At 43.9% G+C, this 72,089-nt stretch overlaps 3 protein-coding genes across 3 annotated transcripts in view; 1 reads left to right on the forward strand and 2 right to left on the reverse strand.

Moving 5' to 3' along the window:
- Window positions 1-3,860: 3,860 nt before the first annotated feature.
- Window positions 3,861-31,835, reverse strand: LOC111950590 (proteoglycan 4). The gene is made up of 9 exons (XM_023968281.2): window positions 31,731-31,835; window positions 30,521-30,660; window positions 29,293-29,747; window positions 19,887-20,037; window positions 19,563-19,680; window positions 18,425-18,463; window positions 18,288-18,329; window positions 15,366-16,044; window positions 3,861-5,220 (listed from the first exon to the last, which is right to left on the reverse strand). Exons 3-9 carry the CDS (start codon window positions 29,453-29,455, stop codon window positions 4,994-4,996), a joined length of 1,419 nt encoding a protein of 472 aa, XP_023824049.1. The 5' UTR covers window positions 29,456-29,747; window positions 30,521-30,660; window positions 31,731-31,835; the 3' UTR covers window positions 3,861-4,993.
- A 17,577-nt stretch (window positions 31,836-49,412) lies between these two features.
- On the reverse strand, window positions 49,413-56,749 carry LOC111950624 (transcriptional activator protein Pur-alpha-like). Its single transcript, XM_023968364.2, has 2 exons — window positions 56,586-56,749; window positions 49,413-50,385 (listed from the first exon to the last, which is right to left on the reverse strand). Exon 2 carries the CDS (start codon window positions 50,306-50,308, stop codon window positions 49,451-49,453), a length of 858 nt encoding a protein of 285 aa, XP_023824132.1. The 5' UTR covers window positions 50,309-50,385; window positions 56,586-56,749; the 3' UTR covers window positions 49,413-49,450.
- A 2,475-nt stretch (window positions 56,750-59,224) lies between these two features.
- Window positions 59,225-72,089, forward strand: part of LOC111950969 (pro-neuregulin-2, membrane-bound isoform-like) — a 110,476-nt gene continuing 97,611 nt past the window's right edge. The window contains exon 1 of the mRNA XM_023968915.2: window positions 59,225-59,806. Within this exon, the coding sequence (XP_023824683.2) occupies window positions 59,398-59,806 (409 nt within the window). The 5' untranslated portion in view covers window positions 59,225-59,397. The remainder of the gene's footprint in view (window positions 59,807-72,089) is intronic.

Consider the following 72,089-nt stretch of genomic DNA (forward strand, 5'->3'; position numbering starts at 1 on the left):
CTCTCAGGATCACTGGATAATGACCCTCCCAGATGACTCTGCTGAGAATCACAATTTCACTATATCAGTTTGGTCTTTCACTGTTCAATCTTATATTGGGTCACAATGAGTTAGAATACTTTCCCAACCTGTTTCAGAACAGTTTTATCTTCCCTTTAATTGCTGCTGTATGTGTATCTATATTTTGTATAGAGAGCCAAGACTGATGTCTTTCCAGGGGTAAATGAAGGTGTGTGTAAATAATTCATAAGGCGAGTTTGACGGATACAAAGCGTTCCCTGGCCTTGTGTGACCTTTTGTTGTCCTTGTATTTGGGTGAAAAGGAGAGTGAAAAACAAAGCCAAACAGATCAACTCCAGCGAGCCCGGTATGATCTGTCTCTTATACACATCTAGATGTGTATAAGAGACAGCCACTAGGCAGAGGGGCTGCCTGCGTTGGCGAGCCGCTCAAGCCCACCTTCCGCACATCTGAGAACCTCTGTGAAATCCTAATCCCCAGAGCAGGGTGAAGCGCAGACCCAGCTTGCCTGACCTCTCCGGTTGCCATGGATACACCGCACTATAAATAAAACAGAGGGCTTTTTTTTTAAAAGCAGTTTGGCAGGGCTGTGTGTCCTACCCACTGGAGAGGCTTATTTTCTCTCCCCCCTGCTCTCTTCTCCCCTCAATCACAGGGTGTCCATCCTCACTCTGTCTTGGTTTCCCTTTCTCGCTCTCGTACTCTCWTTCGCCCTTTACACTCGGGCACTTTTTAGATCGAAACACTAACTGTGTCATTACCAACTTTTTGACACAACATTCTAAAATCATGGTACCCTAAAACAGCCATAAAAACATGGAGTGAGAGAGGCGAGAGAGAGACTGGACCTTGTGAGAGAGGAGGCAGAGTTGTTTTGTGGGTGCTGTTTTTGGGAGCATTTAAATCTGTCGAGTGTAAACAGACAGAGCCATCCTAGTGGAGGCCCTGTAAAAAAAAAAAGGCCTATTTTCTTCAAAGTGGCGGCAGAGAGGCGTTGAGAGACGAGGGAGGTTGCGTGTTTGTGCACTGAATCAGGGCTGCGCTGCAGATTTTTGTCTGGCGAGGCGAATCTCAGGAGGCTAGAAAATAATTTGGTCACGGCTGTGGGAGGTTGCTGGGGGCGGGCAGGCGGGCGGGGGGTGAGGAGGAGGAGGAGGGTGGAGGGACGGCTGGARGGGAGGAGGCAGGGTTTCGACCGTCTCGCTGCGGTGAGAACACGCTTGACACTTCATTCCTTTCCAGTCAATGCGAAGCGGACTGCAGGAGGTTAACCCTATGCCTGCCTGGCTGCATGGTCACTGGCCTCGTGCTGTGCTAGGCCTCTACACCAACCTGAAAACACCTAACACTAGGCCCGGACAGCGCCAGAACGGACCAGTGGCCAAATATAAGACACCGTTTGAAAGGATATGTTAATATTTGTATTGCGTCTATGTGTCACGTCAAGTTGGTGCGAATATCTGAGTAACTTTTTAAAACAACGCGGCGATGCCGAAGGTGCTGAGTATCCGTCATGGTGATTTGTGACGATGACATAACTGGTGCCCCTTGTCTGAGAGACAAGGAGGAGTATGACAAATCTCTCTGTCTGCCTCGGGTGAACTAGACGTAAAAAAAAAAAAACACCGGGCACAAAGTTGCCTCGGAGACAAAGGAGATGATGGTCACATGACTAAGGGTGGTCACATGACTAAGGGTGGTCACATGAGATGACGGTCACATGAGACGACGGTCACAGACCTGGGGGCTAATCACATGGTCCCTCATCATGTCATGAAACTAGCACATGTCCAGTGGACATTCCCACAGGTTGGCTTTTTAAAGCTTCTTTATTCATGTCTGTAGCCATGCCTGGGAACCCTGTCCGTAGGTAGAAATAACAGTGGCAGTGGATATACAGTATATTGCTCTGTTCGTGACTTTGGGAGGCTGGCTAAAGCAAAGTACAGCGACAGTATAGTAGGACCTCGGAGAGGCTGAATCCGAGCTCTCTATGCAGGTGAATCCACTGTCTCCCGCCGACCGTATTTTACAGTCTTCCACAGAGGTGTGTGCGTTTAGGTGTACATCTCGGAGTGTGTGCTAGTGTGAGCATGTGAGGACATGGTGAGGACGTGGTGAGCAGGGAGTTAACCACACAGGCAGGGCTGTGGCAGTCCTCCTGCCCCTCAGCCAGATTAATCATGCAGGAGAGACACAGCAGGCCCCCGCTCGCTCTGCCTGGGGGTGAAGCCGTGCCCGCATGCTCTCCGTATCACATGGCCTTGGTCCCCCCCCCCCCCTCTCTCCTCTCTCTCTGCTCCACTCCTCCAGGCTGGGGGGATGGGGCTGGTGGAGGGAGAGAGGGGTGGTGGGGGGCCAGTGGAACGCCTCATAACGCAGTGCTTTTCTTCCTCGGCTCTGCTTGGCTTTAGTTCCTTACTTCCCCTTCCGTGGGCGTCAGGAGATAGAGGCAGAGAGAAGGAGAAAAACAGAGGCGTCCATCTCCCCTGCTCCGCAACAACAACGGACCCTTTTTTACCTCTCATCAGAGGGCCCCAATGGTGCCGGTGGCCAGGCTCTTTGGAGGAGGAGTAGTGTGTGTGTGTGTGTGTGTGTGTGGGGGGGGTACCAAGGGCCTCCAGCACTCGCCTGGAAACTGCTCAGCGACGTCTCTGTGCGTCAGAGAACAGCCGTAGCCATTGTTGGGCTCACAGGGAGAGAGGTCTAGCGAGGCGCTGTCTCACAGTCTCGTGTATCACTGTGTGTCTCTCTCTGTGTGTGAGTGTCTGCACGCACGGCTGTGTGTCAGTACGAGTGTTCGTGTGGGTTGCGAGTGCGTTTCAGTGCGAGTGTCCGTGTAAGCACGAGTGTGTTTTGGTGTGCGAGCGTGTGTCTGTGCGTGTGTGGCGGGATGTGTGGAAATCCTCCACAATGCTGATGTGTTGACTTCCAAAGCGTCTCCCCCCCCCCCCCCGACTGCGTTGCGATAAAACCCTCCATGACATCACAGGGCCCTCCTGCTGCCACCACGTCAAAATCAACACCACTCCTCCTTGTCCTCCCAAACAATAGAACTACCTCCACTCTGTCTGTATGAGTCTAATCAAACACATGTTGATCAGAAGAGGGCATGTTTACTACCCCGAGGTTACACGCCATTGTTTGTTTACGTTGCTGCAAAACTGAAGTCAATTATTTAAAAAACACTCATGCACGAATGTGACTTTGTTGAATACAATGTTAGATAGATAGGATTGTTTGTGGTTTCGGGAAACTAACTTGAAAGTTATGATCAACAGGGTGATGGCTTCTGTCGTGTCATCTGACATGTATCCATAGCCTGTCAGACTGTGTTTTAGGGCTGACCAGAACTGCTTCACTCACTCAATTCAATGGGCTTTATTGGCATGGGAATCATATGTTTACATTACCAAAGCAAGTGAAATGGATAAACAAAAAAAGTGAAAGAACTCTCTCTCGCTCTCTGTCGTTCTCCCTCTCTCGCACACACTCCCTCGTTTCCTCGCGGGCTGGCACTGCGTCTCCTCAGAGGTATAATGCTTTGCTTTGACTGGCAAGCAGGGGGCAGCCAAGAGAGGTTAAATGAGGGAATTGATGTTTTATATTAACTACCCAAATAGGGATCTGGGAGGGGAAGCCTATAGGGAGTTTTTTCCCTCCACTTTCACTCTGAATTTCACTCATGGAATCTAAAAGGAACCAAAGTTTACCGGGTGTACATTTCTGTGCCGCAAAAAAAAATCCTGGATATAAAGTGGATAGAGAGAGAGAATCATGCAGAAGGCACACACACACGGTGTGTGCCTTGCCTCTTGGAAAACTCACATCACTAGTGCTTGGAGGGGTCAAATGATTTTATTGTTCCACTGTGGTTGCGCCACACAGGCCTGACATCACACACATAGTTCAACACACACCTTGTGTGGGGCAACACACACTCGTTACACCCAGACCATCACTCTCGCTCTCCGAATTAACATAGTAAAAAAAACAGTAAAAAAAACAAACAGAGTGCAACCAATCAAAAGTGAGATTCAGAAAAATAACAGACAGGTTAACCACAGCTAACAAGTATTATTTGGCACGGACCGTGTGGCTTGCCAGTGTTCGGTCCACTGGGACACAGAGCAGAGGCGTTTGGCACTGTCATTGGTCAATCTCAGGTAGATAGCGCAAGGTGCTTGTTCGGCCAGGTGGCAGTCAGGGGAGATGTGACAGTAAACAAGCTGACGGTGCTACTCCCGGTGACGAGCGCCGTACATTAAGGAGGAAACACCTCCCATCACTCATCCGGTTTTACCCGTCTGTCCAGCCATACTGTACTCTACCCATCTCCTTGGTCATGACAGGCGTGTACGATCAATTTGGCTCTGTCATTTGTTAGCACACGGAATGTACTGCGTCATTCAAGTTGACATTTGTCATGACTTGTTGCAATCTCAAGAACAGGTTTATGACCTTGATAACATTGCACAAAGCTTTGTGAACGTATTGTGCGCCAAATGTAACAATAAAGTGGTATTTGTACATGACAAGATTTTTTTTTTTTAAGTATATCGACAGGTGAAGAATACATGGTATGATACGGTCAATAATACATTGAATATTAAAAAGGCAAAAGCAGGAAACAAAGGAAGACGCTGTTCTACAATCAACGCTTTTGGTTCACCTTTTCCCCACAGAGAGAATTTACAGTACTGTACAATTTAAAATACTAAATAAAACTAAGTATTAAAACATGGCACACAGGTAAAAATGGCAAAAGCTCTACTCTCATTGCTTTGCTTTTGGAGTAACAGCAATGGAGTCAAAGGTTTGGCTGTGTTCCTGAGAGCCTTGTGGCCTGCCTCCTTGCGTCCTTGTCCCCAGTTGCCGAGACCCCCAGGCTGGCTGCCCAGCAGTGTTCAGTGGGGCCTGGGTGGGGTGTGGTGGAGGACAGCGGGTGGCCCTGGTGGTCAGGTCCTGTGGATTACCTGAGTGAGGGGCTGGCAACCAGGTGCAGGTGGTTGGGTTTGGTGGGGATGGGGGGTTTGCTGCCGCGGGGAGGAGGGATCTGTGCAGGGGGCGTGGGGCTCTTCACACAGAAGTTCTTCATGAGCTGAGCCACCCGACCACTCCGTGAACAGGTGTCTCCGSCCCCCTCAGACACCACATCCTCAGACATGGCCCTGCGATAGGCTGCCATCACGCGGATATCTGGGAGAGAGACAGAGGCAGACATTAGATGAATGGTTAGAGGTGCCTTTTGCATCAACGAACGGAGCTGAAGCGCACTATGGTTGCTATGTCTTGGTCTGTTGTCGCGCATCCCCGTAACTGGGAATGCCAATAAAAAGAAGTCTGTGAGCCTTACGGCCATCACGGAACATTCTCCCTGATCCCATCTCCTCTTTCTGCGTTTTCCCCCTTTCTCCTGCTCGCCCTTTCCTTCTTCCTCTACCCTCCCGAACTCTTCCGTCCTAGGCTGTAGTATGCCAGACTGGAGATCATCTTCATAGGAAGAGGAGCAGGGAACACAGCTGGGTGTAGTTGGTGTGTGTGCATGTGTGCATGTGCGTGTGAGACAGAGAGGCACGACGTTTGGGAGGGGGTATAATTGAGGGATGGGAGCGGAGGAGCAGAGGAGGGCCACGGGGACAGCGATGGAGAGCAGACAGACGCTGTTCAGACACCAGAAGGCTTGAGGAGCCGAGTATTTATAGCGCCGTCCCCRGGGGACACAGATGTGTGAGCACACACACACACCCTTGGATTTCTTAACTTTTTATCACGTTAAAGTGGGATTCAAATTGATTTCAATTGTCATTTTCTCTCAACGACCTACACAAAATACTCTGTAATAAGAAAGTGGAAGAAAAAAATATATATTTTTTGATTCATGAAAAATTAAACACTAATATACTTTGATTAGATAAGTACCCCGAGTCAATACATGTCGGAAACACATTTGGCAGCGATTACAGCTGTGAGTCTTCTTGGGTTAGTTTTAGAGCTTTGCACGCCAAGTTCTTTCAAGGTGTTGAGGATCATGGCATAGACAGCAATTTTCAAGTCCTGCCATAGATTTTCAAGGACATTTAAGTCAAAACTGTAACTTGGCCACTCAGGAACTTTCACTCTCTTAATGGAAAGCACATTGGCCTTGTGTTGTAGGTTATTGTCCTGCTGAAAGGTAAATTAATCTCGCAGTGTCTGATGGAAAGCAGACTGAACCAGGTTTTCCGCTAGGATTATGCCTGTGCTTAGCTCCAACCAGTTTTTTTTTTTATCCTGAAATACTCCCCAGTCTTTGCCGCTGTCAAGTATACACATAACATGATGCAGCCACCGCCATGCTTGAAAATAAGGAGGCATTCATTCAGTCATGTGTTGTGTTGGATTTGCCCCAAACATAAGGCTTTGCACTTAGGCCAAAAAGTATATTCTGTTGTCTTTCTTTTTTACTGAATTACTTTAGTGCCTTTTGCATACAGGATGAATGTTTTGGAATATTTGTATTAATATTATAATTTTTATTACTCATTTTAGGTAATTATTGTGGGTCACTACAATGTTGATGCATCTTCAGTTATCTCATTATAGCCATTGAACTCTGTAGCTGTTTTAAAAATCACTAATGGCCTCATGGTGACATCCTTGAGCAGTTTCCTTCCTGTCCTGCAGCTCAGTTCAGAAGGACAACTTTATCTTTGTTGTGTCTGGGTGGTTTAATACAGTCGTAGCCAAAAGTTTTGAAAATGACACAAATATTAATTTTCACAAAGTCTGCTGCCTCAGTTTGTATGATGGCAATTTGCATATACTCCAGAATGTTATGAAGAGTGATCAGATGAATTGCAATTAATTGCAAAGTCCCTCTTTGCCATGCAAATGAACTGAATCCCCCAAAAACATTTCCACTGCATTTCAGCCCTGCCACAAAAGGACCAGCTGACATCATGTCAGTGATTCTCTCATTAACACCGGTGTGAGTGTTGMCGTGGACAAGGCTGGAGATCACTCTGTCATGCTGATTGAGTTCGAATAACAGACTGGAAGCTTCAAAAGGAGTGTGGTGCTTGGAATCATTGTTCTTCCCGTCAACCATGGTTACCTGCAAGGAAACCCGTGCCGTCATCATTGCTTTGCACAAAAAGGGCTTCACAGGCAAGGATATTGCTGCCAGTAAGATTGCACCGAAATCAACCATTTATCGGATCATCAAGAACTTCAAGGAAAGCGGCTCAATTGTTGTGAAGAAGGCTTCAGGGCGCCCAAGAAAGTCCAGCAAGCGCCAGGACAGTCTCCTAAAGTTGATTCAGCTGTGGGATCGGGGCACCACCAGTACAGAGCTTGCTCAGGAATGGCAGCAGGCAGGTGTGAGTGGATCTGCACGCACAGTGAGGCGAAGACTTTTGGAGGATGGCCTGGTGTCAAGAAGGGCAGCAAAGAAGCCACTTCTCTCCAGGAAAAACATCAGGGACAGGCTGATATTCTGCAAAAGGTACAGGGATTGGACTGCTGAGGACTGGGGTAAAGCCATTTTCTCTGATGAATCCCCTTTCCGATTGTTTGGGGCATCCGGAAAAAAGATTTTCCGGAGAAGACAAGGTGAGCGCTACCATCAGTCCTGTGTCATGCCAACAGTAAAGCATCCTGAAACCATTCATGTGTGGGGTTGCTTCTCAGCCAATGGAGTGGGCTCACTCACAATTTTGCCTAAGAACACAGCCATGAATAAAGAATGGTACCAACACATCCTCCGAGAGCAACTTCTCCCAACCATCCAGGAACAGTTTGGTGACGAACAATGCCTTTTACAGCATGATGGAGCACCTTGCCATAAGGCAAAAGTGATAACTAAGTGGCTAGGGGAACAAAACATCAATATTTTGGGTCCATGGCCAGGAAACTCCCCAGACCTTAATTTGTGGTCAATCCTCAAGAGGCGGGTGGACAAACAAAAACCCACAAATTCTGACAAACTCCAAGCATTGATTATGCAAGAATGAGCTGCCATCAGTCAGGATGTGACCCAGAAGTTAATTGACAGCATGCCAGGGCGGATTGCAGAGGTCTTGAAAAAGAAGGGTCAACACTGCAAATATTGACTCTTTGCATCATCTTCATGTAATTGTCAATAAAAGCCTTTGACACTTATGAAATGCTTGTAATTATACTTCAGTATTCCATAGTAACATCTGACAAAAATACCTAAAGACACTGAAGCAGCAAACTTTGTGGAAATTAATATGTGTCATTCTCAAAACCTTTGGCCACGACTGTACATCATCCACAGCATCGTTACTAAAAGATATATTCAAAATCTGATTTGGTATTTCTACCAATAACGGCCCTTCTTTTAATGAGGCTTTTAAAAAGCACCCTGGTCTTTGTAGTTAAATCTGTGCTTAAAATTCAATACTTGACTGAGGGACCGTACATATGTTGTATGCACGGGGGACAGAGGAAGAGGTAGTCAATGAAATTATGTCAACCCCTATTATTTCACACAGAGTGAGTTCATGTAACTTACGTGATTTGATAAGACAAATTAGACTCCTGAACTGATTTAGGCTTGCCTAAACAAAAAGGGGTGAATACTTCCTTTATGCAATGACTATATTTTACTTATTTCATTTTTAATTCATTTGAAAAAAAATGTATAATTCTTCCCATTTTGACATGATGGAGTATTTTGTGTAGATCAGTGATAAAAACGTAAATGAAATCAATTTCAATCCCACTTCGTAACGCAACAAAATGTGAAGAAAGAAAAGCCATGGGGGGTGAACACTTCTGATACCCACTATACTCACACACGTACAGACAAGCACATTCACACAAATACACACACCCTCATGCTCACCGACTCAGTCACGCATCCACCCACCCGACTAACCCCACCACATTCGATTCAGACACTGAGGGTCTGTGTTTAGTGTAGAGGGTGTGTGTGCAGCCCAGGAGAGGCAGTCAGTTCTATGGCCAAAGAAGCTTTAAAGCAAACACTTGATAGCGGTGAGGCATGAAAGAGACAGGCCCAAACTATCTTTAAAGGTTTTACTTTTCTTTTGTTGTTTTTCTCCCTCCCTCCTTTCCCTGTAGCTCTGCCCCTCTGCCTCCACCACCCTCTCCCTTTTCCCCCCTCCCGCCACCTTCCTCTCCCCCCTCCCTTCCTCTGCCCCCTGACCCGCGGTTCCTGTGTTAATGTCCTCTCGCCGCACTGCGTGGGCCTGCCTCTGATTGTCTCGCTGTGTTGTGTGGTCACCACGGAAACCCTGGATAGGCTCCAGCGATCGAGGTTGGACACGCACGCACGCATACACACAGGCACGCACGCACGCACACACGCATACACACAGGCACAGAGTCACAGGCACGCGTGGTCGGAGGCTTTTTGGTGCTTGGGTTTTGGTGTTGGTTCTGATAGGAATGCTAAACACAAGGAGTATGTGTGTGCCTGCGCTTGAGAATGCAAGCGTGCAACGTATTCCTGACCATTACATGTGGGTACGGTGAGGGAATAGTAAGAAGAATTATGCTTTTTCTTAAAATGTATATTTTTTATCCCTCTGAGAAAACATCCTTGTGAGGAAGATGAACCCGATACCTCTAGAAACTAGACGCCAACCTAACCTGTCTTAACAAAGAACTGCCCAAACCCACGCAGAACGTTCTACCAGAAACCAAAAAGCCAAACATCAAGCCGATAGACTCTCAGCTCTGTCAACACAAATGGAGTGGGAAGAAAAGCAGTCCGCTCCGCGGGTTACCTAACTGTGCAGCCATTTGTACAAAACCTTGGCAACACCTGATCACAGTTACATGACTTTCCCTCTGCTCGAAGTCACTGGTCAATATGATACAGTGACTGTCTGTCTGTCTCACTGTCTTCAGACAGACCTTTGAGGCGGCTCCCGCTCTTCACACCTCGGCCCAGTCCCAGCCCATACATGCAGTGGGGGAGAGAGGGGGGCTGCAGTGTCACCCACCAGCACCAAAATAAAAGCAAGCCTAGCTCTTTAAATACCCCCTCCTCTCTGGCACGGAGGGGGGGGCAGAAGTGGGGCAGAGGGCAGAATTCCGGAGCGGCACGTCTGTGCAGTGAGCCAGGCCGCGGGAGGGTCAGGGTTGGGAGGGGGAGGGGTGGGGGGGCCCGGCACGGCGCTGTGTGGAGGCTGGGGGCCCCATAACTTATCAGCTCCGGGCAAACGTCACCCAGGGCCAGTCGCCCAGGGCCAGAGTCGGGAAGTAGCATTGGAATGTGTGTCCTCCCCTCTGAAGGTGAAGAGAGGAGAGGAAAGCCGAGGGAGAAGAGCACACAAACACACACTCCACGAGCCAGCAGCTGCAGGAGACTGATACACTCGCATGCACACATAACTACACAACGCACACTATCACCTACTCTCTATCCCAACCCCCCAACCTTGGGCTGCACACACACACACACACACATCAACATGCATTAACATGCATGGACATAGGTCAATGTACACATTAACACACTCATATCTTATATACACAAACAAACACATTAAACCCCCAAATAAAACCTGTCAGAGGTAGTAACAAACATGAACAAACTCCCTCACACTGTGTGTAAACACCGATAGACTCTCCCATACATAAATATGGTACCTACAAGAACAACACGTACACACTCAACCATGGCGGTCTCTAACACTTTTTTGGTTACTACATGATTCCATGTGTGTTATTTCATAGTTCGATGTCTTCACTATTATTCTACAATGTAGAAATGAGTAAAAATAAATAAAAACCTTGAATGAGTAGGTGTGTCCAAACTTTTGACTGGTACTGTATATTATATAATTATATAAATTATATTATATATATATATATATAATATATATATATATATATATATTATATATATACACAGTGTAGACATTGTTAATGTTGTAAATGACTATTGTCGCTGGAAATGGCTGATTGTAAATGGAATACATAGGCGTACAGAGGCCCATTATCAGCAACCATCACTCCTGTGTTCCAATGGCACGTTGTGCTAACTAATCCAAGTTTATCATTTTAAAAGGCTAATTGATCATTAGAAAACCCTTTTGCAATTATGTTAGCACAGCTGACAACTGTTGAGCTGATTAAGAAGCAAATAAACTGGCCTTCTTTAGACTAGTTGAGTATCTGGAGCATCAGCATTTGTGGGTTCGATTACAGGCTCAAAATGGCTAGAACAAATAACTTTCTTCTGAAACTCATCAGTCTATTCTTGTTCTGAGAAATGAAGGCTATTCCATGTGAGAAATTGCCAAGAAACTGAAGATCTCGTATATCCTGAGGCTGCATTTATTGTAGCTGGGGATTGTAACAAAGCTAATCTGAGAACAAGGCTTGCTAAATTCTATCAGCATATCGATTGCAGTACACGAGCGAGTAACACGCTCGACCATTGCTACTCTAACTTCCGGATTGCATACAAGGCCCTCCCCCGCCCTCCTTTTGGCAAATCTGACCATGGCTCCATTTTGTTGCTCCCCTCCTATAAGCAGAAACTAAAACAGGAAGCACCCGTTATTAGGTCTATCCAACTCTGGTCTGACCAATCGGATTCCATGCGTCAAGATTGCTTCGATCACGTGGTCTGGGATATGTTTCCTGGGTTGCTTCAGACAATAACATCGGCGTATACTCTGACTCGGTGAGCGAGTTTATAAGGAAGTGTATAGGAGATGTTGTACCCACTGTGACTATTAAAACCTTCCCTAACCAGAAACCGTGGATTGATGGCAGCATTCGTGCAAAACTGAAAGCATGTACCATCGCATTTAATCACGGCAAGGCGACTGGAAACATGGCCGAATACAAACAGTGTAGTTATTTTGTCCGTAAGGCAATCAAACAAGCAAAGTGTCAGTATAGAGACAAAGTAGAGTCGCAATTCAACGGCTCAAACACAAGACGTATGTGGCAGGATCTACAGACATAAAGAAAACCAGCCCCGTCACGGACATTGAAGTCTTGCTCCCAGACAAATTACAACAAATTCTTYGCACGCTTTGAGGACAATACAGTGCCACCGACACGGTCCGCTACCAAAGACTGYGGGCTCTCCTTCTCCGTGGCCGAAGTGAGTAAAACATTTAAACGCGTTAACCCTTGCAAGGCTGCCGGCCCAGACGGCATCTCTAGCTGTGTCCTCGGAGCATGCGCAGACGGGCTGGTTGCTGTGTTTTACGGACATAATCAATCCCTTTCCCAGTCTGCTGTCCCCACATGCTTCAAGATGGCCACAATTGTTCCTGTTCCAAAGAAAGCTAAGGTAACTGAACTAAATGACTATCACCCTGTAGCGCTCACTTTTGTCATCATGAAGTGCTTTGAGAGACTAGTCAAGGATCATATCACCTCCACCCTAGACCCACTACAATTTGCTTACCGCCCCAATAGGTCCACAGACGACGCAATCACCATCACACTGCACACTGCCCTATCCCATCTGGACAAGAGGAATACCTATGTAAGAATGCTGTTCATTGACTACAGCTCAGCATTCAACACCATTGTACCCTCCAAACTCGTCATTAAGCTTGAGACCCCGCCCTGTGTAACTGGGTCCTGGACTTCCTGACGGGCCGCCCCCCAGGTTGTAAAGGTAGGAAAACACATTTCCACTCCGCTGATCCTCAACACTGGGGGCCCACATGGGTGCGTTCTCAGCCCYCTCCTGTACTCCCTGTTCACCCACAATTGCGTGGCCATGCACGCCTCCAACTCAATCATCAAGTTTGCAGATGACACTACAGTGGTAGGCTTGATTACCAACAACGGCGAGACAGCCTACAGGGAAGAGGTGAGGGCCCTCGGAGTGTGGTGTCAGGAAAATAACCTCTCACTCAATGTCAGCAAAACAAAAGAGATGATCGGGGGCACGCCCCTATCCACATCGACAGGTCAGCGGTGGAGAAGGTGGAAAGTTAAGTTCCTCTGTCTATATATCACCGACAAACTGAAGTGGTCCACGCGCACAGACAGTGTGGTGAAAAAGGCGCAACAGTGCCTCTTCAACCTCAGGAGGCTGAAAGAAAATGTGGCTTGTCACTGAAAACCCTCACTAACTTTTACAYGTGCACAATTGAGAGCATCCTGTCTGGCTGTATCACCGTCTGGTAYGKCAACTGCACCGTCCTCGACCGCAGGGCTCTCCAGAGGGTGGTGGGTTCTGCACAACGCATCACCGGGGGCAAACTACCTGCCCTCCAGGACACCTACACCACCCGATGTCACAGGAAGGCAAAAAATATCATCAAGGACAACAACCACCCGAGCCACTACCTGTTCACCCCGCTTCCATCCAGAAGGCGAGGTCAGTACAGGTGCATCAAAGCTGGGACAGAGAGATTGAAAAACCGCTTCAATCTCAAGGCCATCAGATTGTTAAACAGCCACCACTAGCACAGAGAGGCRGCTGCCTACCTACAGACTTGATATCATTGGCCACTTTAATAAATGGAACACTAGTCACTCTAATAATGACACTTTAAGAATGTTTACATATCTCACATGTATAAACTGTATACTGTATCCTTCACTATCTATTGCATCTTAGCCGCTCTGTCACTGCTCATCCATATATTCTCATCCCATTCCTTTAMTAGATTGTGTGTATTAGGTTTTGTTGTGGAATTGTTAGACATTACCTGTTAGATACTGCTGCACTGTCAGATCGAGAAGCACAAGCATTTCATTACACTCCCAATAACATCTGCTAACCATGTGACCAATMAAATGTGATTTGACACACACACACACACAGAGATAGATAGATCGGAAATATATACAAAAAATATGTATATGATTTAAAAACACCTGAAAATAAGTAACCCATTCAAATGACATACGACTTCGCCATCTTCACTTGAAATGTCTCAATATTGTGAAGAAACATGCAAACCATGAATATGTTCTAGTTGAATTACAGGTTCCACAACYAGGACAAAGAAACACAATTCTTCATCTCATTGTAAGGTTAGYACACATCCAGCAGGGGGAGACTGTAGAGGCAGACAGTTTTGTTCCTACTAACTCTGGTAGAGGACTGGCTGCAGTGTGATCAGAGGTCCACTGGGTGGTGCTGGTCTAGCTCCCTCTCAGTCTGTGTCTGGTTTGTGAACTGGGTCACTTGTCTGTCGAGCTGGGATGTGGGCCGCTGATCAAAACCACCAGCCTATCCTGTTCACCCAGAGGAACGCTGTCCAAACATTGCTAATTAGACTGATACTAAACTCACTCCTAATATTACACAGTTAGACAAGCTAAGATACTGAGGAATTCCATGGAATAGGGGAGACCAAATAAACTAAAATAAAATCTGCAACAAGACACAGAGACGCTGCCATAAAGCAATGAACTACAAGGGCAAAGTCAATAACTCACTATATGTGCGGCTCAGCGATACAAGAGACATATATCATCATGCACTGATGAAAGTCATGTTCGTTAAGAGGGACTGTGGAAAACGTTAGACAAACACACATAGTAAGAGATCAGCCCGAGAGCGAGTAGCCAATAGAGAGGCAGAGGAGATGTGGGACCATGATACTGCTTCCCCCCCCCCAAGGCTGCACTGGCCTGCTTTTAGTCTGCCAGTTCATAAAGATTCCAGTGGGCTGAGGCAGCACTTGGCTAGGACGCTGGGCAAATGAATCCCCATCGCAAACTGCACTAGGAAAGCCTAACCTACACTATAGMGGCCTACTGCAGAACCATGGTGTAACTGTCCATTATGAACACACACCAGGTAAAAGGGATTCGATGTCAGATAATCTTTGTCACATAGGCAATTCTCTTCCCTGCCATGTGGGGGCTGCCTTTTTTKGGGGGGGTACAACTTCATTACCAAAAGTGTTCAATAAAAATGTGTCCTGGTGTCTGCATGCTTCCAGGCCCGAATGTGTTACTCCCACCATTCACAACCATCTCAATACACTCAGTGTTGGAATGTTGCATCTGTGCCATTGATGCTGTATAAATGTTCTTCTGTGTTTGAAAAATGTATAAAGCTAATATTGGTGATTTACCGCCACCTGCACTGCTGGAGTCCTGAACCAAAATATTATGTGTCATTCATTTATTGCGGCCACTATAATATAGCTTAAAGCCATTTACAAACCGTATAACCCAGTTTGAAGAAGACAATGCTCTGGTCAATGGCTGATCGCTCCCAACCCATAGAAATCCCCACCCAGTTGACTGCTTTAAAAATGGTAGAATCCCTTAATGGCAATGTCCATGCTAAAACAGGTCAGTTCCAAGTAGAGATCTATATACGTCGCTATGGAGGGGACCCAATCTCCCATGCTGCTCTACTCTCTTACCTCGGCTGCTGGGTGTCTCCTGGGGGTGGGGCTCAGCCGGCTCCTCGGGGTGGAGTCTGGTTGTGACGGACAGCGGGACGACGGCCGTCTTCTCCGGACCATGTGGTTTGGTGGTGCTCTTCTCTAGAGCGTCTCTTATGGCCGCGCTGCTAGCCACAGGGGATGGAGTGATGGTCCTGTGGAAAGGGGACGGTGAATAGATGCTAGGGACAGGGGACGGAGTGGAGCTTGGGACAGGGGACGGTGAGACACTGGGGACAGGGGACGGAGTGGAGCTGGGGATAGGGGACGGGGTCACACTGGGAACAGGGGACGTTTTGACAGAGCTAGGGACGGGAGAGGGCGTGATGGTCTTCTCTGAAGCGCACGCTTTGGCAGTGCTCTTCTCTAGAGCGTCTCGGATGGCATTGCTGCGGGGGACAGGAGACGGTGTGACAATGCCGGGGACCGGAGACACTGTTACGGTGCTGGGGAGAGGGGACGGTGTGACGGTAGGGACAGGGGATGGTGTGGAGCTGAGGACAGGGGATGGTGTGATGGTGAAGTTCTTGGGGACAGGGGACAGCGCGGTATCCAGCCTCGGGTTGGCAGTGCCAGCTCTTGAGTGAGGTCTGTAGGACGAGAGGGCTGGCTTCTCCTCTGGAGCATCGACCTCTAAATCCTGCTTCAACTCAGCTTGCTGGGGAAACAGGAGAGAACAGTCAGTGTCCGATTCATTCATACCATTTGATTTGCATGTTCAGCTATCGTTCTACCAGAATCCAATGCCTTTAGGTTACTGAGAGGTTTGATGGCATGCTTCCATACACAGTAAGTATCCCCCAAAATAAAATGAGACATGGGGTGCAGACACCATGAGCTAAGCAGGCCTGGGTAACTCCTCAGGGGCCTGATTGGTGTCACACTTTTGCCCCAGTCCCAGCTAACACACCTGACTCCAATAATCAACTAAATCATGATCTTCAGTTAAAAATACAATTCGTTTAAATCAGGTGTGTTTGCTAGGGAATGGGGGGGGAAAGTGTGACACCAATCAGTCCCCCGAGGACTGGAATTACCCAGGCCTGAGTTAAGGGCAGGTTTAAGGCGACCTCTGCATCCATCCTATTTGCCGTACTCCTCTGCCCTCCTAATCTCAGGGTGTCTCCATCCCTACCGTCCTGCCTCTCGTCCTGCCTCTCCATCTCCCAGATCGACAGCTTAAGACCCCTCACTGTAGCAGCAGCAGTACCAAATCACCCCCCCCCCCCCCCACAAACAACTATCAGCTCCAAATACCGTTGCCAGAGATCATAGTCATTTGGATGGTAGTGCAGTTACAATGAACATGAATTCTACATAACAACCAAATCTATGTTTTAACAAATGGTTTCAGAATCTTAGTCTCTCAGACCTATCATATGTAACAATAGGGTGGGGTTGTGCATTAGGACTTTGACATGGGTTGGCAGAGACGTGCAGCGGTGTGTTTGGGAGGAGTCGTGTGTAAGGATGCATGAACGGAGTGATAGAGTGTTCTCCTGCGGTTCGGCTCGGCTGCGTGCAGTAGGAGACGAGAGGGAAGGAGATCTCCCCTGTGCAAACCTCAGGAGACAATCCCACAATCTCATCCATCTGTGACTGACACCCTCTCCTGTCTCTGGCGTTTTAATACCCTGATCAACCATCTGCTCCAGAGGAGCCCAGAAACCAAGCTCCAGCAATTCCGCTCCTCGTACACACACACACACATTTATTTGACCTTTATTTAACTAGGCAAGTCATTTAAGAACAAATTCTTATTTAGAACGACGGCCTATACCGGCCAAACCCGGACGACGCTGGGCCAATTGTGCGCCGCCCTATGGGACTCCTAATCACGGCCGGTTGTGATACAGCCTGCATGCACACATACACACATATACACAAACAAAAAGAACACAAAACGAAACAATCGCTCAGAAACACCCTTCATTCCACCCCACCCCAACCCCGGTCCCATTGCAGCATGTGGTAGAGAGCGATGACATACATACTGGAGGGCTGCTACAGTTCAGCCTCTCCCCCAGAGAGACAGAGAGAGTATGAGGGGTGAGGCGGCCAGGCCAGGAGCAGCTGGAACAGAGAGAGAGAGAGAGAGAGAGACAGCTGGGAGAAAGAGGTTCTGGAGAGAGGCTGAGAGTGAAGGGACAGCTGGCCTAACCTCCACACCCTGGAACGAGGGAAAGAGTGAGGAAGAGAGGGAAAGAGTGAGAAAGAGAGAGAGAGAAAAAGGGGTGTGGGTGTCCAGAAGAGTCAGAGGTGTTCAAGACATATTTAAGGAGAGCCGAAGGGTGGATTAGTGAAATGCAAACCACACTTAGCCAGGATATTTGAGCAAGCGTTTCGAATTCGAACCATCCATGTCTGTGTCATGGCTATTCGGGCTGAAACCTGCCACTACTAGCACTGCTGAGACAATGACTAATTTGTTGCTTTCTCAACSCCATACCCAGCCAGGAATACTACGAGATTAAGGTTGTACTTTCCTGTCTTTGCTTACATGACACTTGATTATATGCCACTGATGATATCATCATCGTCGTGGCGATCAAATGGCTTGACCTCCCAACCCAGGAAATAACCCAACCTCTTACTCTACAACCGTGCACAGCGTTATACATACCTAAACTCTGTGTTAAATGAGCGTAGCATTTAAAAAACAAAATTATTACCAACATAACAGGTAAACCAGTGTATTAATAGTAGTAGTTTGATTCAGTATTAATATTAATACGGAATCAAAATACTGAATCAAACGACTATTAATACACTGGTTTACCTTTAACGTCGCTGCATACCTACCTTTATCAAGGCATAAACAAAACAAATGTCCTCAATGTGCATAATGCACAAACTGATTTACGGAAGCCAAACTCACAAACGTGTTTATGTAATGCTTACTTTTTCAAGTGCTGCAGGTGGCTGCTGCTCACCCACTGACACCTGTGGGTTGAACACACAAACACAGGCATTACTGGGCAACTAATAGCTTCTGAGCAGACGGACAAAGCAGTGATACGTGCAGTACATAACCATACCTGTAGAGGGGGCAATGTCCTCACTTCCTCAGTGTTCTCCTGTTGGAATAGCAGGAACATGTCAGTTGGTTTGACAGATTTAAACGCACTTTACTTTCTCTGACTGGAACCTGCTACGGGCGTGCAACAAATGTATAAAGTGTAAGCACACTATAGACCTGCACAAGGCCTATACATTTAGATTCATTTCCTTGTGTTTATTCGGACTATTCTCGAAACATTTCTGACGTTCTGTTTGCGGTACCGGCCCGCGGGTGCCTGGGACGGGCACTGGTATGCTCTACAGGCAAGATGGAGTGTCCACCCTGGCCTGCGCTCGCCATGTGCAAAAGGGTTGCCATGACAACGCTGAAAATCTTCTCCCTCTTTTTAAGATCGCGTGAAACCGGAGGCAACCTCCCCCACCACACACAATACATGTGACACAAGCGCGCTTCTCAATTTCATGGTTCGGTTCAAATATTTAGGCTCAAACCAAATATGCAGGGTTTACTATAACACATAATAACCACTCCCCCTCATACACAATTAAAATACTTAATTTACATACAGATTTACGCAAACACACAGGGGTGGCACACACACTAGGGACAGCACAGGAGGTTGGTGGCACCTTAATTGGGGAGGACGGGCTCGTGGCAATGGCTGGAGCGGAATAGTATTAAATACATCAAACACATGGTTTCCAGGTGCCATTCCATTTGCTCCGTTCCGGCCGTCATTATGAGCCGTTCTCCCCTCAGCAGCCTCCACCGACTCCCAGACAGCGGGAGACACAAAGGCAACAGGGAGGAGAGGAATGACATGAACTGTACAAAACAAAGTGGAAGACAAGATGTGGGGAGGGAAGAGAGGGATGGATAGGATGTGGCTGAGGTGGAAAGAGAAGAGCAAGGGAGAGAGGTGTTGTGCACGTGTTGGAGGTGACAATGGGCAGTAGAAGAGGGAGGGATGGAGGAAGGGAACAGTCAGGAGAGGGAGAGATAGAAGGGGTGATTTATTTGGCTGCTGAGCAATGACTCTCCCTCGTCTCACTGGCCCTCAGCTGTGTCCGAGATTAATGACAGCAACAGGAAGGTCTCACACACACACACACACACACACACACACACACACACACACACACACACACACTCACCTTTAAATTGAGCTGTATCCCTGGCTGTGTTTTGGGAAGCAGGCTCTCTCTCCCAGTTCTGACAGATTCTGAGACGGGTCTGTTTACCAGGTTGCTCTTCGGGGGGGTTGTCTGGTGGCTACAGACGGACCAGATAGGATAATCAAAACAGGGATGATAGAAAATGGCAAACGCCAAAAACCAACCTCCTACTTAAATTTGACATGGACTATTATAACTCCACAGAACTGCAGGTAAAAAATATTTTTAAAACATTGTAAAAAAAATAAATAAAAAAATAAATAAAATAAATAATCGCTGCTGGTATTGCTGACGTGTCCGTACCGTGTGCTATTGTGCAGGCTCGGTGGTGCTTTCCTCTCCACAGGCCCAGAACAGATGAGTTTAGAAGTCTTCAGCTCGTCCACCTCTCCAATCACCATGACCGCCACATCACCGTCCCTGCCCAGCAACCAGCTCACATTCTTACGGTTGGCTACAGGGGACACGAAACACACTGGAGTCATATTATTGGACGCAACAGAGAACGAGACATTCTTGCCAAATGAGGAAAACCAAGATTTGTCATGTTTATGTTTCCGTGGTAAACAGACATTGATGGGTTCCATATATGGACAGCAGTAGAGCAGATGGGGGGGAAAAAAACAAGAGAAAAGCTACCAAAATCATTGAATACTATGACGTGGTTACATTGGGTTAAGACTGAGAAATGTTCCTTCGTGGGAAAAAAGCAGCACACACACACGATCAGTAGAGGCAACTATCCAGCCTACTTGCTTTGTAAATATCCTTTGCTATTCTGATGTTGTTTTCTGTATGTATTGTGATTGCTACAAAACGGAAAAACTTGAATGTTCTCAATGAGGCTTTCTTAATCGTGAGGGCTTTGGTTGAAAAGAAGGGGAGGCACCCCTCCAGAGTAGATTACCAGTGAACTGGTTCTGCCAGCCTGTCCTGTGGCAAATGCAGGGAATTCCACTGGGGCAAACCACGATGACATGCCCTGAACTCAGCCCAGGCAAGTCAAAACATACTAGCTAGGCAAACAGACAATTCTCTCAAAACGCAAGACACTAACTACAGACAACAAACACTTGTCAAACTTGTGCTCTGGACTCTCGGGAAACCCTGTCCCGATACTCCTTCACGCCTTGACTCACATCACACCTCCTCTGTTCTGAGACCCTCATAAACCCGGGGCCTAAGTCATGTTCCATTGTAACTCAAACAGTGCCATTTCTGATTTAGTACGTACTATATCCCTGAAATCTGCATATCTGTGGCGCATTCTGGGATCACGCGGGCCTAGTTACTGTGGCAATAAGACGCCCCACCCTGCACTGCAGTCTATCATCTGCCACTAGCAAACGTCACCAATCTGCCACGTTCTGTGCTCAAAGCTCAGGCACAAACCAAAAACGGACCTAACCACACACAGGAACACATACAATGTACGGAAGACCTGTCATAACAGCACTGGTCATGTAGCCTACGTGCTACATATTATACAGATGTACACATACACGCTACATAAATATAGTTACACAAACATTCAACAACACATTAACTACAGTATATACACGCCAAACTAAATGGTAAATATGACTGAACAGATGAAAAACACAAAACCTTTTATTTTATTTTTTTTCAGCCATATGCTGTCTATTTGTTCTCCACAATGCTTGTCCTGCATGCTTCCTGCTGTGCTCGCAGCTAATATTTGGAAGGAAGGAGCCAGTGGGCCTGGAGTCACTTCCTGCTTTGCACAGACACCTGGGTCCTGTGCTTGTAACAGACCACCATTTCCTCTGCTTCACACTAAGAAACACAAAACTAGGTCTGCAACAGTCTCCAAACACTTCGTGTTGCAACGTGAACTGTGACTATGAGATGATTGAAAGATCTAACTCTATAGTCCAGTGTGGTGTGTGTGTGTGTGTGTGTGTGTGTTGTTGTGTGTGTGTGTAACACCGCAGTGTGTATAACACCGCAGTGTGTATCGGGGAGTGTGTGTGTGTGTGTGTGTAACACCGCAGTGTGTATCAGGGAGTGTGTGTGTGTGTGTGTGTGTAACACCGCAGTCTGTATCGGGGAGTGTGTGTGTGTGGTTTGTAACACCGCAGTGTGTATCAGGAGTGTGTGTGTGTGTGTGTGTATCGGGGAGTGTGTGTACACCGCAGTGTGTATCAGGGGTGTGTGTGTGTGTGTTGTGTGGTGTGTTGTATCGGGAGTGTGTGTAACACCGCAGTGTGTATCAGGGGTGTGTGTGTGTGTGTGTGTGTATCGGGGAGTGTGTGTAACACCGCAGTGTGTATCAGGGAGTGTGTGTGTGTGTGTGTGTGTGGTTATCGGGGAGTGTGTGTTGTGTGTTGTGTAACACCGCAGTGTGTATCAGGGAGTGTGGTGTGTGTGTGTGTGTGTGTGTATCGGGAGTGTGTGTGTGTGTGTGTGTGTAACACCGCAGTGTGTGATCAGGGAGTGTGTGTGTATGGGGGAGTGTTGTGTGTGTGTTGTGTGTGTAACACCGCAGTGTGTATCAGGGAGTGTGTTGTGATGTGTGTGTACGGGGAGGGTGTGTGTGGTGGTGTGTGTAACACCGCAGTGTGTATCAGGGAGTGTGTGTGTGTTATCGGGGAGTGTGTGTGTGTGTGTGTGTGTGTGTGTTAACACCGCAGTGTGTATAGATGTGAGTGTGTGTATCGGGGGTGTGTGTGTGTTGTGTGTGTGTGTGTGTAGTGTGTGTGTGTGTGTAACACCGCAGTGTGTATCAGGGAGTGTGTGTGTGTGTGTGTAACACCGCAGTGTGTATCAGGAAGTGTGTGTGTAACACCGCAGTGTGTATCGGGAGTGTGTGTGTGTAACACCGCAGTGTGTATCGGGGAGTGTGTGTGTGTGTGGTGTGTAACACCGCAGCGTGTATCGGGAGTGTGTGTGTGTAACACCGCAGCGTGTATCGGGGTGTGTGTGTGTGTGTAACACCGCAGTGTGTATCGGGGAGTGTGTGTTTGTGTGTGGTAACACCGCAGTGTGTATCGGGGAGTGTGTGTGTGTGTGTGTGTGTAACACCGCAGTGTGTATCGGGGAGTTGTGTGTGTGTGTGTTAACACCGCATTGTGTATCGGGAGTGTGTGTACACCGCAGTGTGTATCGGAGTGTGTGTCTGTGTGTAACACAGCAGTCTGTATCGGGGATGTGTGTGTGGTGTGTGAACACCGCATTGTGTATCGGGGAGTGTGTGTGTAACACCGCATTGTGTATCGGGGAGTGTGTGTAACACCGCAGTGTGTATTGGGGGGCCATTGACTTGTAGGAACAGCTGCCCTGGTCGTCAGCAGATAGAGGGGCCTCTGTTCTCCCGCCCTCCCTGTCTGACATTCAGTCGGTTGATAATCAGTGCATTGTGGTCAACTGCAGCCAAGAAAAGACTTCCTCCTGACCTGACGCACACATCAGGCAGAATCAATGCACAAACTGACATGTGCTACAGTGACCTACAGCCAGCCATCACAGAGACTCGTTTTCATCCACTGTTACAAAGCTCTCTCGACCAAACTTCTCAAGTAGAAGCTCTGGGGATATTGTCTTGTGATCTCAGATTCTCTCGGTGGAATGCCAAGGGAAAGTACATTGTGAACCGTGGAATGCCAACGGAAAGTACATTGTGAACCGAGTCATTACGACACAGATTTCTCATACAGGGACTGGCTACCTACAGAAAGAAAATGCAGACAGGCAAGATTCTGCAGTACACCAAACCAGTTTCAGGATAGAATTACAGCCTGTCTCTTTCTATTTGTAGCTATGCATGTAATGAGCCATCTACACAATACAAGAAAACATGATTCCCTCTCTAACATAGGGGTACGAAATATACTCTGTGAAACTGCCACTATTTCTGTCTATCGCGCGTTCCTATTTTAATCTGTTATCTGTTTTTMCGACACACGCACACACATTCCAGACATCAGCCTGCCTCTCCCTCGCACACACTAGTGCTTCACTGGGAACAAGATGATCTAATCAGGGCATTGTACACACACACATACGAGGAAAAGCAACCAGACCTATTCTGCTTGAGTGCATCAGATTCAGCATTACGCCTGTTTCAACTGTTTGTTGCGTGTGTGTCTAGTGGGTGGACAGCTTACGCTCAGATGGGCTGTGTTCACTGATAATGCCCCTTTAAAAACGATTGATTAGTGAACCAACAATTCAATCAATTAAGGGTGAGTCAACTGTAAGTATGTAATTTCCTCAATTGAGATTGCAGTGTCACATCCTGATCTGGCTGTAGGCCTACTCTTTCAGACATAGTTGTTATTGGAAGTGACTAGAAAGTTCCGATGGATACCTTCATTCGTGAAAAATGTATTGAACTTGATGCAGCAAAAAAAAAAAAAAGGATTACTACTCTTCATGAAGAAATTAAACATTTGACCAACCGCCTTAAACTGAATAAGGATTCTATGAGACTATCGGCATCTTTAAATGCTTCCTATCAAAACATCCAACAGAATCCTAATTTGGACCTTCCCGGAGTATGATACATTTCCGCCACTGCACCCCTCTATTAGCTTGAACCAGAAAATGGCTGCTCATTGTTCGACTCCAGGTGAACGTAAACGGATGTGTGTCGGAACCAGAAAGAAGGAGAGGAATCGTTCTCGGGGCGCCTGCCTTTTTCCCCCCGCGTCCAGACTTAAGACTCTCAAATCACTTTGAGCCCCTGTACCAGCTGTCTTAAGCCGGGGGCTTGGGGGGGTTCCCTCCATGGCTGTGGATGCCCCTCCAGCTACTTCTCCCTGTCCTAGTCAATCAACTGCCTGGGCACAGCCTGGACCACCAGAGCTCTGTCCCTTTGGCTGTTGTGTCCTGCACACATCCGGTGTCTCAGCAGCCCTCTTCTCAGGTGAGTTCTGTGGCTCTGGCCTCGGAATCTGCTTCGAGACACGGCAGAGGCCGGATCATTCTGGCTATTGTGACAGGGAGTTCAAAGGTGATGCATATATCTGTACCTGGGGCAAAGACTTTGTGTTTTCCTGGGTTCAAAGTTCAGGATTTCACCAGGTTGCTTCCTAAGGCTGTCAGTCAGTCACCGGGGGCTGATACTGTCATGGTTCATGTGGGGTCAAAGTTCAAGATTTCACCAGGTTGTTTCCCGAGGCTGTGAGTTAGTCACCGGGGGCTGATACTGTCATGGTTCATGTGGGGTCAAAGTTCAGGATTTCACCAGGTTGTTTTCGAGGCTGTGAGTCAGTCACCGGGGGTGATACTGTCATGGTTCATGTGGGGTCAAAGTTCAGGATTTCACCAGTTGCTTCCAAGGCTGTCAGTCAGTCACCGGGGCTGATACTGTCATGGTTCATGTGGGTCAAAGTTCAGGATTTCACCAGGTTGCTCCCGAGGCTGTGTGTCAGTCAATGGGGGCTGATACTGTCATGGTTCATGTGGGGTCAAATGACATTATGAAGAGCAGCTCAGAACAGATTTAGATGGATTTTAAAGAACTGATTGGGTCTCTACTTGACACCAACAAACACCCTGCCCTCTCTAAATCGTGGCATTGAATGGTTCAGCAGACTTTTAGCCCTCCATAACTGGCTACGTGACTATTGCAGCTCCGTGGGTGTAACATTTATTGACAAATTTGATACCTTCTGGAAACAAAGCTTGTATTATAAGGAGGATGGGATCCACCCGAATCCTTTGGGTTCCTGGATCCTTTCACAGCATTATAAGGCTGCATTGAGACAATGTCTTATCAATGACCCAAGTCTAGCTCATTTAATCCCTACCATTGTGTATCTGAGTTGTGATAATGCTTCAGCAAATGTACATTATCCTAGGGGAGTTGGAAGACACAATGTAAGTAATCTAATGTATGTCCCTCTTACTGCCCTGAATGCCTCTGCTGATCCTACAGCTATTGTATGCAGTAATCATATACCTATGAACCAGAGTAATACTGTTAACACTGAGGTGGTGTGCCCTAGTAAGAAGTCCACTGTGTGCAGCTCACCCTGCACTAATAAATAACCTGAGCATTGCTACTTCTGCAAAGCTTCCCAGTAAAGCAATGAAAACAATCAAGCATCCCAGAATTTWAAAAAAAATAGCCCACGTTAACATACGTAGCTTAAGAAACAAGGTTCATGAAATCCATAATTTGCTAGTAACAGATGACATTCATATTCTGACAATCTCTGAAACTCACTTAGGTAATACCTTTGATGATACAGTGGTATCAATACATGGTTATAAGATCTACAATTAAGACAGAAATGCCAAAGGTGGAGGTGTGGCTGTTTATATTCAGAACCACATTCCTGTAAAGCTTAGAGAGAATCTCATGTTAAATACTGTTGAAGTAATATGACTACAGGTTCATCTGCCGCACCTAAATCCCATCAAGTGCTAACAGTCAGTATCTGGATAACATGTGTGAAATGCTTGATAATGTATGTATAGAGAGGTATACTTTCTGGGTGATTTAAATATTGACTGGCTTTCATCAGGCTGCCCACTCAAGAGAAAGCTTCAAACTGTAACTAGTGCCTGCAACCTGGTTCAAGTTATCAACCTACCAGGGTAGTTACAAACAGTACAGGAATGAAATCATCAACATGTATTGATCATATATTTACTAATGCTGCAGAAAGTAGTTTGAAAGCAGTATCCAAATCCATCGAATGTAGTGATCACAATATAGTAGCCACAGCTAGGAAAACCAAAGTTCCAAAGGCTGAGCCTAATATTGTGTATAAAAGTGTTGTAGTGATGTGAAGAATATTTGTTGGTCCGTGGTGTGTAATGACGAGCAACCAGACGCTGCACTTCACAAATTTATGAAATTGCTTATCGCAGTTAATAATAAGAATGCACCCATTAAGAAAATGACTGTAAAATAAGTTAATTCCCCGTGGATTGATGAGGAATTGTAAAAAGATATGGTTGAGATGGATGAGGCAAAAGAGATGTCAAATAGGTCTGGCTAATTGAGAAATCATGTGACTAAACTGAATTTAAAAAAAGAAGAAACTACACTATGAAACAAAGATAAACGACAAAGAATAATAGCARAAATCTTTGGAGCACCTTAAATGACATTTTGGGAAAAGGCAAATTCCGCTCCATCATTTATTGAATCCGATGGCTCATTCAKCACAAAACCCACTGATATTGCCAACTACTTGAATGATTTTTTAATTGGCAAGACTAGCAAACTTAGGCATGACATGCCAGCAACAAACGCTGTCACTACACATCCAAGTATATCTGACCACATTATGAAAGACAAGATTGTAATTTTGATTTCCGTAAAGTAAGTATGGAAGAGGTGAAAAAACTATTGTCTATCAACAATGACAAGACACCGGACAATCTGGATGGAAAATGACTGAGGATAATAGCGTATGATATTGCCACTCCTATTTGCCATATCTTCAATTTATGCCTACTAAAAAGTGTGTGCACTCAGGCCTGGAGGGAAGCAAAAGTTATTCCCCTACCTAAGAATAGTAAAACTACCTTAACTGGCTGAAATATCCGACCAATCAGCCTGTTATCAACCCTTAGTAAACTTTTGGAAAGAATTGTGTTTGACCAGATACAATGCTATTGTTCAGTAAACAAATTGACAACATACTTGTTGCGTGCTTATAGGGAAGGACATTGAACAAGCACAGCACTTACACAAATGACTTTTAATTACCTGAGAGAAATTGATGATAAAAAGATTGTGGGGGCTGTTTTGCTAGACTTCAGTGCAGCTTTTGACATTATAGATCATAGTCTGTTGCTGGAAAAATGTATGTGTTATGGGTTTACACTCACTGCTATATTGTGGATAGAGTTACCTGTCTAACAGAACACAGACGGTGTTCTTTAATGGAAGCCTCTCCAACAGAATCCAGGTAGAATCAGGAATTCCCCAAGGCAGCTGTCTAGGCCCCTTACTTTTTTCAATCTTTACTAACGACATGCCTCTGGCTTTGAGTAAAGCCAGTATGTTCATGTATGCGGATGACTCAACACTATACACGTCAGCTACCACAGCAACTGAAATGACAGCAACACTTAACAAAGAGCTGCAGTTAGCTTCAGAATGGGTGGCAAGGAATACGTCAGTCCTAAATATTTGAACAACTAAAAGCTTTGTATTTGGGACAAATCATTCACTAAACCCTGAACCTTAACTAAATCTTGTAATTAATCATGTGGAAATTAAGCAAGTTGAGGGAACTAAACTGCTTGGAGTAACCCTGGAATGTAAATGGTCATGGTCAAAACATATTGATACAATAGTAGCTAGGATGGGGAGAAGTCTGTCTGTAATTAAGCTCTGCATTATTAACAGCACTATCAACAGGGCAGGTCCTACAGGCCCTAGTTTTGTCGCACCTGGACTACTGTTCAGTCGTGTGGTCAGGTGCCACAAAGAGGGACTGCAATTGGCTCAGAACATGGCAGCACGGCTGGCCCTTGGATATACACAGAGAGCTAACATTAATGATATGCATGTCAATCTCTCCTGGCTCAAAGTGGAAGAGAGATTKACTTCATCACTACTTGTATTTGTGAGAGGTATTGACATGTTAAATGCACCGAGCCTTCTAATTGAACTACTGGCACACAGCTCGGACACCCATGCATACCCCACAAGACATACCACCAGAGGTCTCTTCAAAATCCCCAAGTCCAGAACAGACTATGGGAGGCGCACAATACTACATTGAGCCATGACTACATGGAACTCTATCCCACATCAAGTAACTCATGACAGCAGTAAAATTTGATTTAAAAAACAGATAAAAATACACTGTATGGAACAGCGGGTACTGTGAAGCATCACAAACATAGACACATGCATACAAACACACGATAACATACGCACTATACACACACATGTACACATGGATTTTGTTTTATAGATAAGTGGTATTAGAGTTGAGGCTTAATATATTGTGAAATCTGTTACGGATGTATTGCAATGTTTTTCAAATGTATAACTGCCTTAATTGTGCTGGACCCCAGGAAGAGTAGCTGCTGCGTTGGCAGCAGCTAATGGCAATCCATTAAAAATACAAATACTAGAAACCTGAGTTGAAGACCTATTTCTCTCACCCCGGTGATGCTACATGAGGCCGAGCTACCTCCACATACCCTCCAGTGTTCCTATTGTGATGGTAAATGGCACCACTGGTGAGAAACTGCAGGTAGTGATTTAACAAAAGACAAGTAGTCTTTTCAGCCATTACCTACTCTCTTAGCCCTGCTGACACTCATAATATAAACAGATAATGCCATCTCATTGAAACAAAGTGCATAACCTACTCGCAGGCAGACACAGACCCGCATACAGAGGGCCTGCCAACAACAAAAATGACTGATACTGAATACATTGGCGGTAGCCTAAAGCACATCACAGGATGTTTCTCAGAGGCAAGCCAGATGCTTGCAGCTCAACTTCACAAGGCAGCTCCCTATTAGTTAATCCACAGCAACAACAACAAAACCGCACCAACATATCGGACACTTGTCTGATGTATCTGCCTTTTAGAAAGATCAGATGGGTAGGTTTCAATGAAACGTGTTTGTAGACTTATTTCATAAGCAGATAACGATACTTTTTGGGCAAAAAAAGTTACACAGCCTCCTGTCACACAGACCCTGTGTGTGAAGATGTAGCAGGAGAGGCAGCAGAAGAGGTAGGGAGGAATGAAGTTAGTACCTGTACTCAGCTTTGGTCTATGGACTTCTTTCTCCTCACGTTCCTTCCAACGCCGCACCTGCTCCTGTCTCATCTTCAGGAACAAGGTCTTCTTCTGGTCCTCGTTCAGGGCCTCCAGCACATCAGGATCGATGTACATGTCCTTTAGTATCTGCTGCAGCATGGTGGCGGCGGGCTGGAGGTGGAGGGGTAAGGCGGTAGGGGCTGTTCCAGCAGGTTACCCAGTCTAGCAGGGCGTGGATAGGTACTGTCCTGACTCCTTGGGTCGACAGTTTCCTGAAGACGTGTTGGCTTCTAAACAAGCTTCATGAGGAAAAGAAGAAGATCGAGGCTCCAATGTCACATTCACAAGCTGTAGACAGCTGCCTCTGACGTCCTCTGCACTGACACTCCCTCCTCCCTCCACACACGTCAGTCGTCCTCAGTACTCATCAGGCAGCCATGGCTGGGTGAATCTGCATCAGGGAAAATTACACATCACAACCTCTGTCAGCACTGTAGATGATTGGCACTCCCTGCTGTATGCTAATCATGCTGCTGTTCAGTGCTCCTAGCCACTTGGCCTTCCTTGTCTTTTGATTTATTTTCTTACTTTTTCCCCCTTTGTCTCTTCTTCTCTTAATAAGATGTAACTGCTCATTGCCTTCTTTTTCAATGCATAGTAAATCACAGCAATCTCCTTTCCCTTCTTCAGACGAACGATAGAGTTCAAACCCTGGTTTCCTCACCCAAGCCATAGTCAGGGCTCTGAGAGCGGCTGTCTGGCCCTGGATGGGAGGAGATTCCAAAGGAATGGGGCATTTTTCTGCCGTCAGTAACCCCCCCCCCACACCCCACATCCCTTTCCAACCGCCCTTCCTTTTTTTTTTCTCCCAAACTCCCATGAGATGGCTGCTCCATTTTAACATGGTCGTTGTTGGGCTGTAACCAAACTACAAGGTCACATCCCAGGACAGCATGAGTAGAACGCTGCTCTAACAGAGGGGCTGAAAGGACTTCACTAGGCATGGTGGTCATATTAACAATGGAAACTGCACAATCAACATTTGGAGGGAGACAAAGGTAGCCTGAGACTGAGAACTGTCACTGCTGGAAAACAGATTGGTTTAAACTCAACACTTGGTGGGGGGAAAAAAGACAAAAAGAAGAGAAGCGGGTGAGCCAGTGATAGAGAATTCAGCAGAACGTGTGCGAGAAAGGATGTGTTGTTTAAGGAGGATGTACTCACAGTGGGGTGCAGACGCTCCACGGCAGAGTAACTACTCGGGAGAGTGAGTGCGCTTGTGTGTCCTCCTCCTTGCCTTTGTGTATGACTGAGCTGATGACATCACAGCATTCCATGAGCTGTCTCTCACTCTATCTCCCTCTCTGTAAGACACACACAATAATTATCTTGGTGGTGGTGGTGGTGGGGGGGGAGTCAGGAAACAGAGCTCAGCCAAGCTAGCTGTAAAAGAAGTAACAGCATCCTGTTGAACAGAAATAGAGAGATCAATACCAGCTGCTGTTAGAAAACCATGTTTCTATTGCCTGGATTGTGCAAATTGATTGCTATTCCAAAAAAAATCTAAATTCTAACAATCCAATTGCACATTTTGCTTTTACTTGTCACATTTCTCCTCCGCAAACTATCTCCTCTTTTCTTATTTTCTCAAAAGCTCTAGCACTCCACCTCCCCTGAATACATAGCTCCTCCCCCCCATAAAATTCTAGTCCTCTTCAGACCATATTTGTCCCCTTAATCCCATATAACCCCTCTATCGCTTTCTCAAAACCAAACTAACCAACGAAACACTAACACATAGAAAAAGATAAGTCTACAGTTGTCTTCAGAGATGCCAATATCTAGCTTACACAATGCCCCACTTCCAAGTTTCAAATTCAAGTGAATAGCACTCTCTGGTGGTCAAACACTTTGGCTTGTAAATTAAGGTATTTTTTTCTCCCAAAATGTCTTTATCCATGACTGCAATTTGTCTCATTTAATCAGTAAAATTATATGGATAGGTTTAAGCCAACAATGAAAACAATGATGATACCATTTAAATACAAACAATGGACAACAATGGACAGTCTACTGTAAACCATTCCTGTACCTGCGCTGATGTAAAACTAATAGTAAGAGCTGTTGTTTCCCATATACTGAAGTCATTGYTCGCGTTACCCTGCTCATACGTTGCATGCATCAACCAATGGTTGCGTGCCGCGTCATCGACTGAAACTAGATCCCCTACATACTGGCCTTGACGAGAAGGAAAAAAACGAGTAAATGTGAAGTTAAGATGGAATGTCGCCTTGTAAAAGTCCAAAAGCGAAAGTATGTCACAGGCACTCTTAATATTTGCCCCGAAAACCGGACCATCTGGTTGTTGGAGACTTGGCAGAGGCTATCGACCGACAGATTGCTATAATGTGTGGTTAGCTGATACGTAAAATACCTATCAGGCGTAATGAAATCTGGCAGACATCAGCAAGGAACGCGCCCAGTGTCTTTCTGGAAGCATCACTCCTCAAGGTCCATCACAGCACAACATATTGCTTTAACCAATTGCACCATCTGCTGGTTGTAGCCTATTTGAAAAGACTACAAGGATGATGGTTTTCAGTTTGTTTTTTAAACTAGGCAAGTCAGTTAAGAACAAATGTTTACTTATTGGGTTATCTGCCTTGTTCAGGGGAAGAACAACAGATTTGTATCTTGTAAACTCGGGGATTCGATCCAGCAACCTTCCGGTTATTGGCCCAACGTTCTGGGCTACCTGCCGCCCCAAAATACCACTTCAAAAATCAGATTAGGATTTAGGACTAAAATGACATGTTTTCAGGATCCGGTTTAACGCCGCCATCTTCTCCCACCCCCCAAAGGTTTTCAGGCGTAGCATCCTCCTCATCAAACTAACTTCTGCATTGTTCAAGACAACTGAGAACTTGGAAATCTCCGACATCTGATTTCAGTGTCTTCAAGACAACTGGGAACTCTGGTAAAAAGAAGCCCTGAGTGGGGGAAAAACGTTTTGAACGGTCATCCAACTCGGAATTCCAAGTCGTAAACAAGGGGATCAACCTGTGCCACGTTCACATCATGTCATTGTGATCGGAGGAAATACTTGTTTACTTAAGAGGAACGACTTGGAGCGGTCATGTGCTTGGAAGGAACGCAAGAACCATTCTCACTATTGACAGGCGAAACCGCGGCCATTTTCATTGGTGTGTGACGTCAGAGTTCAGCGTGTGGGAAAGATCGAGACACTGGTGTAGCAGAAACCTTGCAGTCCCCTAAATGTAGTGGTGTAAAGTACTTAAGTAAAAATGCTTGAAAGTACTACTTAAGGTGTTTTTTTGCGGTATCTATACTTTAATTTACTATTTATATATTTAACAACTTTTATTTGTATTTCACTACATTCCTGAAGAAAATTATGTACTTTTTACGCCATACATTTTCCCTGACACCCAAAAGTACTTGTTACATTTTGAATGTTTATAGCAACTCAGAAAAATTGTCTAATTCATACACTTATCGAGAGAACATCCCTGGTCATCCCTACTTGCCTCTGATCTGGCGGACTCACTAAACACATGCTGCGCGCGTGCGCCATCTTGCGCCATCGTGCATAAATTTATTTTGCCCCCCCCACACCAAACGCGATCACGAAAACGCAGGTTAAAATATCAAAACAAACTCTGAACCAATGACATTAATTTGGGGACAGGTCGAAAAGCATTAAACATGTATGGCAATTTAGCTAGTTAGCTTGCACTTGCTAGCTAACGTTAATTTGTCCTATTTAGCTAGCTTGCTGTTGCTAGCTAATTTGTCCTGGGATATAAACATTGAGTTGTTATTTGACCTGAAATGCACAAGGACCTCTACTCCGACAATTAATCCACACATAAAACGGCCAACCGAATCGTTTCTAGTCATCTCTCCTCCTTCCAGGCTTTTTCATCGTTTAACTTATATGGTGATCGCATCTAAACTTTCATTGTATTACCACAACAGTTCTTCTTTCAATCACCCACGTGGGTATATATAACCAATGAGGAGATGGCACGTGGGTACCTGCTTCTATAAACCAACGAGGAGATGGGAGAGGCAGGACTTGCAGCGTGATCTGCGTCAGAAATAGGAAAGACTTCTATTTTAGCTCTTGGAGTCGCAGACGCTCGTTGGCGCGCGCGAGCAGTGTGGGTGCAATAATTGAATAACATGGATTTCAAAATTTATTTTGCGGCGCTCGCGCACGTCACGTGTCCGGTCTGGTCAGCATGTTGGAGTTGGAGCGTGCCCCTGGCTATGAGTTTGCTTAATATAAGGAATTTGAAATTCTTTATACTTTTACTTTTGATATTGAAGTATATTTTAGCAATTACATTTACTTTTGTAAACGTAAGTATATTTAAAACCAAATACTATACTTTTACTCAAGTTGGATTTTATTGGGTGACTTTCGCTTTTACTTGAGTAATTTTCTATTAAAGTATCGTTAGTTTTAGTTTTACTCAAGTATGACATTTGGGTACTTTTTTAAATGTTGACAGTAACCTTCCTTTTTAATCTCCATGTGTAGCAAGCGATGTGTTTGTTGTCCAATCTACATGGTAGTAGATGAGTCAGACAGACAATATTTCTCAGAGGCGCCGGCGGCAGACCTCTTCAGCTTCCTCCCCTAATTGGCTATCAAGTTCCAAAAAGTTCTATGAATCAAGTTGGATGGAGAGTGAGTGCGTTGTTCAAGATGGATACACAAAAGGCAAGATCAAGTGGTGCACAAAAACGCATCAACACATCAGCAAAGCTACCACCTCCTTCAACTAACGAAACACCATGGCAGGTGGAAGCGAGTAGGCCTACTTATGTAGCAACTAGTACTAGCAGCCTCCCAGTCCCGACAGAGACCTCACTGCCCGGGCCCCGCAAAGACAGTGGCTTTGCTCCTCTTCCTCCMCTCGAGAATAGTGACAGAGATCGACTACCCTTCTGTGAACAGTGGTAAGTCTACGAGTGATGAGAAGGATAGCCGACAGCGTGGTCCAAGTTCAAATGTGTCATATAAATAGGATAGGCAACTAAATACTAGATATAGCTATAGATAGGCTGGACTGCATTGTCTGTATAATGAAACAATCAGTTGTGTTGATTGTGGACTGATTATATTATTTGGCATCAAGCCTGGTTTTAGGCCACACACACACTTTCTATCCAAGCTGCGATAGAGTGCGAGGACCGCTAAGGTAGGCTATATGTAACCGATGTGAAATGGCTAGCTAGTTAGCGGTGGTGCGCGCTAATAGCATTTCAATCGGTGACGTCACTCGCTTTGAGACCTTGAAGTAGTGGTTCCCCTTGCTCTGCAAGGGCCACGGCTTTTGTGGAGCGATGGGTAACGATGCTTCGTGGGTGACTGTTGTTGATGTGTGCAGAGGGTCCCTGGTTCGCGCAAGGGTACGGACTAAAGTTATACTGTTACATATAGGCTTAAAATATATATATATATATATATATATATATATTAGTTACTGATTAGTATGCTGTTGCATGGACAATTCATTTTACAATGTGCAATTTTTAAATGTCCCAATTTAATTACTGAACAAGTGAATACATTATTACCGCCAGACAGCATTCTAAATAGCAGCATTGCGACACCGTAGGCCTATAGCTTCTTGAAACATAAATGTTAGGTTTAAGAGAAAACAAAAAATGAACATGTATCCATTGAAGCAAAGATGTAGGCTACTATATGCACTAGCACCACATAATCTGATAGCCCATCGATAGGCAACCGTGTAAAATTGCAATTTCAGAACCATGGACAGGGATCGGTAGCCTATACCCTGTGAGTGGCTAACGGATTAGATTTTAGAGGGATTTTGCGGGAGGACAGATAAACCGCCGGGACCAGAGATTATAACCAAGTTTCACAGTTGGAATTAAAATTTGCAGGGGCGTTCACGTGCATTTTTCCCAATAGGAAGGTCGTGTTTAGGATTTCCTGACATGACGTGAATGCGGCAGTAGTGCTACGACTTCTCCGACCTTGAATATCACTGACGTCACGGTTTCACTGACGTCGTTGTTTTTCTGGTTCCCAGTTGTGAAAGCACCATTTGTCCCCTGATTGCGCATTGGCAGAAGTGTCTGGTCTATGAGATTATTAGCAAGCAATCAATCACGTTTCTTAGAACCTTCACAAAGATAGTATAACTTCTAGAGACCTTATATTTCGAAAGGAAAGCCTCTTTAAAAGGAATGCAGAAGTCATAATATCGGGCAACTAAAATGTTTGTGGTTATCTAATTGACTATGTCGCGCCAAATTTCAAAACTCAGCCGACGACGTTTGGAGTGAGTCTGAATAATCAGGCTCTAATACACAATTAATTGGATATACAGCCTGAAATGAATACCTGCAAAATCGTGTAAATGTTTCTTATATGCCAGAATGTTGAATAAAATTACATTTAAACTTACTGTACTGGTTGTCTGTGCGGTTTGTTCTTCAGCTCCTCGAAATTTGAGACAAAATATCCACAGGAAAGTATTGTCTACATAGGTATAGAGTCCCACAGTGGAGGTGTCATAATAGGGAAATGGTTCCAATAGTTTTTTCACCATTTATTTTTCCCATAGGGAATTTTGGAAAGACTTCAAATAAGGGCTGTATTTCTTGTAGGACTGGAACCATTTCCTTGTTTGACCGCTAGGTTTTATGGTTATTATACTGTGGTAATCTACAGTTGAAGTCAGAAGTTTACATACACCTTAGCCAAATACATTTAAACACAATTTCTGCCATTTAATCCTAGTAAAAATTCCCTGTCTTAAGTCAGTTAGGATCACCACTTTATTTTAAGAATGTGAAATGTCAGAATAGAATAATAGCAGAGAGAACAAATTATTTCAGCTTTTATTTCTTTCATCACATTCCCAGTGGGTCAGAAGTTTACATACACTCAATTAGTATTTAGTAGCATTGCCTATAAATTGTTTAACTTGGGTCAAACGTTTCGGGCAGCCTTCCACAAGCTTCCCACAATAAGTTGGGTGAACTTTGGCCCATTCCTCCTGACAGAGCTGGGGTAACTGAGTCAGGTTTGTAGGCCTCCTTGCTCGCACACACTTTTTCAGTTCTGCCCATACATTTTCTATAGGATTGAGGTCAGGGCTTTGTGATGGCCACTCCAATACCTTGACTTTGTTGTCCTTAAGCCATTTTGCCACAACTTTGGAAGTATGCTTGGGGTCATTGTCCATTTGGAAGACCCATTTGCGACCAAGCTTTAACTTCCTGACTGATGTCTTGAGATGTTGCTTCAATATATCCACATAATTTTCCTCCCTCATTATGCCATCTATTTTGTGAAGTGCACCAGTCCTTCCTGCAGCAGAGCACGCCCACAACATGATGCTGCCACCCCCGTGCTTCACGGTTGGGATGGTGTTCTTCAGCTTGCAAGCCTCCCCCTTTTTCCTACAAACATAACGATGGTCATTATGGCCAAACAGTTCTAAATTGTTTCATCAGACCAGAGGACATTTCTCCAAAAAGTACGATCTTTGTCCCCATGTGCAGTTGCAAACCGTAGTCTGGCTTTTTTTAATGGCGGTTTTGGAGCAGTGGCTTCTTCTTTGCTGAGCGGCCTTTAAGGTWATGACGATATAGTACTCGTTTTACTGTGGATATTGATACTTTTGTACCTGTTTCCTACAGCATCTTCACAAGGTCCTTTGCTGTTGTTCTGGGATTGATTTGGATTTTTCGCACCAAAGTACGTTCATCTCTAGGAGACAGAATGTGTCTCCTTCCTGAGCGGTATGACAGCTGCGTGGTCCCATGGTGTTTATACTTGCGTACTATTGTTTATACAGATGAACGTGGCACCTTCAGGCGTTTGGAAATTGCTCCCAAGGATGAACCAGACTTGTGGAGGTCTATAATCTTTTTTCAGAGGTCTTGACTGATTTCTTTTGATTTCCCATGATGTCAAGCAGAGGCAATGAGTTTGAAGGTAGCCCTTGAAATACATCCACAGGTACACCTCCAATTGACTTGAATGATGTCAATTAGCCTATCAGAAGCTTCTAAAGCCATGACATCATTTTGGGGAATTTTCCAAGCTGTTTAGAGGCACAGTCAACTTGGTGCATGTGAACTTCTGACCCACTGGAATTGTGATACAGTGAGTTATAATTGAAATAATCTGTCTGTAAACAATTGTTGGAAAAATTACTTGTGTCATGCACAAAGTAGATGTCCTAACCGACTTGCCAAAACTATAGTTTGTTAACAAGAAATTTGTGGAGTGGTTGAAAAACAAGTTTTAATGACTCCAACCTAAGTGTATGTAAACTTCCGACTTCAACTGTATATGGTTCGGTTATAGGCACCAAGGTAAACGTTTAGTTTTATATTGGATGTATTGGGTTTCTCTTGTCAATAGCTATTTAACCAAGCATGCCATGACAATGAAAGTTGTAGATTCTGAATGAAAGGAGGATGGCGAACAATCAACACCTTTTTTGTGTGAATTTTAGATATTTTTTAGAAGATTGAAATCTGAATAAAAAAATGAATAAGTGACATTCTCCATCCTCCGCTGATTCCCTAGCCCAATAATGRACTAAAGGAGCATTACGCTCAGGATCCCTCATCCTTGACCCATCCTCCTCTACTTTCCTCATCGCCTCAGCATTCGACACCTTCTGTACTACTCTCTGGCCAACTCAACCTGCCTCTCTTACACCGGACACTTCCGATTCCTATCAACATGGGCACCCCTACAGTTGACACACACACACACTCCTCTGTCCCATGCCCTCATGCACACTTCCCAAATCTTGTAATCTCCCTGTTACACACTGCTGCAACATGACCACAAACACGGCACCTGTAACACCCATCTGCACACTTCATGCTACCCAAGACATCACTCCTTTCAATGGCGCCCTGTTCCTAAGAGCAAAGTAAGAAACAGATCTTGAGCCAAGTCGCGTGACACAGAGCGCCCGATCCCTCCGGTCAGAGGAAACACAAACAAATATCACAAGGCCACTACGAGTTACCCTCACTGATTCAACTGCACCCAACTCCTTACTCACCCACCCTGAAACCATAAATGGATCCGCCAAAAGCCAAGGATCCATTTTCTCCCAAAACGTCACTCCTCCTACTCCTCTTTATCATGTCCATCAATACAAGGCTCGGACTCCGTGCTCTTCGCCACACCTTCCACCTCCATTAAAATCGTCGTCGTTCACTTCCATTTCTCTTCCAGAAGCCGGTCTGGCGTACTTCTTACTCTGCACAGTTTTCTTCGACACCCCATCTCCCTTTATGTCGCAATTTGTCCTCAATCTCAAACTCTTCTTTCCTCACTCTCTCCAACACCTTGTTAGTTTTCCTATTCCATTCCACATGTTCGGAACAGAAGGCTGTGTCCTCCAGCTCAGGTAGAGGCAGTACGTCCCCACACTCATAACAGAAGTTCCCGTCGTTCCCACTTGTCTCTGTAGCCTCTTCCCAGACGCTCAACACCGACTGGCCGGAAGCCATTTGGTCTGTCAACCATCACCTTCTCTGATTCATTTTACTACATGTATTTTTACATTATGGTGCCAGTGCCAAGGATAATGACGACGAAACTGTTGATTTCACCAGAGTTCTGTCTATTTACAGAGATGTGCGTGGTTATCAGAACATCACGCCAGTGTAAGGCTACGCGAAACACAGTGTTTCTAAAATCCCCTATAGGAAAAACGCATGGTGGAAAGAAAATGGTTCCAAACATTTCCTTTGACCGATAGGGTCTATGGGTAGTATGACTCATACTGTGGCCTTCTATAAGATAGCCCTATGGGGTTTAGTTGGGATCATCAGTAAATTACACAATGTACAGTGCATTCGGAAAGTATTCAGACCCCTTGACTTTTTCCACATTTTGTTACAGCTACAGCCTTTTTCTAAAATTGATGAAGCACATTTTTCCCCCATCAATCTACACACAATACCTCATAATTACAGAGCAAAAAAAAACAGAGATACCTTACCTTACGTACGTTTTCAGAACCTTTGCCGTGAGACTCGAAACTGAGCTCAGGTGCATCCTGTTTCCATTGATCATCCTTGAGATGTTTCTTCAACTTGATTGGAGTCCACCTGTGGTAAATTCAATTGATTGGACATGATTTGGAAAGGCACACACCTGTCTATATAAGGTCCCACAGTTGACAGTGCATGTCAGAGCAAAAACCAAGCCATGAGGTTGAAGGAATTGTCCGTAGTGCTCCGAGACAGGATTGTGTTGAGGCACAGATCTGGGGAAGGGTACCAAAACATTTCTGCAGCATTGAAGGTCCTCAAAAACACAGTGGCCTTCATCATTCTTAAATGGAAGAAGTTTGGAACCACCAAGACTCTTCCTAAAGCTGGCTGCCCGGCCAACCTAAGCAATCGGGGGAGAAGGGCCGTGGTCAGGGAGGTGACCAAGAACCCGATGGTCACTCTGACAGAGCTCTAGAGTTCCTCTGTGGAGATGGGAGAACCTTCCAGAAGGACAACCATCTCTGCAGCACTCCACCAATCAGGCCTTTATGATAGTGGCCAGACGGAAGCCACTCCTCAGTAAAAGGCACATGACAGGCCGCTTGATGTTTGCCAAAAGACACCTAAATGACTCTCAGACCATGAGAAACAAGATTCTCTGGTCTGTTGAAACCAAGATTGAACTCTTTGGCCTGAATTCTAAGTGTCACGTCTAGAGGAAGCCTGGCACCATCCCTATGGTGATGCATGGTGGTGGCAGCATCATGCTGTGGGAATGCTTTTCAGCGGCAGGGACTGAGAGACTAGTCAGGATCGAGTGGCAGATGAACGGGGCAAAGTACAGAGAGATCTTTGATGAAAACCTGCTCCAGAGCTCTCAGGACCTCAGACTGGGGCGAAGGTTCACCTTCCAACAGGACAACAACCCTAAGCGCACAGCCAAGACAACGCAGGAGTGGCTTCGGGACAAGTCTCAATGTCCTTGAATAGCCCAGCCAGAGCCCGGACTTGAACCCGATCTGACATCTCTGGAGAGACCTGAAAATAGCTGTGCAGCGACGCTCCCCATCCAACCTGACAGAGCTTGAGAGTATTTGCAGAGAAGAATGGGRAAAACTCCCCAAATACATGTGTGCCAAGCTTGTAGCGTCATACCCAAGAAGAGTCAAGGCTGTAATCGCTGCCAAAGATGMTTCAACAAAGCACTGAGTAAAGGGTCTGAATACTTATGTAAATGTTATTTTATATTTAATTTTTGCTTTGTCATTATGGGGAAATGTGTGTAGATTGATGAGGGGGAAAAACAATTCAATCCATTTTTAAAATAAGGCTCTAACAAAATGTGGGAAAAGTGAAGGGGTCTGAATACTTTCCGAATGCACTCTACATGGGACAATATTTTAAAAGGTCAATAGCTCCACATTTTTATGACTTAACCTCAAACCCACTATAAACTGTAGAAATCCATATACAAATATTAATAACCGTTTAATTAGACAACTAACTGAAAATATTGTCCCATTTACATTATATATAGCCCCAGGGATATGCGATCCAACGTCAAACCAATTTTGCTACAGTCGCACACCAGCAAGCTGAAGCTAATTGGCAAAAGAGGTTGGTTAGCACAAGCTAGCCTAGGAGACTTAGACACAAGATCTGATTAGACTGATTTTAAGTTATCTAGAAGGGCGAGTGACTGTAACTCTGTACTCTTTTGGCAGAGTGAATGTACAAAATGCTTGCCACGTGTGAACACACAAACAGCCACATTAAAACGATTTGTCAAACACCTATTGAAAAAGTGGCAATTGGCAAGACTATAATTGACGAAGGAGACCCAGAAAAAACTATTAACTAACTGAAAAATATTTTTCATTTCAGTTGGCTAAAATTAGATGACATTCTGGACAAGAGTTTTTGGAGAGAATGAGAACTTTTCAATGATAAGCACAATTATACTGAAARAAATATTAATGCAACATATTGTGTTGGTCCCATGTTTCATGAGCTGAAATAAAAGATCCCAGAAATGTTCCATATGCACGAAAAGCTCTTTAAAATGTTATGCASAAATTTGTTTACATCCCTTTACATTTCTCCTTTGCCAAGATAATCCATCCACCTGACAGATGTGGCATATCAAGAAGCTGATTAAACAGCATGATCATTACACAGGTGCACCTTGTGCTGGGGACAATAAAAGGCCACTCTAAAATGTGCAGTTTTGTCACACAACACAATGCCACAGATGTCTCAAGTTTAGAGGGAGCGTGCTGCAGGAATGTCCTCCAGAGCCATTGCCAGAGAATTGAATGTTCATTTCTCTACCAGAAGCTGCCTCCAAAGTCGTTTTAGAGAATTTGGCAGTACGTCCAACTGGCCTCACAACCTCAGACTATGTGTATGACGTTGTGTAGGCGAGCAGTTTGCTKATGTCAATGTTGTGAACAGAATGCCCCATGGTGGCCGTCGGGTTATGGTATGGGCAGGCATAAACTATGGATAACGAACACAATTGCATTTTATCTATGGTAATTTGAATGCACAAATACACCGTGACGAGATCTTGAGGCCCATTGGGAGTCCCATTTTGCATATCTGTATTCCCAGTCATGTGAAATCCATWGATTAGGGCCTAATTTATTTATTTATTTCAATTGACTGATTTCCTCATCAATTGTTACTCAGTAAAATCAATTAAATCGTTGCATGTTTTTGTTCAATATATTATACAAGTTGTGATTCGTAACATRTCAGACAAAATGGGTGATGAATATCCACAAATTAATACATACCATACGAAACGTAACATAGTAAATGGAGTGTATCGGATATATATACAGGTTGAGACCAGGTCGGTTAGATACACTTTCATAGCCAGGTTCTGTAGCCAAAGTAGTATTCTCCCTCTTTTCCTCAGAGAAAACTACTGGGCAAAAACTGTTGAATCAGCTTTGTTTCCACATCATTTCAACCCCMAAAATACATGTGTTTACGTTGAACGTTGAATCAACGTGGAGTACTGATTGGATTAGCAAAAGTCATCAATTTAAGGGAATTGTTTAAGGGAATTGTGGCTTTTTTTCCACCCAACCTTTAACTTATATCCAATGACATGGTGACATTTTTGTTGATTTCTCGTTGAATTCACGTTAGTTGACAACTCAACCAAATGTCAATCAAAACTAGATGTTGAACTGATGTCTGTGCCCAGTGGTTAGCCATTACTGTTCAAAAGATATGACCCACAATACCGGCGCTATACGTTTTTTCTTTCTATCGTGCATTAGTGGGCCACATTTTACATTCATAAAGTATATCGCTGGCCATTCTAAGACTAGGCTAACTTGCGGTCCGTTTGTTAAGACTACACCTTGTTCAGTCATGTTACTTCATTAGCTAGCTATAGTTAATCAACTGGGGCGCGTTCAGCAGGAAGCAACGTTTTGGAACGTTCAGATAGAAATGTGCTGTGTAGAACAAACATACCATTTGCCATTTTAAATAAGGAATAATGTTGGCTCTATTCATGGATTTCTATCTGCAACGTTCGAGAACGTTTTGCAACTGAACGTGGCCACGCTAACATTAACAGTAGCCTATATGCAAACATTTGGTGGCATGAAAAAGGAAAACAAACTATTTATTGATTAAATCCCTCGTGCTACAACACTATTTCTGACTGGGTAAATAACATTATTTTGAGTTAATRTGACTCACACTTGAGCACTTGGACCAGGACTCCTGCACTGGGACTCGGACTTCAGCCATAGGGACTCGTTACTCGACCATTGGACTTGGACTCTGACTCGAGCACAGGGGACTTGGGACTCGATTCGGACTCGAGGCATAGAGATTCGACTACATCACTGGGCGAAACAGTCATTAACGTTTTCATGTGAATATTCTAAAATCTGCATAAAGAAAATATATGCATTTACCCACCAGTGGTGTTTCCACCAAACGGATTTGTTACAGATAAAAGGCAGTGCGTGATGACGCGATACACACAAAATGTACTTTTTTTGTGCACACAAAATGTACTTTTTCGTTTAAGTTTTCATGTACCAAATAAAAATCTAAACTTCAATGTGTTTCCATCCCATTTTCAACTCTACTGATAGTTTTGTCACAAAAACTGTTGTGTTAAATAGCAAATGTRCCCATTCTGGTTTTGGCACCTGCACTCTAGCCAACAACATWTACAGTGCGGGTAGGCTGTGAGGGTAGGATAGTCTACATGATAATATTTGCATTTGTCAAACAGCAGTCAAGCATCAATCATCATGTCACCAGAATAAGACATTCGATATTTATTTGGAAAGGAACATCGAGCTTATCTCGAGCACATATATTTTTTTATTCACTTCAGGCCTGATAGAAAACAGCAAATGTGTCAGTAAACTTTCCAAATGTCGACAAAACAAAACAGCTAGACATGGTGGGATCTTTTTGTGATGGTAAAACTAATTATGCGACAAATGGAGGTGGAAACACTTATGCACAAATATCGATATAATAACCATCATATCGAAGTAAACTTGGAGTCACGCGATGACATGTTGTGTGGTCCTCCCGCTACGACACGGGAAAGCATGCGGTTTATTAGGCAGATGAAATAAGTTATGAATTTAACAAGGTGGTGAAAGTGCAAGCACCTTGATGAGCTTGATGATCCTTTCCAATAAATGTCGAGGGTATTATTCTGGTGACATGATGATTGATGCTTGGCTGCCGTTTGACAAATTCAATGAATCTAGCTGTTTCGTCCATATTCATCTCGTCATGTAGGCTATTACCACACTGTATCTGGMGCTGTTGGCTAAAACGCACGTACCAATACCAGAGTGGACCCATTTGCTATATAACGCAATTTKTTGTTGTTGACCAAACCACCAGTAGAGTTGAGCATCCGATGGAAACCCTTGTATTTTGTATTCAATACATGGGAATTCAACTGCAAAAGTTATTTTTATGTGCACATCGTCATCACGCACAGACTTACCCTCAACAAGTCAATTTGATGGAAACACATCTCTGGTAGGAAAATGCTGATATTTGATTTATGCACATTTTAGAATATTTTGCATGAAAATCTGTTGCCAATTGGATGGAAACATAGCTAGTGTTTGTCATATTTCTGCTGTTGGGAAGAGAATAGGATATGTTATTATAGGAATTATAGTTAATATGTTGGTAAGATAAGGTTATGTATGTTTGTGCACATGGAAGTCAGTGATTTATGTTTACTATAGGTTAATGAGGGAATACAAATGTAATGTGAATAAAATGAAAGGGCATTTAGTTGATGCAAATGACCCACTGTTTGTCATTTTAACTAGACTAAATCATTATTCAAATGACAAATGTGACTAAGAATGAATGATATGTTAGTCATAATGACTAAGACAAAATCTAAAAAAAAACAGTGCCAAAATTAACACTATTCTATAGCTACCAAAATGGCTGCGCTGCATGGTGGCTTATAAACAGCGCCCCCTGTCAGGCATCTAGGGTTAATACATATCATTTGTTACTCCACATCCTCTCACCTTGCGATTGCATTTCGATTGGACCATTTCATTCACCATTATTTCCCGCTCATATGAAAGTTAAATTCCAATTGTTTCCAAAACCGTATCTCAAGCGAGGCATATTTGCATTAAGACTGAGCGTTTGGGCAGCATTGGTTCATTTCCCTCACCCAGCAAAAAGGGAAGTGGAATGACTATTTTGATGCAGTTGAAATTGAGTTATGATGAGGGCAAGGCTTTGCAATTCATCTACAATTTCCCTTTGTCCTTATGATATTGTAGGAAATATTGTAGGAGGTAGCCAGATTGGGAGTTGCACCCGGGCATGGCCCTGAGGCTGTCAGTCCGACAGCTTAAACATTAAACCAAGAGGCTCAGGCCTCTTGTCTTGTCGAGGTCAGTGCTGTACTGAGCATGTCTCCACAAGTCCATCGTGCTGTCCCGATGGGACACTTCAATGGCCTCCTTGCACTTCTGATACCAATTGGTTCAAAAGAGTGAGTCACCAGACACGAGACACCCATGTCACTATGAAGATTGTGGATTGGTTAGATAGAGACACATGCTGGCCAAAAGCACAAGCTGACTAGTGCCAGCACAACACACAACATATATCACTCTGTAGTATACTGCAGTAGACTTGAATGAATTTGTCATCGTAAGAATCATATATATTGCCACTGTAGCAGTGCTGAGTTTGCCCTCCTAAAAGTAGGCCATGTGACCATTTTGGGTCTATAAACAATGAATTTGGCTAAACATACTGGGCAGGCAATGTAAATGCATACCTGTACCAGTGGAAGCTGCTGAGGGGAGGACAACTCATAATAATGCCTGGAACGGAGCGAATGCCATCAAACTCATGGAAACTGTGTGTTGGCGTATTTGCTACCATTCCATTAATTTCACTCCAGCCATTACCACGAGCCCATCCTCCCCAATTAAGGTGCCACCAACCTCCTGTGACCCGTACATTTCTTAGCATTACATTTCAATGTTTACATTGCCTTTGCATCTCAAATAGCAGGTCTCCTTCTGTTCGAACACCGGCCAGAAAGGAATGTGCTTGACCTTCAAGCTCGGATGTCCATGGGTAGCCTGCGTCAAATGCGAACCTACGCAAGTAGTGAAGATCTTGAACAAACAGTCTTTAACACTGGGGATTGTAAAAGAGTAATCATAACCTTGTGATGCCCTTTCTTTAGAAGTAGTGTTTTATAATACATAATCATTGCTAGACCTGAAGCTTCTCACAACTCTAAAAATATGAAATCAGTAGAATATTTTAGTCTCTCCACTGGCAGTGCAGGTGGTGGTTGCTCTAGTAGTCCAGCAGTGACAAATATCTTCAAACATTTATAGATTTATGCACCCTTCGCACTTCAAATCGCACATTGATGTCAATGGGAGGTCCGCACACACATTTGAGTTGTATGCAGATTGTTAGGACTTTGACATACAGTATTTGCAGTCTAATCGGGTGGTTACAGTGTCCACAAGTCCATTGTGAGCTCATGACATGGAAACATAAGACCCAATGAGCTGCTACACAAGGTGGTAGAACGTTGAGCTGTGAGTGTGTGTGTCTAAGCCCTTGTTAGGCAAAACAAAAAAAAAGACAGAATCCTTCTAGGATCAAACACAAAATGCATATCAAAAAAAGCACTGCCGACCGTATAACCAATTTTTACATCGTAAGTAAATCAATCACAAACATGAAATAGGCCACATGATACAGTATTATCTGATGGAAGAGCTGCAGTTTTTCTGGAGGTTACCAATGTCCATAACCCAAATAGACAGCGAGTAGAAAAACCCTGCCCAGTTTGGCAATCCTACATTGCCATCTCTTACAGGAGAGAACCTCATGAGAAAAAGCACATACATATTGAAGATACATTTGTCAGATGTGGGTCAATTAAAATTTATTAAAACTGTATTCAAATTTGTAAAATGTACATAAATGATATTCGATGCATCACCACCGAATGAGTTAACCCATAATCGTCTTTGAAAAGGGAAGCAACGTAAGAGAGAGAAAAAATATATAATTTCTAACAAATTATTGGTCAGATATTCCATCCAGTTAGGGAAGCAATGTGCTATACACAACCACTGAAGACAGGAGTTAACCACACACCTTCATAAGTATCGTACTGGTACCAAAGCACCAATTTTAAAGCAAATCAGGAAACATTGCTGCATGCTACTTCCTCTTTTCACCCAAACTCAGCCCCTACAATCAGCCTACCCCATCACTTCACTCTTCCCAAGCCAGAGGGAGAGATGATAGAGGCCCACGAGACAGACAACACTATTCCTCATCCTTAGCATGTTAGTTAGTGTGAACGTTATGGCGTTGGTTGTGCCCCTCATCAGGCAGAGTTACACTTTGCTTTGATAGATAGATTTCTCCTCCCAGACCTTTAAGTGCAGATAAAGGCAAATAAAACCTTGAAGAGAAATAAACATGGAATTCAGCCACATGCTTTCAAATATTAATCATATATTTAATTGATATACATATATTGCCACCATTGGCACATAGGATATTGCACACAGTAATGAAATGTTGCACTGAAAATAAAAAATAAAATATCCTCTGTGAGCAACAAAAAAAACATTCAAAATTACAAATAATGTGGAATAACATTGAAAAGTTCAAACTAAAAACTAAAACAAAATAAGACATGCTTACTACTCCCCTGTAATTGAGGTCTTTAGCAACTTACAAATGACACATTACTGCCCAAGTCGTAGAACTACACACAGAAAATATCAAAAAGGRGGGGCTCCAACAAGCGTCCTGAATCCAGTCCACGGTGATGTTTCCAATCAGCCACTGCTTTCCGGTCCACCTCACCGGGCTTGGGCCTGTGAAGAGCAGGTTTCTCCGCATCGTCTTCTAGGTGACCACCCCCTTCCATGCTTACATGTAGGCCGATACCTGGACGGCTTGGGGACGGGAGAGGTTGGGGAAGGAAGGTCGCAGAAAGGGGGGAACCAGGTCGTGATCCAAAGCACCAGGCCAGCATGTAAGCATGCGGAGTGTGTAAGGCACCGGGTTGTTTATATGCCGAAGAGGACGCACCCATTTGGGTATCATTAATACCAGTAGCTCCAACCAGGGGGGCTCAAGGACAGTTAGGCCTGCTGCTTTTCACTCCATTCAATCTGCCAGGTGATCTTTTCACTGAATACTACGGCAAATTTGTCATGGTCTGATTATTGTCCGTTTCTTTGGAAACAACTGACACGGTTTATGAAACTCGATGAGATATCCAGAGTCATACCAGCATTCAAGCTAAAGAGTTGAGCATTGGCAGGGATGAAAACCAGCTTGGAGAGAGGTCCTTGAGCCACAATGTTGGAAAACCAACATTCGGCGTTGTACAGGTAAACATGCAGCAATAACACTCATTGGCACCTTGGCATCCTATTGGTTGACTGATATTTTCTGTTCCTTTTTGTGAGTCAAGTTCCCCAAACAGAAAACCTCTGTTCCATAAGTGCTGACATTGACGTACATTTCAGATTCACAAAACCATGCTTTACTTTTTCTTCTTAGCACTCAATAGACCACGAAGCCAATTCGGTGGTGCTAGCAGGGTTGAGTGCTCTATATTACAAATGTGCTGTTCTCGAGCACTTGTCATGTCATTTGCTGCGTGTTGTCACTGCACTTAATCTAAGACGAGTACCTTTTTTTTTTTCTTTTTTTTTTTTTTAAACACATCGCATGACAACGAGACACAAAGGTAGTCTATAGTATACCAATCCGCATGACGACAATTTCAATTTCAAATTGAAGTTACAACAGTAATAATCCTTTTGAAGGTATTCATGTCGAGTTCCATTGACCGGTTCAATGTGTTCCGAGTTTGATGCAATGCTTTGCACAAAAGAGTGACCACTTTCCCCTTGCATGACATTGCCTCTGTACCTTTTTCAGACTGCATGACATCTAAACAAAATTCCTATGCAGGCCTAGCCCTCATACATGTATGATTTGTGTAAACACATCTCTACTCACAGGTAAAGGTAAATAGGGTGGCAAGTACACAATGACACCCCTTTAAAAGGTTAAAAGGGTTTTACATTTTGGTTAAAAATAAAAAATAAACTAAAATATCTGATTTGTGCTGAAGTCATTAGCTCACAAGAAAAGGACTTTCTATAACTCGGCAATAATTCCATTTGAAAATTGCAAACACTTTTTTATAATAGCTTTAACGTGTACAAAAGTTATTGGTTAATAAGGGAAATAAACACGCAGTTCTTTATCATCTGTCATCAAGTAGGAAACACGGTTCATATATAATGTTATTACTTTGTTTAGCAGCCGCTTACTGTATTAATGGTGGGTAAGTGGGTAACATCCAGCGATGGGTGACAACATGTCATAACTGTCAGTTTGTGTAGGTTTCTTTTTTGTGGGTGGTGCTCCCTTGGAGTTAAACAATTACAGTTAAATCTTTAGATCTCTTTCTTTTTACAGTAAAGTTTATTATAATTTCTCTTTTTGTTATTTTGATTACTTTCTTTTTTATTTTTTTTTGCATGTTTTTGCGCTATATCAATCCTCGTCCGCATCATCAGCATGCATCTCCTCTTGCTGCTGCATCTCACATGCCCTTTTCTCCCGCTGTTTCTCCTGGATCTTCTTCATCTCCTCCGCGTATTTACAGAACGTATTCCCAAATTTGGACCACACTTTGTAGGGCACGGTGATAGAGTTGCGGTATGTTGGCTTCACCTCGCTTACCCTCATGAACACTCCGTACTTATTGGAGCCCACGTCGAAGAAAAAGCGTTTGTTGTCCACTGTCAAGGAGGTCCCTTCGGGCAACTCCGCAGGTTCGTCATCTACTCCGTAGTCGTCAATGAGTTTAGCCAAAGCGTCACGAAACTCAATAAGTCCCTGGGCAGGAAGAGCAATCGTTTGGCCTTGCGTGGATCCCAAACCGGGCCCCCGGTTCACGGTCTGTCGAATCCTCAGAAACCGGCCTCTCTGGTTCTCTTTCAGATCCATGTAGTACTTCCGATTCTCCCGAACCAAGAATTCGCTTTTAAGTGCTCGCCTCGGCTCATCCTGTGCGATGTCCGGATTGCTCGGACCTAATTGGGCATAATGTTCGATGAAGTCCCCTAAGTAGTCACGGAACTCTACTGCCACTGACATGGAGAGAGTGAGGCGGCTCTTATTTCCCCCGGCCCCGACTTCGGCTATCTTCAAGAAGCGGCCTTTTGCGTTCTGCTTCACGTCCAGGTAGAAACGTTTGTTTTGAATGTCAACCCGTTTCGACGCCAGCTCTTGCGTCTCGTGCTGCAGCCCGGAAGCCGAGCCCGCCCCTCCTGTCACTGGGTGCATGGAACCGACGCCCGGGCCCGTGGCTGCTCCTCCCTGCTCACTTCCACTGTCTCTGTCCGCCATGATGCTGCCTGCCTGCCTTCTCCCTCTGTCTACTGCAACCCCACAGTCAGCCAGCCACGCCACCACTCTCGCGAGATCTACACAGAGGGAAATACAAGAAGAATATCTATCGAGACGGCCTCAAAGTGGAAATTCTATATTATCCTTTAGGCCTAAATACAATCGTGACGCATTAATACAGGAATAGCCTATTTTCATCACCGTTTAAATGCTCAGGCTATTCTTTGTGATGCAAGCTTCCTACTTCAAAACTGAAATAGAAGTTATTATGTTGACTATCAAATTGGATGAAGTGCAATCCAGAAGTGCAGTAAAACTTCGTATTTTACTTGAATCGTCTGCGTAAAACATTAACGCGTAAAACCGTATGCGTAAAAAATGGCTTACCTTTGCTAATGGAAAACACGTAGCCCTATTATTCCTCAATAACGGGTTATTACTAGGTTACGGCACTGTTATGTTTGTGAATGTGTTGTGTGTATGCCTAGCTATGTTTTTATGATGCAATGGGAAATGGGAAAAGATGGGGTCAAAGCAGTGGGAAAAAGGGGTGAAATAAAAACTAAGAACTCTGTTTCCCACAAGCCATACATAGAATGCTAACAGTTTATGGTGGCTTCAATCCAGTCCAGAGGCTCACGTTCAAGGCAACATTTTACATTGGGCTACAAGCGATAGGGTTGCCCGTGCGGCGTGCAAATACCCTGCACCGTCTATTATACTTAGCTATTGGGTTTCACACCAATTATATTTCACGCCTTGTTAGTCTATCCAATGTTGGCCTACTAATTGACCTTCACTGTTACCATCTGAAAGCCTTGATTCGGAAACCTGTGCCGCTTCTCTATTACAAGTATTGTGAGAGAAACCCCTATTTGGAAACAAAATACAAGAACGTTGTCTGCACAGGCACAGGTCGCTAATGGCCTAAAAAAAAGACCACAAATCCTACGGCTGCTAGGTTTAATAAAACGGTCTGTTGATTTAAGTGTCTCGGTTTGGCTTATTTATTTTCGTTTGTATGTACAGTTGTCCTAAACAACCTTTCCTGTTTCGACCTTGGGATGATATGATTCAATTTAAGCCTAGACAGACACGCAGTCATGGTGCGTCTTTCTTTCATACTCCTGTCTATGTAGTCTACTTAGAGAACCGTTACCATTCGTTTTGTTAGGCCTACCAAATAGAGAGTAGGTCTACCAAATAGAGTATTTGTTAGGCCTACTAGAATATGGGCTACATGTCATGATTGTGCACTTTTGTGATACATAATCGATTCTCAGGTCTATAGGCCTAGGTCTACATTGATCTGATGATTATTTTGTAAATTAAAGCCAATTCTCTTGGTTGAATACGAAAATAGTAGGCCTAGTGATCTCACGAGCTCCAAACTGCACAAATCACTTCGTTCATTTTGTTTATATTTTAATTCAACTTAACATGTCAAATTTACATATTTAAATATGATAATTGACATTACAACATTATTATTTTATTTTTTAAATGGAAGTGGTTAAACTGGTAGCCAAAAACTAGATGTGTAGGCCTATAGCCTATTAATTAGCTTATTATTATCCTAGTCGTAAAATTAAATCCATCCGTCCAAATGAACAGCCTTCAGAATTGTGTTTTTCGGATGTTATCTAAATAACGCATCTATTTACAGGTTAATTGTCTTCTAACTTTGGGGAATTAAAAAAGGTGCAATTATATCTAGTCCATCGTTAGCCTATGTAAAATAGCATGCTTTATTGAACAAAAGTAACAATATGTCGTGTGTAATCGAATACAAATGTTTAATCCTACATAATTATGTTTGCTGAATAATGTTATTCTCTATTGTCTTTAAACTTCAACAAATGTACATTCCTTTTTAAATGGCTGCATCATTGGTGAAAAATAGCTATTGCCATTGTCAGCGTGTAAGGGAAGTGTTAAACTGTGTATTTGTCCCCCCCAAAAATGCTAAAGTATTAGCGATTAACGTTGCGATCAAATAAATGTGTATTGGAATAGAAGAACACGCATACAAATAAGTGTAACTATTATGGGACAAAAACAATTGGAAGGAATTAAATTGATCTAATAGGTCGATGATAAGATGCTAATTTGATTGTTAAGTTCCTTCTTATTCAGATGTAATTTAATACGTTAATCTATGACACACATCTTCGTTTGATATGCAGGATGTTGATGTTCACCCGAGGAAGGAGGAAATTGCAAATACGGTGTCTCGTGCGCTGGCTTTATTCACTCTTTCAGGCCTATGGAACTACCGAAAATCTATCAATAAATAAACAGATTCAATACTTCCATTTTCTAGTCTAGCCCACATGCAGGCCATCGAATGATATACATTGATCGTTCTGGAAATGATCATTTTGGCAATATATACCTGAATGCCAGTGGGAACTATAGGCCTGTAGCCTACTCTGACACAATTCCTTTGAAAACTGAAACCTGGGTGTCTGAGCACTGTAGGCCTATTGTCAACGAGACAAATATTTTCATTTGAAAAGTGACGTTGACACGAGCGGTAGATGCACCTTAATGTAGCCTATTTGTAATTGTTTAGTTAACAAAAATGATTGCAGTGGCTTAGCTGGTCTTGTGTCATCACAGTGAAAATAGTATTATTCCTGAATAGACTTTGCTTTAAAGTGTTTTTCATTTGGCTTCATGCAGCCCAAATACATTGGTTATTTTTTTCCACATTGCTGGACAGATTTTGTGTACCTATTCATTTATTTGTGAAAGTGGAAAATAGCCCTATTAAATGAACATTGTCACAGTTTCTCGAGGAAAGTAATAGTATATTACGGGACATTTGTTGAAAAAAATTGATAGGCCTATCTGAGACACCAAGTTTAAAAACGTTATCATAGGCTACAAATTGTTTACAAATGTGTCAACAAGACTCAAAGGTTTAAGTGAAAGGTGATATTGTATACGTTCAATGTTTTAAGAAGTGGACCGAAGGGAAACTTATATCGAAAAGGAAACGGTCATGATGTTGCTGAAAAACACTGTTGTATTGCTTCAGTCTCATTTGCAACTTAATAGCACCCAGAACACGTTCGTCCTACCTATAGGCAAGTTATTTAACAACAATATAATTCCATGGATATATGATCGTGTCTAGCTTCTCTCTCCCTCGTCCATCAGTGCAGAGGCCTGTGAGAATTTGGTCACAGCATTTTTGTATTTATTGTATATGATTCTTATCCTTCTACTAAGTTATCCCACTGCCTCGTTTGGGATGCACACATCAGACTATATTGTGCTCAGGTAAGATGAAAATGTGTAGCTGATTTTGTACTGAGACAACAAGAGTTTAAGAACATTCAGGTGTTATTTATTTTCCCCTAAGTTTGTATTTTGTGCATCCTCCTTTGGCATGGCAGCTTTTTCTCTCTCTCTCTCACACACACACACACACACACACACACTTCTTTAAATATTAGGTTGGTGTTCTGCTTCCACTTGTCATAAGAATGTTCTCATGGGCAAAATTATTTTTCTGAACTTGTCTTCTTCATGAGTCCAAAGATTTTGAACTGTGATGGACAAGAACATTGGTTCAATGGTCCCTTGATATGTTATTATTTGGATTCACACGTTTGACCATCCCCACAACAGGAGGACTTATCTTCATGGGCACAAGGGTGAAAGAAGCAGAAAAACACAGAAAACAGATCCACCTCTGAAAATCGAGGAATGTTCTGCATTCTCTCACTCAGTAGCAAATATTATACTAATTTAGTCTGAAGGCGATATACATGCATGTTTCATGAAGTAGAGTATCTCTAAAATGCAGTTTGAAAAGTTTGTCCCACCTTCCCTGGAGTCACATTTGCATTTTCATATGCTGGTATATGTACGTTTAATTTTGTGTGTTCGTTTTGGATCATTTGTCAATATTATAGAAGGTAATGATCAGTTCATACACATTCTTTGATCTTTTGGCTCATTTGGCCCAGGATGCTTATTCCAAAACCCACACGATCAAAAGCAAAGTTTGAATACTCTAGAACAAGGGGTACTCAACTCTTACCCTACGAGGTCCGGAGCCTGCTGGTTTTCTGTTCTACCTGATAGTGAATTGCACCCACGTGGTGAACCAGGTCTAAACCAGTCCCTGATTAGGAGGTGAACAATGGGGGAAAAAGCAGTTGAACTGGCTTCAAGGTCCAGAGTTGAGTTTGAGGGCTCTAGAACATGTCCAGCAATCTCATAAAACACTTCAAAAAGGTGTCATGTCAGTAAAAGGATTGCCAAAGGATGATGCAGAAAACACTGACTAGGCTACAGGGCTGTGAATCCATGTGACAACATTGTCATTTCTCAAGGTAAAATAGCCTGTTTGTTGTAGAGGTAACCTATGCTACACTCTTAGAAGAAAGGGTTCCAAAACGGTTATTCGGACGTCCCCATATGAGAACCCTTTTTGGTTCCATGTAGAACCATTTTGGGTTCCATGTAGAGCCCTCTGTGGAAAGGGTCCTACTTGGAACCAAAAAGGGTTCTTCAAATGGTAAATCCATTTGAATTGAAGCACTTTTTGGTACCATCCCTTTTGATTTAAACACAACTTTCCATACATGTTTGCCCATCGAAGAAGTGGTTTGAATGTGACTTTGTAGACCTTAATGTCATGACATTCAGGAGATAAAGGTGCTCAAAGTTGACCCATTTTGCATATCTCATGCACCATACCATGAGACATCCATATCTTCATCGCTGGAAAAGATAAACAGTTGAGTTTTAATATCATTTAAAAGCTTACAAACAGTGCTGTCAAAATATGTAATCATTTCTAGATTTATTTTTTATTCGTACATTTTTAACCTTTTTAACGTAGATTATCTAAAAACGCGTAAACGCAGATGTTTTTCATATTCACATTCGTTTTAGCTTAGATCCTACTCTACATCCTCTGAGGTTTTTGTGTTGTTCCCGCCATCTGTTGGGACTCGACATGCTCTTGAATACATTTCAAATCATAGAAATAGGTCCATTCTATGAATTCTCTCTCTTCAGACCACTGCAATTTAGCTTCTAGGTTACACTATCGAAATGTCAATTGTGTTGAAATGTTTACATCTAATTACTACCATAAATATTGGCCGCTGGTCCACCCACGTTGAATGTCAACATAGAATAGACATGACCATTTATTATCTATATTTCTATGATTTGAATAGATTTCCCATGGAGGACTGGCGGTATAATTTAAAACAGATATTCACATTCAAGTCAACATTCTCTGATGTGTGGACCGTCAACCATCTTCGTGGTACCATTTGTAAGTTGACAGTTCAATGTTATTCCCATTTTAATACATTTATCAGCCAAAACATGACACCCACCCTTAAACGGTGGCGGGCACAACACAAAAACCTCAGAATTGTGTAAAATAGGCTCTAAGCTACAACATAGGCGAATATTTACGAGTTCTTAGATGGGTCAAATTGACGTAAAAGGTCAAATAAAATGTCACATTTTCTATTCAACTTTTTTCCTCGAAATTATAAAAAAAAGTTTGACAACCCTGTTTGTAAGCTTTTAAATTATATACATCTCAACTCTTTAATTTTTTCCAGTGATGAAGACATGGATGCCTCTTCCCACTGGGCACACTCAAGTTGGGGATCAACGTTGTTTACGCGTCATTTCAATGAAATGACGTTGAATTGACGTCTGTGCCCAGTGGGATGGGATGGTATGGTGGGGTATGCAAAACATGTCAACTTTGAGCACCTTTGTCTCTTGAATGTTTTGGCATTCAGGTAACTTTCTGAGCCCTTCTACAATGTATGGAAGGGTTTGTTCAAATCAAAAGGGGTGCTATCAAAAAGTGATTGAATTCAAAAGAATTCACCACAAAGGGTTCTCCTTTGGGTACAGCCGAAGAACCATTTTAGGTGCTAGATATCACCTTTTTTTCTAAGAATGTATGACTCAAACCCGAGGGCGCTATATAAGTTGTCAGTCTCCATAGGCTTCTGCAGACATGTCTTATACGCTGCTGTCGATTCACTGCAGTGCCGGTTGTCAACATGGCTTGATTGGCAACACTTTCGATATTATCGGAAACCTCGTCCATCATGTTAAGGCTGCCAAATGTCCACTGCTGAGGGAAATCGCTTGCAAACCGGGGGGCACCGATTAAGTGAGAGGTTTGCAGTAATGAACCCAATGACATGTAAATAAACCCGTCGTCCTCTTCCCATCGTCACAGACCTATTAACGTGCAACAAGGACAGGCATATCTTACCCCGCTTAGTCTGCAGGCAGAGCGCCTGAACAGCTTCGGCGTAGTCTCGTAGCAGACAGACACGACAAATTAAAAGGTGAATAACTCCTTGTAGTCCTACTGTCAACGCTATACAGTGGTGCTACCTCACGGGATTCGCCGCTTCACAAGATGGAAAGAAACAGCGAGTCGTGGCATGGAGAGGGATGCACGTAGCCTACAAGTTCAACGCCGCACGCTTGTCCTGTGATGTCAGCACGCTCAGTTACTGGGTGAACTGCAAGAGGCGTGCGCCTCGCACTGTTTATTTGTAGATATTGCAGTTTAAGATTTCTCAAACCCGCTAATACCTTCTCGATACATGTCTGAAGAGAACCACAAGCTGGCGTTGCTTCTTATACCAAATCGATCCCTCCACTTCAGAAGGCATTTAGTCCTTAGGTCAATTTAATCGGAAACAATAGACATCGTCATTCATTGAACAAACCTTTTAAATTAATTGAACACATGTTTATTCATTGAAAACTTTGTAGGCCTAGATGTGTAATTTGCTCTTCTGGGGTAAAATAAAGGATGTTATCGTTTCCCTGCGCATATCCCAATCATGTAGGCCTAATAATGTAACTTGGGTGAGGTTGTAGGTTCTCTTTAGTTGATCGTAAGATAAAACCTACCTGTTTATCCTGAAAGTCAGAGACATTACACTACTTATATTATTTTGTGTGGGGGCAAGTATCACATTTTCCTAGAAGTTAATTAGCCTACACGGGCGGTTTAATGTAAGACTATTCTGGGTGGTGGTTACATTTAAATTGCAAGGGAAATGTATTTTTAATTGGTATATTAAATATATAAGACAACAACTGAAGAGACCACTTCAAAGAGCCTCATGAAAGTGCAGGTAAATTGCATCTCCATTTGGACGGGATGCGGTTTCAGCACCGTGGACAGCGCCATCCTGCTCTCCTATCTCGTGCATTCCATGTGAAGCCCAAAAGCTCATGGGCCATTTCCCATGCTCATCTAGCCTTTCGTTCGTTGGCCTATTTGTTGTAGAACCTGTGTCAAACTTTGTCAACGGTGTGCATGAGAGTTTCTGAAGGAGGGATGGGGCGATATGAAAGACAGACTTGCTCACTGGGCACATACATAATTTCAACGTCTATTCCACGTTGGTTCAACGTCATTTCATTGAAATGACATGGAAACAACGTTGATTCAACCAGTGTGTGCCCAGTGGGGAGGCTGGGGAGAAGTTTTCCTTCGATGTTTTTAGTCAACCTCCTGCATGTTTTAGGCTGTGTTGCAAATATCTGTCTGTATTGAGTATGATGCTAAAACAATGGTCACATTCGAGGCGAGCATTTCAGAATATGACCTCACGTTCCTCACCTGCTCTGGGGAATGTTTGTTGGTCAACAGATGTCGCCCTTCGTGAAAGCATTCAGCTTCGTGTCCAGTGGTTTTCTCCGCATTCAAATTAAGCCCAACACAATATTGACCTATAACTTAGTTGACATATTCACTTCAAACAAGTCGAACATTATTCCTCATCTGAATGTGTAGGCTATATATAATCAATTCCCATTGAGTATTTTCTCTCCATGCCATTACGCATGTCTCATTGACAGCCCACACAACAATATTTGAATATGCACCAAGTGTCTGTCCATGCATGAAAGACAGCTGTGTGTTCCTCCTGTCTTTAAAGCCCATTCGCAGCTGTTTTTAGTTGTATGGATTTGATGCAGCGCCTCAGCATCTGKTTTTTTTCAGAGGCAGAACGACGAATGTGGCCCGAAGGCAGGGCATGACTTCATAATGGAATGAGACGCAAAACTCATTCGAAACAGTCTGTTGAAGAATCTGAGGCTTTGAATCGCGCGTTCACAGCGTTAGTCATCGCAGACGAAACCCCTTTCTAGCTGCTGAACTGACTGCAGTTGCTTTTTCAAGCGATCTTTTATATATWTTTTTTCTGAGGGATAGGCCTATTGCCGACTGTAATACGCAATTTGAAAACGGGACGCGTGAGGCATTTTTCTGTTTTATTTCATTATTAAATTTGAACGTGAAACCGTTTGGTGATGGGGAAGAGCATGAAGTGATTGTCATTTGTCGGCGTTTGGGGGAGTGTGGTGACCGAGCTTTGGTGTCGGGGTAGGCTATATCATAGCGCTCCAATCTTAAATATCCTTTTTGTGGTGGATCCCTTCGCAATCGGCATATTTCTCTCCGTCTCTGGTAAGTGGGGGAGGCGGAGAGAGACAGGGCAGTGGGAAAAGGCGGTTTATTACCCGTGGAACAAAACACTGTTTCGTTAGGGGCATGAATCGTATGCATTTTTTGCAAGTGGACTATAAAACGAATTGTTCACTGCAGCATTTGGCGTATTTTCTCTGCGGCGAATGATAAAGAAAACCATCAGTGCTGAGCACGGCGCCCACCCGACCACTGCAATTTTTGGGCAAAGATAGACTGKCGTCGTCTTGCGGATAGGCTACTATGGCAGCATATGAGCATCTTCTGATGGGGAGAATCCATGAATCCCTTGCATTTTAGAATGTATTTTTAGCCGAATGCAGTGATGGGATTTTAAACCCAGCCTCATTACGCGGTTTCCGGTTCCTAGCTGGTATTTCCACATTGCAAAATTATTGGAAAAAGCAGCGGATCCCGATGGCATGGACACTTACGCAAGGTCTGCCGCGCCGCCGTGCTACTGGAGCCTATTTGCTGTCTCTTCCTTCAACCCAGCTCCACCGCCATCGCCCCGCAGCCCAGAGAGCCCTGCCGCAACGCGATCAGCCACCACCGAGCCAAAGCAGGCGGCATGAGGCTTGATTCAGTACATTTATCCATGCTGGTCATCGGGGTCTCYTTCGCCTGCTACTCCCCGAGTTTGAATTCCCTGCAGGACCAGGCTTACAAATCCGCTGTGGTGATCGAGGGCAAGGTGCAGTCCGCGCCTCTGAACGTCTCAGCGGAGCCGTACGGTGTGAGTGTCAAAGTGCTGGACGTGTGGCCGCGGAACAGCGGGGGTCTGGGACGGGAGCAGCTCGTCACCGTGGGGGAATTCGGATCGGAGGCTCCGTGCACCACAGTGATAAAGAATCACAAGTACATTTTTTTCATGGACCCAACCGAGGATCCCTTGGTTTTCAAGGCATCGTATGCTCCCCTAGATACTAGTGGGAAGAATCTAAAAAAAGATGTTGGGAAGATATTGTGTGAAAACTGCGGTAAGTTTATTCTTTAATCTTGCCAGTGAAGTCGAACCTGGCAAAACATATCAAATGATTATGACTGTACTTCCTTCAGCTGCAACTGGCCATACGTTCTTCCCCTGTCAATATGTCTAGCTACATGTGGAATAGTGATTTCATGTTTGAGAGTGAGTAACAGATGGTAAAGGGTGCTCATGGGGCATCTCTGCTGCAATATTCAAATATAGAAACATTTAGGCTAGAGGTATGAATAGGCTTCATGATGCCATTGACACACACGCACACGCACACGCACACACACACACACACACACTTTACATCTTTGATTTCAGAAACGCAAGGCGTGGATCATTTGGTTGATTAAAACAATGAATTACCCGCGGTGCAGCAGGCGTTGCATCAATGCGAGTTTCGATGCAGTAGGCCTAGGCGCACACACATAAACACGCATATACACATGCACGCACACACGTGTATATTGATTCTCGTGGCAATCTGTCCTCCATGCCAATTTTTTTTTAATAATATCATTTGCAAAATGCATACGTACGGTCACGTTTCTTAAAGTGGCAGTAGTAGCCTACATGTCAATTCAATATGTTTCATATTTCCATGAACATCTATGGTGAGGCACCCTGGGTGCTTTGCGCTTCTGTTCTGGGCCTTCAGAGCGACCGTGCCGGCAGTGSATCTCTTTCAACACAAGTTAGGATGCATCGATCCCGTAGCCTACTTCCCCATCAACGTCACACTATGCTGCTCTCTGCGTATTAAGGAAGCAAACTTCTATGGTCAGGGGGTGAAATTGATTTTCGCACAAGCAGGGGCTGTCATTTTTATGGGCCCTGGCCCTCACCTTCTATGTTCACATCCCGGAAGTAAAGCAGCGGTAGTAGGATACTAGGCTCAGCCATCGAGAGAAATAGGTCAATTGGATGTACAATGCTCGATCTTTCTTACCACGTTTTGAGCAGCGTACGTAACGTTGCATATGCTCTATGTGTAAGACGGCAACGTGCAGCCAGAATCAAATTAAGACCAGACCCTCCCCGACTTCCTTGACCTCGAGGAAATGGCTGAATTTCCCCTCATGGAAGTGATCTCATTCCTAAGTGTGGTCAGTCTGTCTGGTGCTTTTCTGAGTCATGCTCTCGTCGAATGTATCAGCTCCAATAACGAATTGTGACACTGACTGGCAAAATAGCAACTTAAACCCCTGTCCATGGTGCTGAATCTTTGGCGCCAGGAACTGACCAGAGTTGCTGTCTCTTGCTGATTCTTTGGCGCCAGCAGAGTTGCCGAAGGCCTAAATGGGATGAGCCTGACAACCTTTCACGTGATGACTCAAATCACGAAGGATCTTCATATCACAAGAGGTTGGTGGCACCTGAAATGGTTGAGGACAGGCTCATGGTAATGGCTGGAGCGGAATAAGTGGAATGGTATAAAATACATCAGACACATGGTTTTCATGAGTTTGATGCCATTCCATTTGCTCCGTTCCAGCCATTGTTAGGAGCTGTCCTCCCCTCAGCAGCCTCCACTGCTTCATAATACCACCTGGAATGGAGCTACACCTGACAATTTAATGGTCCGTAGTTTTATACTCTTACTCAGGTGACTTGCAGGGCGGTTTCAGTTCTAAATGCAATTCACTAGCTTACAGCTCCTGGACATTAGCAACATGCACGTTTAAGCTCCAGTTTAAGCTTAAGACTGGAGTAAATGGGAATYGTGCGAAGATTTCTGAATATAGAGCTTGATGTTGATGTAGATGATGTATTGCCATGCCATTAATACTATAGCGGGGGGTGGTTACTGCATTGTTGAGCAGGACATTTTAAGTTGAATGTCTTGAGTTAAAGTTGTGACACGCCAGGTTCAGCATTTAGCAGCATCTCTCTGTTCCAGCTCGAATGAGGCACACCTTGTTCCTCACTTGATTGGTTGATGGGTGGATTGTGCTACTAACAAGGAGGGACTGCAGTTTCTACCAAAGTGACTGAGGATTGCTATTTCGGAACATTTCTCACATACATTTCCTCTTGAGTTGGCAGTTTGGTTTTAAATACGACGAGAGAGTTTATACAGGACCAAACTGTAGTTCAGAAGGTATTAATAAGACTATTGTGCTCTTATTTGATGTGATTTGTCTTAGAACTGTTCTGAGGTCTAATAGGAGGCTCCAGTTGGAGTGGCTGTTGTAGCAGGGGTTGACTTTGTTCCTCTCTGGGTTGACAGGCAGTCAGACAGAAGTATAGCACGGGCACACTGACTGACTGGGATTTAAAATGTGTCACGTCTGCCTTTTTAGCTCACATTTTGGGATAAGAATAGTGTTTTTTGACAGTCCCTTATGGCTCAGCCTAGATTGAAAGACTGTAGTTGCAGTTAGTGTGGCGGGGGGCCCTAGCTTTTTGTCTACTCATAGACCCCATGGAGGAGACCTACATATTAGCACCCTCTAGCCTATGTATTTGTCTGTGTATGAGTCGTGTGTGTGTATGTGTGTCTCTACTTGGGATTTTGCTCTGTGCTTATCCTTGGTTGTAACTCTGTGTGTGAATGTTTGCTGTCTTTCTGCATAGCATGCATTTCATATCCAGACAAACATTGCATAAATAAGTACCAGCACATATGATAGGAAGAAGAACACAACTGCAAAATAGTGTTGGTATGGCACTTGAGGGAAGTATCTACTCCCACTGCTGACAGGTCACAGCTGCAGTGAGGTGGGAGGCATGGATTTGCCCATGGCTCTGTACAGCAGTGAACTGATAGAGCACTCTGGCACAGAGCACAGCTGTGTGGCACAACACACAAATAACATCAGGAACAGATATGATCTGGTATTCAAACAGGTAGGCTTTATGGATTGGTATGACTGCAATGGGAATCTGAGGTTAGAGGTAGATTTTTAGTGTTGTCAGGATATACAGTACCAGTCAAAAGTTTGGACACACCTACTCATTCAAGGGTTTTTCTTTATTTTTACTATTTTCTACATTGTAGAATAACAGTGAAGACATCACAACTATTAAATTACACATATGGAATCATGTAGTCACCAAAAAAGTGCTAAACAAATCCAAATGTATTTTATATTTGAGATTCTTCAAAGTAGCCACCCTTTTCCTTGATGACGGCTTTACACGCTCTTGGCATTCTCTCAACCAGCTTCACCTGGAATGCTTTTCCAACAGTCTTGAAGGAGTTCCCACATATGYTGAGCACTTGTTGCATGCTTTTCCTGTGGTTCAACTCATCCCAAACATCTCAATTGGGTTGAGGTCAGGTGATTGTGGAGGCCAGGTCATCTGATGCTGCACTCCATCACTCTCCTTCCTGGTCAAATAGCCCTTACACAGCCTGGATGTGTGTTGGGTCATTGTCCTGTTGAGAAACAAATGATAGTCCCACTAAGCGCAAACCAGATGGGATGCCATATCTCTGCAGAATGCTGGGGTAGCCATGCTGGTTAAGTGTTCCTTGAATTCTAAATAAATCACAGACAGTGTCACCAGCAAAGCACCCCCACACCATCACACTTCCTCCTCCATGCTTCACGTTGGAAACCACACATGCGGAGATCATCCGTTCGCCTACTCTGCATCTCGCAAAGACACGGCGGTTGGAACCAAAAATCAAATATTTGGACTCATCAGACCAAAGGACAGGTTTCCATCAGTCTAATGTCCATTGCTCGTTTTTCTTGGCCCAAGCAAGTCTCTTTTTCTTATTGGTGTCCTTTAGTAGTGGTTTCTTTGCAGCAATTCACCCATAAAGGCCTGATTCACACAGTCTCCTCTGAACAGTTGATGTTGAGATGTGTCTGTTACTTGAACTCTGTGAAGCATTTATTTGGGCTGCAATTTCTGAGGCTGTTAAGTCTAATGAACTTATCCTCTGCAGCAGAGGTAACTCTGGGTCTTCCTTTCCTGTGGCGTTCCTCATGAGAGCCAGTTTCATCATAGCGCATGATGGTTTTTGCGACTGCACTTGAAGATACTTTCAAAGTTCTTGACATTTTCCGGATTGACTGACTTTCATGTCTTAAAGTAATGATGGACTGTCATTTCTCTTTGCTTATTTGAGCTGTTCTTGCCATAATATGGACTTGGTCTTTCACCAAATAGGGCTATCTTCTGTATACCACCCCTACCTTGTCACAACACAACTGATTGGCTAAAATGCATTAAGAAGGAAAGAAATTCCACATATTAACTTTTAACAAGGCACACCTGTTAATTGAAATGCATTCCAGGTGACTACCTCATGAAGCTGGTTGAGMGAATGCCAAGAGTGTGCAAAGCTGTCATCAAGGCAAAGGGTGCCTACTTTGAAGAATCTCAAATATAAAATATTTTTTGATTTGTTTAACACTTTTTTGGTTGCTACATGATTCCATATGTGTTATTTCATAGTTATTTCATTGTTTCTACAATGTAGAAAATAGTCCAAATAATGAAAAACCATTGAATGAGTAGGTGTGTCTAAACTTTTTACTGGAACTGTAGTGTGAAGACCACTAGGGTTAATAGAATATAAATAGATTTTGATAGGTTGGGATGAGAACCTCTCTTGGTAGAGACTGGTACCTGGCTGCCGTTTGGGAGGCCTGTAGGCAGCAGCTTCATCAGGTGCATCTCTTTGTCMAACTTCCTTACTGCTGGATAGAGGGGATGTTGTTCCATCGCTTCAGATCATACACAGAGTGCCTGTGCTCACATCTGGGCTGTTTTTGTATAATACCACAAGCGATACAGGAGGATCTTATAAATCACTTACCTGTAGCGGACATTCAAATCAAATCAAAATCAAATCAAATATATTTATTTAAAGCCCTTTTTACATCAGCAGATGTCACAAAGTGCTGTTGTGTTGCTCTTATACTTGTACAGTAACAATGTATACTAGTAACAGCATTGTATTAACTTGTTGTGACATGTTATTGTTAGATAGCATTTAAGTATTTGCGTTATTTGCAGATCAATTGCATAGTAATGGAGTTTAGACTTTTTGAAGTTTGTAGTTGTAAGGCAACAGGGGTTTGCGGATGTCAGAAAGGCCGCTGTGTGATGGACTGGGGGCTGACTTAGCAGTGGGATCCTCAGAAAGGAGTTGTTATTGATTCAGGTCACACATGATGATCAATGTTTGTGTAGGGTGTTGTGTGTGTTCCCTGGGTGATGTATTTATACACTGAGCCTCGCTGCCTCTTTCCTCTACTCTCCAGGGCTCTGTCACCAGCCAGATGTACGACTGCTAGACCACAAGCTACGGGAAAAGAGGGCAGGGCTATTTTCAATGGTCTCTCTCTCCTCTTCCTGGATCGCTCATGCAATTACACTTACTCACATTGACTGATAGACGTGGAGCCACACAATCTATTACTAGTAATGGAATGAGTCAAAAGGAAACCATAGTCAATGAGTACCAACCAGACCATCAAATGAGTGCTTTGACCTTTGATTAAAGGTCGAGAGTAATTAAAGGTTCAAAGGCATAGTAAGAGCTCCGACGAACAGGGTTCACATGAAGACACAGGGGTTGTTTATGGATAGTGGTTGTTTTTAGATAATGCCACTGACGTGTTTTCTACCATTGGTGAAGGCTAAAGATGATATCTGTAATGATCCCTGGTTTCTAGTGGAATATACAGTGATTTCCCATCACCACAGCAGTCCTGTGAGTCCATGGTGAGACGGAGTGTGTGTCCAGGCCCAGTGGGATCAGAGAGCTTCTGGGGTTATGAGGGATAAGGAGTGATGCTAGGCCAAGCTTCCATAATACCTTGTCATTGACGAGTTGTGAATTCATTTCCACAATGCTTCAGACAGCCCACAAAGGCAATGCTGTGGCTGAGTGAATTCTGATATGAGATATTTAGATGAATCCATTAGCAGAGCTATGTCATTTCTAACTTGTTGCTTCCGCTGCCAGACCGCAACAAGTCGTTGTAGTAATTCCATATCAAGTTKAAAGTTTTCACCGTTCAACGAAGTGCTTACTTGCAGGTTTCTTCTCGACAACGCAGCAACAATAAGAAATAATAAAAGATTAGAATACGAACGCAAAGTAAATGGCTCAGTAGAATAGAATAAACATTTTAGTATAAGTATAATACAGGAAGGCACAATTTATAGTCCAATATTTACACTTGTTTTGGGGAACAGGGATGGGGGGCAAGTGTTTAAATTGTGCAGTATTAATCATAATAACAAGTCTGGTAGCAACAGTTGTGATGTGTGTGTAGTGTGTGTGTGTGTGGATGTGTGTATTTCTGTGTGGGTGTGTGTGTGCGTGAGTGAGTGCATGTGTGCTAAGGTGCGGAAAATCAGAGCAGGTGGTCAGTCCAGTTCAAGTGTTCAGCAGTCTGATGGCTTGTAGATAGAAACTGCCTCTGAGCCTGTTGGTATCAGACCTCACGCTCTGATACCCTCTGCCCGACAATAAGGGAGAGAACAGCTCGTGTCTGGGGTGTGTGGGATCCTTGATGACGCTGCAGGCCTTCCTCAYGCACCGTTTCAAGTAGATATCCTGGATGGGTGAGAGCATGGTCCCAGTAATGTACAGGCCTGTCTTCACCACCCGCTGGAGGGCCTTGTGGTCATGGGTGGAGCGATTCCTGTACCAGGCCGTGATGCAACCGGTCAGGACGCTCTTGATGGTGCAGCGGTAGTATTCGGAGAGGACCCATGGCAGCATGTCGAATTTCTTCCACGGCCTTAGGAAGTAGAGACATTGTTGCTCCCTCTTGACAAGAGCGTGGTGTTGTTAGTCCATCTCAAGTCCTCGGTGGTGTGGACGACGAGGAACTTAAAACGGCTGACTCTCTCCACTGCAGTCCGGTTGATGTGGATCGGGCATGTTCCCCCTTCTGCTTCCTGAAGTCAACAATCAGCTCCTTTGTTTTGCTGCCGTTGTYGTCATGACATCACAATGCCAGTTCACTTACCTMMTCCCTATAGGCTGACTCGTCGTTGTTGGTTATCAGGCCTACAACTGTGGTGTCGTCAGCAAACCTGATGATGKAGTCGGTGTTGTGGAAAGCCACCCAGTCGTGGGCGAACAGGGAGTACAGCAGAGGACGGAGGACACACACATGGGGGAGTGTTTTTGCCAATCCTCACAGCCTGTGGTCTGCCCATCAGGAAGTACAGGATCCAACTGCAGAGGGTGGTGTCCAGACCCAGGGTTCTGAGCYTGGTGTCGAGCTTGGAGGGAWCAATWGTGTTGAWTGCTGAASTGTAGTCAATGAACCAAATTCTCACATAGGAGCTCCTCTTGTCCAGATGTGTTATRGCTGTGTGAATAGCGATGGAAATGGCGTCTTCCGTGGATCTGTTGGAGTGGTAGGCAAATTGGAGTGAGTCCAGTGTGTCTGGCTCRCTGGCCTTGATGTGGGCCGTGACCAGCCTCTCGTAGCACTTCACTATCCCTTTGACTGTATTGGATTTATTATTTTAAGCTTCTTATGTATCACAGTTGTTATGTCGAATGCTCCTTTGCTCCTTTCCTATTTCTTTTGATCCGGACAAACTCCCCAGTCCCTGCCGATGACAATCATACCCATAACATGATGCTACCACCGCAATACTTGAAAATAGAGAGTGTTTCACTCTTTGTTGTTTTGTATTGGATTTCGCCCAAAACTGTCGTTTTTAATTTTGGCCAAAAAAGTGTATTTATTTGCTGTGTTGTCTTGCAGTATTACTTAATTAAGAGCCTTGTTGCAAACATAATGGATGATTTGGAGTGGATTTTAAACACTGGCTACTTTCTTTTCACTTCGTCATGCAGGCCAGTAATATGGAATGAATGCAATGCTGTTGATCCCTTTGTATTTTTAAGTATTAAGGTGGCAGCATCATGTTTTGGGTATGCTTGTCACCGGCAGGACCTGGGGAGTTTGTTAGGATCAAATGAAATATGAAAGGAGCAAAGCCCAGGTAAAGAGTTAAAGGAAAACAGTCTTTATTATATTATGTTTATGCAAACGACCAAACAGAATGGTTTTCCAAGAGGATTTGAATGGTCTAAGTCTCAGTCCTGACTTAAGTTTGCAAAGAAAATCAGAGACAAGGTTTAAATACCGCTGTTCATCAATGATCCTAAACCAAATTTACTGAGCCTGAGAAATGTTGACAAAAAATAGGTACATACAGTGCCTTCGGAAAGTATTCAGACCCATTGACTTTTTCCACATTTTGTTACATTTACAGCCTTATTCTAAAATGGATGAAGAAAAAAAAAATACCTCAGCAATCGACACACAATACCCCATAATGGCAAAGCGAAAACAAATGTATTAAACATAAAAACATAAATACCTTATTTACATAAGTATTGAGACCCTTTGCTATGAGACTCAGTATTGAGCTCAGGTGCATCCTGTTTCCATTGATCATCCCTGAGATGTTTCTACAACTTGACTGGAGTCCACCTGTGGTAAATTCAATTKATTGGACATGATTTGGAAAGGCACACACCTGTCTATATAAGGTCCCACAGTTGACAGTGCATGTCAGAGCAAAAACCAAGCCATGAGGTCAAAGGAATTGTCCGTAGAGCTACGAACAGAATTGTGTCGAGTCACGGATCTGGGAAGGGTACCAAAAAATGTCTGCAGCACTGAAGGTCCCAAGAACACAGTGGCCTCCATCATTCTTAAATGGAAGACTCTTCCTAGAGCTGCCGCCCTGAGCTGGGCCAATCTGAGCAATCAGAGAGAAGGCCTTGGTCAGAGAGGTGACCAAGAACCTGATAGTCACTCTGACAGAGCTCTAGAGTTCCTCTGTGGAGATGGGAAACCTTCCAGAAGGACAACACACTCCATAGGTTATTGGTAGAGTTGGCCAGACGGAAGCTTGGTTGTAGCAGCATCATTTGGGATCTTTTTCCGTGGCAGAGACTGGGAGACTAGTCAGGATTGAGGGAAAGATGAACAGAGCAAAGTACAGAGAGATCCATGATGAAAACCTGTTCCAGAGTGCTCAGGACCTCAGACTGGGCCGAAGGTTCACCTTCCAACAGGACAAAGACCCTAGCACACAGCCAAGACAATGCAGAGTGGCTTCGGGACAAGTCTCAATGTCCTTGAGTGGCCAGCCAGAGCCCGGACTTGAACCAGATCGAACATCTCTGGAAAGACCTAAAAATACAGAGCTTGAGAGGATCTGCAGAGAAGAATGGAAGAAACTCCCCAAATACAGATGTGCCAAGCTTTAGCATCATACCAAAGAAGACTCAAGGCTGTAATCACTGCCAAAGGTGCTTCAAACAAAGTACTGGATAAAGGGTCTGAATACTTACAGTTGAAGTCGAAAGTTTACATACACTTAGGTTGGAATCATTAAACCCATTTTTCAACCACTCCACAAATTTCCTGTTAACAAACTATAGTTTTGGCAAGTCAGTTAGGACATCTACTTTGTGCATGACACAAGTAATTTTTCCAACAATTGTTTACAGACAGATTATTTCACTTATAAGTCACTGTATCACAATTCCAGTGAGTCAGAAGTTCACATACAGTAAGTTGACTGTGCCTTTAAACAGCTTGGAAAATTCCAGAAAATGATGTCATGGCTTTAGAAGCTTCTGATAGGCTAATTGACATCATCTGAGTCAATTGGAGGTGTACCTGTGGATGTATTTCAAGGCTACCTTCAAACTCAGTGCCTCTTTGTTTGACATCATGGGAAAATCAAAAGAAATCAGCCAAGACCTCAGAAAAAAAATCTGGTTCATCCTTGGGAGCAATTTCCAAATGCCTGAAGGTACCACGTTCATCTGTACAAACAATAGTACGCAAGTATAAACACCATGGGACCACGCAGCTGTCATACGCTCAGGAAGGAGACGCGTTCTGTCTCCTAGAGATAAACGTACTTTGGTGCGAAAAGTGCAAATCAATCCCAGGACAACAGCAAAGGACCTTGTGAAGATGCTGGAGGAAACAGGTACAAAAGTATCAAATATCCACAGTAAAACGAGTCCTATATCAACTATAACCTGAAAGGCCACTCAGCAAGGAGAAGAAGCCACTCTCCAAAACCGCCATAAAAAAAGCCAGACTACGGGTTGCAACTGCACATGGAGACAAAGATTGTACTTTTGGAGAAATGTCCTCTGGTCTGATGAAACAAAAATAGAGCTGTTTGGCCATAATGCTTGGAGGATAAAGGGGGAGGCTTGCAAGCCGAAGAACACCATCCAAACCGTGAAGCACGGGGTGGCAGCATCATGTTGTGGGGGTGCTTTGCTGCAAGAGGGACTGGTGCACTTCACAAAATAGATGGCATCATGAGGGAGGAAAATTATGTGGATATATTGAAGCAACATCTCAAGACATCAGTCAGGAAGTTAAAGCTTGTCGCAAATGGGTCTTCCAAATGAACAATGCCCCCTAGCATACTTCCAAAGTTGTGGCAAAATGACTTAAGGACAACAAAGTCAAGGTATTGGAGTGGCCATCACAAAGCCCTGACCTCAATCCCATAAAACATTTGTGGGCAGAACTGAAAAAACGTGTGCGAACAAGGAGGCCTACAAACGTCACTCAGTTACACCAGCTCTGTCAGGAGGAATGGGCCAAAATTCACCCAACTTATTGTGGGAAGCTTGTGAAAGGCTACCTGAAACGTTTGACCCAAGTTAAACAATGTAAATGCAATGCTACCAAATACGAATTGGGTGTATGTAAACTTCTGACCCACTGGGAATGTGATGAAATAAATAAAAGCTGAAATAATTATCTCAACTGTTATTCTGACATTTTACATTCTTACTAAGATTAAATGTCAGGAATTGTGAAAAACTGAGTTGGAATGTATTTGGCTAAGGTGTATGTAAACTTTCGACTTCAACTGTATGTAAATGTTATATTTCAGATAAAACATTTYTATAAATTCACAAAATTTCTAAAAACCAGTTTTTGCTTTGTCAGAATGGGGTGTTGGGAAAAACAATTTAGTCAATTTTAGAACAAGGCTTTCACGTAACAAAATATCGAAGAGGTCCAAATTTGGCAAAGGTACTTTGCGAAGGCACTCTATGTTGCCCTAAGAGTTAATAAAATGGTAATGAAAATTATTTACATCTGCAAGTAATTTTAAGGCAGCGAAATGTGAACAACGTTCAAGGGGATGTAGACTTTCTATAGGCACTGTATGTCCATGTAGAACATACTAATGGCAATTGAGAATAACAGGTCCATATGGACAATATTTAGCAGTGTAACCAACAGGAAATGACCTCACGGTTGTTGATGACAGCTGACATGTTTTACCTATGCTTTTCTTCTTCACGACTCAGTCATTCTTAGCAGACAATGAAGAAAGCATTGCATTCACCACATAGAGGCAGTATATGATCAGGATTCTTGGCAGCCAGGGGGAAACAGACCAAAAWGTTATTTGAGTCATGCTGGAATGTCAGTGAAGCTGTTTTCTTCCCTGCCCCACATATTTGAATACTAGTCTACACAAAAGGAAAACTGCGCCCTAGAGCCAACCTGAATGTACAATCCAGCTGTGGCCACAGGACTTACCTCACTGTCTGTTGGCTGCTTGTACTCTTACACAATCACACATATATTTATTTTAGAAGCAGAATATTCAATTTACTCATTTTTTTTAGGGGGGGGCTATACTGTATATTGTTCATGGAAGGCAACACAGAGAGAGGATTTTACCAAGGGTTGTGTTTGTGTGAGAACGTGCCATTTGTTAGGCCTGTGTACGTGTGTGTTTTTGGCTAAACCTTCAGTCATCCAACTCCAGCTGTGCATTAGAATAGCTGTCAATCATGTTGATCCCTCAACAGCCTTGAAGTTCTATTACAGKAGCCCAAGATATGTTTACCTGTTAGATTCCCTTCATTTTGTGTTTGCTGCATCCAGCAGCCTGAAATGATTGGCCAATGTCCAGCAGTAGCTTGAAGCTGATTGGCCAGTGTCCTATGGTTGTGCTTATTGGCCAGGCTGCTGGGACTAATTGKCCAGTCTCCTGCTGCTTTCCGAAGGCAACTGAAGTTTACCCTCACTCTTTAATTATTCAGTAATTCTCCGCTATCTTGTGCTGCAGTCCCTCCCTTCACAAACTAGCCAGGGAAATATTGAATCAAATATCCAAATCAACCWAAGTGAGCACAGCGTGGAAGGTCTCACAATATGTTCCTTTGGAGTCAGAGGTGACTCTGTATTTACTCCTACTGTATGTACAGCTATGGTGCCTATTAAAAGTAGCTGACGCGGTAGTCACTTTATGTGATAGTGACTTAGTGTAGCCATTTC

Source organism: Salvelinus sp. IW2-2015, linkage group LG23 (genome assembly GCF_002910315.2).
Source record: "Salvelinus sp. IW2-2015 linkage group LG23, ASM291031v2, whole genome shotgun sequence".
NCBI lineage: Eukaryota > Metazoa > Chordata > Actinopteri > Salmoniformes > Salmonidae > Salvelinus > Salvelinus sp. IW2-2015.

Bases quoted from the DNA above. Each gene is read 5' to 3' on its own strand.
- LOC111950624 (XM_023968364.2), bottom strand. From the start codon at position 50,308: ATGGCGGACAGAGACAGTGGAAGTGAGCAGGGAGGAGCAGCCACGGGC.